We start from the raw sequence: 72,089 nt of genomic DNA, 5'->3' as shown, positions 1-72,089 counted from the left end.
CCTAGAACTTGTCTATTCATTTTCTTAATGGTGTCTTTCAAAAAGCAGATGTTTTGAATTTTAATGAGGCTCAACTTTTCACATTTTTAAATGGTTAGTGTGTTTTGTGGCCCAAGAAAAATTTGCCTACTCCCAAATCACAAAATTTTTCTTGTATTTTTTTCTCCTAGAAGTTTTACAGTTTTAATCTTTCCATGTAGGTCTATAATCTGTCTTGAGTGAATATTTGTTGTGGGTTGAGTGAGGGTTGAAGCTCGTTTTTCCCACATGACTCTTGGGCTGTTACAACACCATTTGTTGAAAAAGACTACCTTTACCCTGCTGAATGATTAAGGTAGGCACCTTTGTTGAATATCTGTAGTCCATAAATACGTGGGTGTATTTCCAGACTATTCTGTTCCACTGACCTGTATTTCTATACTTGGTTTTAGGTTGATACTATAGTCTCCTGTTTACTGTAGGGTTATGGTAAGTCTTGTTCTCCAACTTTTTTCTCCAACGTTTAATATAAGTTCTCCAACTTTTTTCTTTTTTAAAAAAAATTGCTTTGGCCTGTCAATTTCAAAAAAAGGCCTATGAGAGTTCGATTGTGATTCTACTGAATAGATTTATTTGGGGACAACTGACATCTTAACAATATTGAGTCTTCCTATCCATGAGTATGGTATCTCTCTCCATTTATTTAGTTTCTTTAATTTGTCAGTAATATCATACTAATTTTTTTTAACATTAATGGGTATTGAATTTTTTTCAAATATTTTTTCCTGCATCTACTGAGATAATTGTGTGGCTATCCTACTTTATTCATCATAAATGGTGATTTGCATTGATTTATTTTTAATGTTACATTAATCTTATATTCCTAGTATAAACTCCACTTTATCATAATGTATTACCCTTTTTATATATTGCTGAATTTGATTTGCTAATATTCCATTAGGAATTTTTGCTTCTCTATTCATAAAAGTTATTGAACTGTAGTTTTGGTTTGTTTTTTATAATGTCTTTGCCTGACTTTTTATCAGGGTTACCATGGCTTCATGAGAGATAAATCTGGGTAATGTGAGGTAGGGGCAGAAACAGAGGAGGGAAAAAAGGGTAGAATGAGCAGATTTCTAAAGTGAGACAACCAACTGAACAGATGCATATGAATAAAACCTTTACTGGATCTTAGTTACAATTTCAATTTGAGTTAAGAAATACTAATTCAACATCAGACTGTTTTTACTTTTAAACAAAACAAAAAACAACACCCAGAACTAGGAAGATAATAATTATTTCCCATCTGTTCTAAGATAGCTGAGTCTCTCCAAGGTCCAGAGTTCAGGTCTGCACATCACATTTAAAGACAGATTGGACTGAGTTCCAGGGTACCACCACCAGGATGATAAGTTGCCTTGAAAATATGAAAGGACTAGAAATGTTTCCCATGGTGAAGGGCAAGGGAATGGGGAGAAAGGACAGGCTGGTTGTCCTCAGGTTTGAGAAGGGCTGTCATGGAATTAAACTTGTTTCCTCTGACCCTAGAGGGGAGAACAAGGAACAATGGGTGGGTGTTGGATTTCAACTCACCATAAGGACTTTGTAACAACTACAGCCACTTCGAAACTCAGTCTTGGATGTAGTAAGTTTCCCTTCACTGCCTGTGCTCAGGAGGAGGTAGCACGGCCACCATGGGCAGGGGAGATGCTCTACAGGGGATTTGAATCTGCTTTGACTAAATACTTCACTTGGTGCCCGGCCCCATTCCGACGTGTCTGTCAATTGCCCCGTGAACAAAAGCTCTTCTGTGTAGCTTCTACACTCTTTGCAAAAGAGAAAAAAAAAATGGCCCAAATCCTTACAGCTGTGGTTACCAAACACCAGGACCAATGTTTGATAAAGTTTTGATGAATTTTTAAAAACAGAACAATCCAATCTGTTTTTCATAAAATCAAATTTGTTCAATAAAAGGATTCTCCTTCATGCCAAGACTATGACTTTACTCCTTTTCTTTTGGTATTGAAATGTCTTTCTTTTATGGAATGTTGGTTATAGTAGATGATCTCATTTTTATGTCTCTACCCAAAAAATTAAAATTGACAATTCTATCTCAAAACCTCTATTTTTTTAAACAGTTATTGCTTTGTAAAATACAAAATTTACATCAGCCCTCTCAGCCAGGTCACCATGAGTACCTTGTACTTGTATCAACATATTTATCCAGGCTAGATCCTCTTAAAGTGTGCTCCAAGGGGAAGGAGGGGGTTGGGTGTTGAAGGAGTTAATATCTAGATTTCTGCATGTCTGTGAAATACCTAAAACTGGGTTTAGTTTTCATAGTTTTTATCAGATCTTCAAAGGCGACCAACCTCTAATTTAGTCTGAGGATACTGAAGTTAGGTTTTCAAAATGGATGGTTGAGTGAACTGAAATGACCTCTAAGGTCCCTTCCCAACCCTAGAAATTCCGAGCCTCTAGGTTTTCAAGACCCTAAGCACAGAAGGTTCTCTGTGTGTGGATGGTTGTCTGAGCCCACTTAGGGGGTCTTGGGCAGTCAGAGAACATTCATGAACTCACTGAGAACCCAAGGGTATAAAGGAGATTCATGCCACATCTCTCTAGCTTTACCATTTTACCTGGGGCTGTCCCTCAACTCTCCAAATTGCAATGTAATCTCTTAAATTCCTAAAGCAAATGAGGTCATTTCAAAACAGAAATTCTCAAATCTGTCACTTATTAAGTCACAATTATTCTTAGTCTATAGAAATGGTAAAAGGTGATGCCATCAACATACAAATATTTGAGTTGCCAACTCATGGTATCTGCTTAAATTCTTCTTTTATGGAACACACTCAGACCCAGTTTGAAAACATGCTTTCAGCTTCCACGGTGTAGGTAAGTTCAGCCAGTCCTGGGGAAGAAGTTTTCACGATGAGAATGCGTTAGACATTCTGGTCAGTTCTACTCTGAGACTACAGAGCAGGCGAGAAGCTATACAATGTGGCTTTTGTTCAAGTGGCAATTAAAAGAAATTATAGACCAGGGGCAGTGTCATTGTGCGAAGGATTCAGCCAAAGTAGACCCAGACCAGTGTTCATTAGACCAGCCAAAAGCTGGAGAACCCTCTTTTAAAAAAATTAAACAAGCTCTCAGCCTATTTGCTCCAGTTATAACGATGCTGAGAAGTGTGCTTCCTCTTGCCCACAGATAGTACCTGGAGGAGGCTCTGGAGGGGAGCTCTCTAAGTGCTGGGTCTTTGAATGACAAATGTATTCAAGGGGAAATTGCTGGTGTGATTTTATTCATTATTAGGAAAATGAAGGAGCTGAATTGTGCTGTCTTGTAGCTCTTGTGCTAGTTATAATAGTATCTCTGGTTATTTTATTTTATTTTAAATCAGACATTAGAGCATGAGGATCCATTTAAGTCTCTAGGGGGCAGAGTCTCTCTCTAGGGAGAGTCTTAAGAAGGAAATCAGAGTAATTAAAGGGAAGAAGGGGAAACTGTGCACAGCAAGTCACAGAATCTCAGACTTGAGGGGTAGCTCAAGGCTCATCTGGTTTACCCAGAGTCCTAGTTCAGCCTTCTTGATGGTCATTAAGAAATAAACCAATTAATTTCACACACACCCCTTTTAAACAGCATCCTTTCATGTACTTGAAAATGATTGTGCCCAACCTCCCTAAGTCTTCCCCAGGCAGAACACTCTCAGTTTTCACATGTTTCTGGTCCCCTAGATTCTTCACCAGCCCCTTTATTTCCTCTGGGATGCTCCTGTCTCTCATCAGTCCACTCTTATCTAACATATGGAAACTTAACCTTGGGAGAGGAAAGCCAAGAAGCCTCTGATAACCACTAACAAGGCTTTTGAAATTCAACGGTAGAAGGATGCCCTTGACTCTTCCAACTTCACAAGCAAACCAGTGACACTGTGTTGTCTTAGAATGAAATCCCAATGCTGTAGGATTTCCAGAGTGGAAGCTCCTACCTAAGCTGTCTCATGTGCTAGTTAGTATCTATGCAGACTGCAAAAAAGCCCACGAACCCAGGGGTCAAGGGCCTGAGTCCAAGAGTCAGCTCTACCCACACTTTCTTGAGTGGCTTTAGGGCTGGCATCCTGGGCCCCTGAGCCAGTCCCACCTTTGAACTCCTAGAGGCACTGGACTCCTGAGGTTCCCAATGGGTAGGGGCAACTGTAGAGTTACTGCTAGTGGGACTTGAGAACTCCTACCCTCATGGAGCCTCATCTAGAGACTAAATGAAAGAATAGCTATCATCCCAGGGGGGAAAAAATTGATGTTCAAAGGGCATCCTTGGGCTGGAAACATTAACCCATAAGACAAGTTGACTTGCAAGGTCTTGAGGCCCCTTGCAGCTTTACTACCCCTAGAAGGAGGAGTCCCAATGGGATGAGATGTCTTCCCCAGGTCTGTTCTGCCTCCAGATGAGAATATGGAGAATCAGCTACCATGGAAGAAACCTCTCCACCTTCGGCATACTGTGGTTTTTTTTAAATTAAAGTTAAAAAATTAAAAGTCAGATGTAAAATCTTCACCCTTAAAAGCACTTTATAATGGTAATTTTTACAGATTCTGCCCCAAGCAGAGCCCTACATATTCTGTCAAATCAATTTCCTTTGTTCTCAACTTTTTAAAGTGGTTTATTACAATGGTTAAGAGCTTGAGTTTAGGGACAAAACAGATTTGAGTTTGAAACCTGGCCTCACTACTTTCTTAGCTGTGTGACTTTGAGAAAGTTACTTGAGCCTCTGAGCCTTAATTTCCTCACCTGTAAAATGGGTGTAAGCATCAAGGTCTTTCAGAGGTATGGTAAGAAATGAATGAGATGCTCCCTGTGAAGCACTTACCAGATCTAGCCTCCAATGTCAGCATGATCTCTTTGGAATCCATTGGATCATTTTTATTAATTTTACACCTCAGGCTTTCAGATTACATGGCAATCAAGTCTTGTACAGGAAGTTTATACCTGATAGAGAAATCCAGTCTAATTCTTATATTTCAAAGTGAGGAGTTTCACTCTTGCAATTAATTGCACAGATATAAACACCCCCTGGGTAACAACCATGAACTCAGCATCCTCTTGCCAAACCTCCAAGGACCCCTCTTTCCTCCCCTCTGTCCTCCCCTAGCTAGGCACTTGCACCTCATATCATCTCATCTCAGCTGGGAGCTCTTTCTGGATATAGTCCTAACCCCTTCATCATCCATTCCTTTGAGCCTGACCTCTAGCGGCTTTCAAAGTAATCTTGCCTTCCCTGATCACCCAGGTCAGTTCTCCCCGAGAAGAAAGAAGGAAATCAGGCTAATGTGACGTGAATAAGACACTACAGTCAACTCAGTCCAGGCTCATCCCTCCCCCATCCCATGAGCATCTTTATGTGTTCTGAGAGCAGATCTAGCAAGAGCATCCAGGCAGGAGGATCAACTTGTACAAAGGCCCTGCACAGAGGCAGAAGACTGCACTTTCCGCCCTGAGACAGGGTAAGAGTCCGAGGTAAGATCTGAACTTAAGGTCCTGGTGCCCTGCTCTCTAGTCCTGATTTTGTTACATCCTCAAAATGGAAGACTTGGCTTCATTTGCACCACCAGAGTCCTCAGTCCAGCCCTGAAGTGATGCCCCGCTTCAAAACCTCAAGCCTGCATGCAAATAAATGCAAATATATTGCCTGCTCTAGTTACAGACCCAAGGCATGCACGCAGGAAGGACTTGCCAGCATGCTGTATCTCTGTTGCGATTCACGGGGATGGTTATGTTTAATTACAGCTTTCTACCTTAAATCAGAGCGTCCACTACACAGAAGTGTTTGCCAGGTCTGATTCAAGAAATTCAATTTATGTGTGAAATACAAATAGGTTTTCACCTCCTGGAGTTGCTAATCAAGCCAACGCTCTTGACTTCACAGCTCTTCATTTCGAATGGTCCTGGAGATACAGGTACCAACATCGGAAAGACCATTTGAATTTTCCCTTTTTTCTGACCAGGCTGAAGATACAGTCAGGGGGCTTTGGAGCCGAAATCTTGAGTTCTAAACTTTGCCGCTGGTGTTCAGGCAACTAGAAGGTCACTTATCCTCTCTGAGCCTCAGTTTCCTCAGCTCTTGAAACAAGGGTAATAATCATTTTGTCTCCCTTCTACAGCCTTAGAACATGAATCATTCCTCCCCTCCCTGATCACTCAACCCAACTCTCCTTCCTGAAGAGGAGAGAGAATCAGGCAGGGGCTATCTGGATTCTCGCAGGGTGGATGCTATCGTGGGAACTGGAGATGATGCGTATAAAGTGCCTGGAACAGCACAAAGCAAGCCCTGGGCCCGAGGAAGCCTTCACTGTCGCCATCTCTGTGGCTATTATTTGCGGCGTATGGCCCTTGGCCTCAGCCTTGGCTGCCTTTATCGGCTGCAACACCAGGATCCATTTATATAGCTGCCCGTGAGCATCTGTTTCCAGGAATCCTTCAGCAGAAGAAAACTCTTGCCTTTGGTGCAGCGTTGTGGCCATGATTCAGACACTCCTCTACCCTAAACAGATTGCAAATTTTCCCTCAGTGGAAAAGAGGATACACTATAAAGTATTTCATTGCTTTAAGGGTTTGCGGATTTTCTTGCTTATAGTTGATCATATTTTTAAGCATTTCGGAAACAAATACAGTGCATCTATTTTTTTTTTCTTAGTCATGACCAAGTAAGTTCCCCTCCAGGTGGAAAAACTCTAGGTTTTTAAATTAAGACCATCCTATCTGTCTAGTTTTCAATGTTTCATCCGGTTTTTAGAGCTGGAAAGAGCCTTGGGAACCAACTCACTCAACGCCTTGACTTTCAGATTCAAAGAACCAAAGCCCAGAAGGATAAAGTGATCTAACTAAGGTCACACAGCATGTCAAGGACGCAGCTGAGACAAACCACAGGATTCCAGACCCACTATCAACCTTGTCCCTCACTGTGCAACCAGAAGAAAAGCACCTTTATCTTCATGCAATTTGCAACAGATCTACAATACAGGGCAGGGAGACCAATCTCTGCCTTGTACAGTAATTGTTCCTAAAAGAATGCCACAATTCACAAATGCTGATTTTGATTAAAATAATCAAGATGATTTCCTACTTCCAAAATACTGACAAAATAGCTTTTTTATCTATGTAGACAAAAAAACTAAGCGAGGATTATTTAAATCAAGATTATGTACAACACGCATCCTAATTACTACACGATTACCTAGCTAAAAAGTGGGTATTAGTGAATGTTGTTTTCTGCTGGCAGTCAAATCAAATTAATAGCATTCTAGGCTGATCTGGATCGCAGATAAAATTAAATTAATGTGACTCCGAGCCAGCTCTATTTAGAAGCAAAGCCCAACTACAAAGAGAAAAGAAACATTTTAAGATGCAAAAATATGCCTCTGAACACAAGCCAAACATGGATTTTTAATTAAAGCACCAAGTTTTTTTTCCCCTACCAATTGTTCCTGTTGGGCATTAGCTAGATATGTCAGGGCTAGTCTAGAAATTGGGCCTGGGATTCTGAGGACAGCTGAAGGTCAGAAAGCAATGGGGTTGGGTTTTCCCAAAGTTCAACCAAAGGAGTTCATGCAAGATGGGAGTCTGAGCTCCTACCGTCAAAAAACTCACCGTATGCCAAGATGAAAGAACTCCAGGAGGAAAAGAGAAAGAACTAAGAGCTTTATTTTGAGACAAGTTGCCTCACTTCCAGCCCTGGCTTTTTTCTCCAACCACATCCTGGAGTGAACAGGAGAAAGAAGTGATCACCTGGCCCAATGTCCCTCTGACCCAAGAAGACCCAAGCCTCGCAGCTCCCCAGAAATGCTCTCCACTCTGCATCTCGTAAGGATGATAGCACGGATTTCCTGGTGCCAGGCTAATGGGTCACAGGAAGTTTCCCCATTAGCAGAGGGACCATGCCCTGTGGCCCCTCCTGAGGTTCCCATCTGTATTTTGACACAGTGGGGGACCTCTTGGTTGATGGGATTATGATCACAGAGTACCACCGGACATGATAGAGCAGGACCCAGCATTGGATTTGAAGACAACCAGATCTGTGCCCTGGTCTCGGTTTCCACATCTGTCAAATGGGCACACCTACCTCACAGCACAGTGGTGACAGGACCTGGCAGGGAACATGTTTTCAGTTAACAGTAGTTCAACACCAAAACACCTGCTCAGAATATCAGAACTGGAAGAGACTTTTGAAGGTTATCTGGCCAAGCCCCTCTTTTTCTAGTGAAGGAAATTGGCTCTGGAACTTGCCCAGAGTCACCCCTAGTGGGATGGGAACAGAACCCAGGCCGCCTGAGCCCCAGCTGCCAGTCTTCATGCCCATCTCACTGCCCTCTCCTTTGACTGATGCGCATTGATTCCAGATGCGGTGTCAAGTCTAGGCAGGCCCGCAGACCTCCTGAGCCCTCATAATCCCATCTATCCTGCAGGCTGCATGAGCCCTACTCCCCTATTCAGGAGTTTAACAAATAGGTACCGAGCATGCTTCGGCCCTCCTTCAGTAACATACACTGGCAAAGGGTGAAAACAGTATCAGAGCTGATTCAACCAAAGAAGAAAACAGCTCCCATCCCGACAGTGACCTCGTGTGAAGGGACACGTTACGAGCCCGATTTTAGATGGAGAAAGTGAGATTCAGTGAGATTAAATCTCTCGCTGACTCTCTACCGCCAAGTCCCTGGATGTCGGCTGTGGTTGGTTACAGCCATCGCTGTCACTTCCATTGCCCCGCCTCCCCATCACCGCCCCTCCACTTCTTCTGGCTCAGTTGTCCCAGGCCCGCCCCAGTTGAAAGAGGCCACCTTCTCTGACTGAGAGCAGCTGTCCCTCTGTCCCTGTTTGGTCTTCCAGCCCCTGCACACAGCGATTTGGGGGCGTGTGCCTCAGGGGCTCTTTTGCTGATGGCCTTACGTGACCTTTCATCTGGGGATGAAACATCTAACACCCCCTCCCACCTCCCACCCTGGGAGGAGTTCTCATCCCCATTTCTTGGCACCCTGGACCGCCCAGAACCATGGTGTGGTACCCAGGAATGCCCTCTTGGCTCTCAGCACCCCAAGATCCCAGGGCCTCGGCAGTGAGGGAGCTTCATCCCCCACTCGTGCACCTGCGCCCCCAGGCAGGCCTGAGAACCTCTCTGGAGAACCTCTCTGCCGAGCTTTCCATGCTATGAGAATGTCTGGGGCTTTTGGCCCCAGGACTTGGGGGCAGATCATTCCAGGGCATCATTGCTGAGATGCCGGAGAAGCAGCCCCCTTGAGGAGGCTTCTGCCCAGCTCAAGCCACCTCCCGAGCTCCACTGACCTTCCAGAATTTCCAGACTGGGCCCTTGAGGTGACAGAGACCCCTCTCTCCCCAGCTCAGTGTCTACCCACTCCAACGGGGTCCCCTCCCTGACCCAGAGAAAACAGAGGCAGCCAGCTTGCTTGGAGCAGCTCTGAGGTTGGCACGTTCCTCTCCATGAGGCAGCGCTGCCCAGCAGAGAGAGCCAGCCATACCCGAGTGAGAGCCCCAGCTCGGGCCCCAGCCCCCAGACACTCCCCTCAACTCATGTTCCTGACATCTCTTTGCCAGGGGGAGCTAGCTTCATCGCGTGCAAGGGATCACACTTCCTGTGTGACCTTGGACAAGCCATGACCTCTGAAGCTCAGTTCGCGCATCTGTAAAATGGAGATAGTAATCCCACACCACACACACCCCAGGACGGACAGGGAGGCTGGGAGGTTAGGGAGACGCAGTTGGGACTGTAAGGACGGCCTGGTGATAACGATGACGGTGACGATGACAATGCGTGTGATAACATCCGCCATCACAGTTATGTCCAGACACGATACGAGGCCTAGGAAGGGGACCGTCACAGGACTGGCTCCTTGGCTCAAGAACGGACCCAGTGCTTCAGGGAGGAAGGTCCTTGGAGAGCAAAGAAGGGCATTCTTGAGGGAGGAGCCGTGAGGACTTGAGCCATTTCATGTAAATGGGAAAAGTAATGAGACCTTGTTTTGGACTCCCAGCTGGGAAAGCGAGGCCTTCTCACACCATAGGGTTGGAGAAGGACCCGGTGTGTGCTGACTAAGAGGAAGTTGCTTGTAGTGGGGACAGAGTGAACCTCTTAGTTTGCTCTGGAAGCTGCTTGAAAGTGAAGGTGGCCCCCAGGGCTTAGGGGGAACCTCAAGTGGTCATGTGGTTACCAGGAACCTGCCCCTCAAGGCTTGCCATGCTCCCTGGTTGCCATCGGGGCCAGTTTCGGGTCTGCCTTCCCTGCTCTGCGTGGGGGTTCATGCCAGGTTCTGCCTCTGCGGCATGTGCTCTGACAGGCCTTCTGGATGTTCTGTGGCCTGAGGCCTGGGGCCACGTCTGTTGGGCTGTGGGGGGTCCAGCCCATTCTCTGGATAAAACCCAGCAATCTATTTTTGTCAAGAGCTCTCTCCATACATACCCCCACATTTTGGGAAATGCCACTCTGAACTATGAACTGCTGCCTCATCTAAATGCACTCTGTGCTGTGGCCACCCTGAATTCCTTCTGCTCCTTTATTACTCCATACATAATGTCACTGACCTCCAGATGTTTCTGCATGGTGGCTCCCCTGCTGCCAGAAACATCCACTGCTCCTCTGACTAGGAAGCCTTCCTTAACACCCACCACCACCCTATCAAATCCATTGAGGGTCCTTCCCGTGATCCCATAAGGACCTAAGGACTGATCACCTTGGACTGCAGGTCACCACTCCTAGAAAGTGAGCCCCGTGAGGCGTAAAAGCACCATTTTAGGTCTAAACACTGGGCGTGGCATCTGGCTTACACTAGCAATCTACACAGACTGCACACACGATGAAATTTAGCTCAGAATCCCCCCAACAACCAGTGTAGACCCTGGGAGCCCGAGGGCACCCCACACGACTCACAGCACATTGGATGAACACAGCACTGGCTCCCAACTTGACTGAGTGGTCCTGGCCAAGAATACACAGCCCCTCTGTCCAGCCTGGGGGCTTATAACTAAAGATCAATGGCATGAAATTTCCTCCCTATCCCTCTGCAAAGTAAAACAGAAAGCCAGCAGACTTCCTGAGGCTCCCTCCTGAACGCAGGTTGACTGAAGATCACAAGAGTTGAGATACTCTGCAGGTGAATGCTGACACTTGACATAAAAAATTCTGACCCGTGTTCTTTTTTCCATAAACCACGTGGTCTATGACAGTTCGGCCTGTGAGGCCACACGTCTCTCCCAGAGCCCAAGGCTGGGCATGGCCACTCAAGGAAGTGGGTATGTTTGGTGCTCCTCTCAGTGGACCCTGTGGTCTAAAACCAAAAGACCAGTGGGTAAGAAGGACCCCTTCCCTTCTGGCCATGATGAGATAGGCCCAAGCCTGGCCTCATACCTCTGTTTTTTCTAGGTTGTAGAAAGATTGAAGACCTGGCTTTCCAGCCTCTAGCACATGAGATTTTAATTTGCTGAATGCAGCTTTGGAAAACAGTAAATTCCCTTCCTGCAGTGCTCAGAAGAGTCAAAAGAGAAAACCTTTTCCGTTGTGACAACTTCATCTCTTTGGCTGGCGACAGTATTTGCAAACTTCCTGGCCGATTCATCTGGAACCAAGCCACAAGCATCAAACCAGCCTAGAAAGCTGAGATGAATGCAGATCCCTGAATGACAAATCGGCATGAGATCTTTTCCCAGCCCAACATGCAAGGACGGGGTTGCTTTTGATTTGAGGGTTTTCCTTGCATTTGCTTGCCTGTTTATTTGGGGGGTCAGTTTGTTCACTTCTTTGTTTTTTGTTTTTCATTTTTTCCAATAACCTTTGTGGAAAAAAGAATTGTTCTGTCATCTCCTGTCTGCCAGATCAGGGGCAGCTTCTATATTTGATGTTGGAAGATGTGATCGAAATCTAGTTCTTAAATAACCTGAGTGATTTAGACAAAGAATGGCCATTCCTATTTTTGAGGAATCTGTGCTTAGCCCAAACTTTTCTACGAGACATTACTGATTGAGAACTGAAGTCAGTATGCCCAAACTTATAAGCCACTGGACAAGGACTTAAAAATGAGAGACATTTCATAGGTTTTCCTCAGCCCTGCCTCTCACAACTGCCATCCACCAACAACTTTAAGAACAAACTCAACTTTTCTAAACAAAAATAATTTCATCATTTTGTGTGGCATTAACACCCCGCTACTTCGATATGTTATCTATATTTTTCTTGTTGACATCCAACCAATTCAGAGCTAAAAATCCATCCTCCGGTTTTTCTGTGGGTCGTAAATCATAAAAAGGTTATATTTTATGAAAGCTGAAGCTGAGAAGTAAACAGCATATTTATATCCAAAGAGTTTCATCCATTAAGCAGCAGTGACAGGGCCCTGTGGGCCAGAATCTAGTTTTCTTACTTAAAAAGCTTAGTTCTTTTGTAGACTCCTGCAGGGACCTATAACAGTTGGAATTGGGTTTTTTATGCCTTTGAGGCCTCCGAATGAATGTTACACTTTTCCATTATTTTCTTTTTTCTTTTGAGAAAACTAGGCTACCTGCTTATTGCCTAAAACCTACACCCCATGATTGTACCGTCATAAAATCTGTCTTCTGCCCTTTCTTCCCACAGCTTACCAACATCTCCAAACTTTGTTTAGACTTAGTGTCCTGCAAGGTTATGCTGCATCTACTGAGAGGGGGAAGGGTGCCCTGTGATGGTCCAAGCTGATGGATGGCACACCCGAATAAAACCTCGGCCCAAGGGGTACCCAACAGCTTTGACCTCCTTTACCTTACAAAAAATAAAAATAAAAAAGCTTAAATCTTAATATCTCCCTTGTTCTAGCGTGTGAATGCCTTAAAGTCTCCTGACTATTTCACTAGCCGGCACATGGCTGAAATAAAAAGGCCTAAGCCCGGGTCCTGCCTTTCATATTACTGCCCACTATTAAAATGTTAGTATGCCTGCCCCGGGGGCTATTAAAATGTGATGCGTCGTCCTGTCTGCAAACGGTGTAATTTGTGGTCATGAGTCCAGGTCTAGGTCTATGCAGAATCAGATGCAGATTTCACACCACTATTACACCAGGCAAGTAAGTCTAGGTTCCGAGTCAGCAAAATGATCATCCTGAAACTAGCCAGATAATCACTGACAATTAAGAAAATGAAGTATCTGAGACTCAGTCCTCTTTTTACCCACTTCGAACATATATTTGCTCTTTTGATGTCCTGTGTGAATAGGGGTGATTTATCTGACTGCTGATGGGCTAAACAAAGCGTCCGAGTTGTAATATAGAGCTCAATTTGCTGGGACTATCATCTGAAAGGCCCGGACAATTTATCGAACACTGCAGATGAAAGAAAGAGAGGGGGAAAAGAATTTTAAAACTGACCACTTCTAAAATGAAGAAAATAGGGCAGTAAAGGGTATTGTAATATACTTTAATCTTCCGTAATGTAGAAAAATACGAAATGCCATTAAATCTCCCTTTGAAATGGATGTGGTCGCATGGCTTGAGCACCCAAATCTAGTTAATGAATCTATTTTTAAGGCAAATAAACAGGAAAGAAGCGGTGAAGGAGTGATCTGTGCATTATACGACTAATTCAGAAGATGAAAGGCAGAAAAATTAAAGTTAAATTCACATAAATATTAGAGGTAAGGAGAATGGTTGCAGGTGTGAAAAAGGGAAGCCTGCATTTCCCTTTGGTTGGTGTTGGGAACAAGCAGACCCTTTCTTCTCAAGAGCAAAGTCGGGAAAGATGAAAGTGTTTCAAGGGGCTCAATAATTAACATTTTAAAAGGTTTTCTTAATAAAAAAAAAATCCAACAATACTAGCAATTTAATCATTTTATTTGAAAAATTAAATTGATTGCCAGCATTCATTTGTGAGGAAGTGGCGTTTACAGAATTTGGATGACCCTATCCAATTAGATCTCCACTTTAATCACTTTAAATGGAGCCAGTACACCAGAAGGAAGCTGGAAGCAGTAGAGGTGCATAGGGCAGTAATCTGGGAAGATTAACAGCCCTTCACAGAGGGCCCACACCCACCTATTTACCCTTCCTTCTTTGCTGCAGCCAGAACTTACTAATGGGACTCAGACCATGTGACTGTAAGTCTGCAGGGGAGATGGGCTTTACTGGGGAGTCTCACCGGTGTCCACAGCCACCACCCACGTGGAAAAATGGGCTCGGGGGCACAGTGGCTTCTCCATAAAATAAAGGAATTTTTAGCAAGTTAACACAGTGTAGAGGATTCATCTTGGCCAACCTTAAATTAAAAAAGGATGCCAAGGCTTAATACCTATTAACTTTTAAAGCATTATAAATGATACTTTGTCCCAAGAGCAGAGTACATGAAACTCTTTCCAGACATTTTTTTTTTAACGTGATCTTCACATCGGAGCCCCTTTTCTGGCAAGAAACAGATACTCAGTCTCTTCTTTCTCTACTTTAGACACCACGTGGGTGACAGGGACCTCCCCCACCACCCAACGCTACACATTGAAGCAAACAGTGGAGATCGACCCATCTCTCAGAACCCCAACTGCATATCCTTAGAGAGGACCTGAAGGCCCAGCTTGGGTCTGATGTCCACTTCGGCCCCATCCATGGTCAGGAAACAGATCGCATAAAGGTGGCTGCAGGGACATGTGGGGGGTGTGGGTTAATCCTCGGAGAAGGGGAGAATGGGCCTGGAAGACATCTTAAAGGCACCTTTTGCACAGAGCAGGAGAACATAAAAATTAACTTGAATGCCAGATTGCCCAGCTGTGTGATCTTGAGCAAGGGTCTAAATCCCTGTGCCCCTCTGTTTCCTCACCTGTAAATTGGCATGATAAAGTTACTCATCTCCTAGGGAGGGTTAACGTAGGGATTAAACGAGCCGGTACAGGGAGCACTTTTAGAACCACGTCTGGCAGATGGTATTGGGATGTATCCCTTACAACTGTTGATTGTTACCACCATTTGTGTTGTTTGCCCCATTTCTTTACATGAGGAAACTGAACTTCAGAAAGGTTCCATGCCAGGCTCACAGTTGTAAGAGGTGGCCTCTGACATCAACCTTTTTCTACTACTGCTCTGCTTGGGCCCCGCTGGGGCTAGACTGACATGTGCTCACACTGGAGCAGGCTGGCGTTTTATACCACGCACTCACTCCTCAACAACTCTTCCCCGAGTGCCGTCCTGGCCATGTCTTTTGTGACACAGAGGAGAGGAAGGAGGAGCGAGAGAGGGGCGGCCAGGGGACAGCGTTCCAACCTGCAGTGGACTAGCCCATTCGTCAAAACCAAGACGGTGTGGTTTCCCAGACCCACCCTCCCAGAAAACCCATTAGCTCTGATCGCTCGGACTTGCCCCACTTCAACAGGGCGTTCCAGAGTGTTCCTTCCAGCCACATTCACTCCTCTGCCTGGGAGCAGTGTAAATACACTTAATTTCTCCACCGCCATACATTTCTACTGATGTTAAGCCACCATACAGGGCCTGGCACTTAGTAGTTGCTCAGTAAATGGTAGCCATTATGGTTCAAAGGGAAAAACAAACAATGGTCAAACACCTGCAGGCTCTGAGGGGTGGAGACAGGTCCATACCTGGGGCCACTGCTGGTGCTTCCACGCCAAGCCTTGGACTCAGGCTCTAACAAGAGCCTCTTGGTGCCGAGATGACCAACAATTTTGGACTGGGAATTGGCCAACCCAATCTCATAACGCACTCTTGTTGTCCAGAGAGCCATGGACAGGGGCAGGATACACCAAGCGTCGCTCTAGCCTGGGGCTCTTCCAGTTTGCTCCAGCCTGGGGCTTGGAGGGTCTTCCAATATTTGATGCACACCAATCTTTTACTGTATATAGTGGGGTTTTTTAGTCATAATCATGTGCCTTCCAGAACTGAACACCATGGAGACACTCCGGTGCATTAATAGCGTTGCTACTTGTTTTTGAGCACAGCTCAGGGTACATTTTCTCCTTTATTGCTGTTTAATTGACAAGAATCTTAAATCTCAAAGTAAGCCATTTTTTAAAAATTGTCATTTGCAGGAAGGACTTATTCACTGCTATGAAAAAAATAATCTAACCTGAACTGGAGCTGAGGCTGCTATAGGTTGCAATGGTAATTCACAGACTCAACTTCGAAACAGTTTTATGGTTCTTATTGATTGATTTTTAAATACTATTCATTTGAACTTCTAAAATAAATGTTTACTGCTAAACTGTCCTTTTTATCTGTTACATATGTTAGTTTTCCCAATAAAATTACATTTGAAAAAAGACCAAAAGTCTCCTAACTAATCTCTAACAACAATAATTTTGAGGGATAATTATGTCCCAAACAGTGCATAGGACAATTTTCAGGGTTTTTTTTAAACTGTTTTTAATAATTTTAGTATTGGTTGTTTATCTGAAATTCACATTTACCTGGGAATTCTGTATTTTATCTGGCAACTCTACTCCAAATCCAAACCAACTGACTCATATATTGAGAAATTTTTTTGTTCAATTTGGTTTGGTTTGCTTGGGTTTTGTCAATGCTGGTTTAGGTTTTGTTTGTTTTTAATTGGCTTCCCTGCCAAATCTCTTACACCAGGCAGTCCTCAGTTTCCTCACATGGATGAGACAAGGCACAGTCATGAATCCACCCACTTCGCAAATGGTGAAGACATCAGAAGATGACAAGAGGGAAGAGTCCTGAAAGTGGAGCCACTAAGATGCCAATCTCTGAACAAGGGCAAAATGCGAAGAGCGATGGGTTTTGAGGAGGCCTTTTCCCCTTCTTTGATGGGGATACTGGGACACTGCACCTCTGTTTAAAGTCTGAGCTGCAGGTACATGGACAATGAATTAAACAGTCAATCTGCAAACAGCCCCAGTAAGAGAGAAAGCTAACAGCCCCCAGTAGAAAAATGATGGGACATGCCCCGCAATGTACCAGGTTCTTGCGCTCACTAACTGCGTCTCAGGAAGGATCCTCAACCTCACCAAGCCTCACTCGGACCATCGAGTCTATGAATGGGGTTAATGTGAGGACTGAATTAAATACCGCAGCCCATAAAACACGCGGTGCTGGCACTGTTCCCTCAGTTAATGAAGGCTGTACTTAACCATCTCAAGAGAAAAAGTACACATAAATAAGCAACAAGCAAAATATTCTACTTTACTAGAAATAAAATGAAATAAATTGAAATTAAACTAGCAATGAGGCATCATACTGTACTTATGAAATTTGCAAAGGTTTTAAGGATTTTAATAACATTATTTAAAGGAGCAAAAAATGTTCATAAATATTCAACATATGAAGAATGGTTAAATAAGCAATACGAGAATGGTTAAACACACGGAGAATGGTTAGATAAACAATGGAATTTTTAAACAAACAAGAGAAATGGTTAAATTATGGAATTCTATATGCTGCACATTCTATAATAATGACTAGGTAGTATTTTTATAACAACAAAAAAAATTGTTGGGTAAAGAAAATTGATAATAAAGTGCTTGGAAGTGAACATGGATTGGAAGATTATGGGATGTTCAGTGTACATGTGTATGACAATCTTTTCCTCTTTCTCTTCTCTGTCTCTCTGTCTGTCTCTGTCTCTGTCTCTGTCTCTTCCCCCTCCCTCCCTCTCAGTGAAAGCAGTGGGCTCTGGTTTCCTCCAATGCACTCACTGCATCAGTGAGGGTCCTACAGAAGTCCTGAGTGTGGGCGTGTGGTTAGACTGCTGACATCCTATTTGGAAACATCCCACAGCGAACATTTTGGGGGCACTCTTCCCATTAGAACTGCTCCTTCTCTAGCCCCTGGCAGACAGCCACCCTTCACCCCACAAGCTGGGGCGGACTTGAGAAAAGGGGGACCTGGCCTTGTTGTGGGAACACCAACAGAGTTCACATGGGAAACCTCCCAGGGCATTTTCTCTAATCCTCCACCAACATCCAGTGGCTGCATTCATTCTCCAAAACAAGATGTAACAGGCACCCAACCTTGGGGTACGCTCAAGGAGCCCTCAGTCTGAGGGGAACACCGACACTCAGTTACAGTATCCTGAGCAGCAATAAGATTGCTATTGTCATGGTGAGGTACACACAGTACAAGGAGCGCCAGGGGAATAGGAAACGGGGTCCAGAGTCCGGGAAGTCTTCATGAGGGGAAGTGCAGGTGTCAAAGCAGGGAAGGATATCCCACACCAAGAGAACCGTACACTCAAAACCACCAAACTCAACACCGTGGCAGATCCGGGACCCTGTGGGTGTTTACTGTGGGGTCGGGGAGATGTGGTTGGCAGACCATGCAGAGCCCTGAATGCTCAGTAAGGAGCATCTGCTTTATCCCAGTGATGTTACATGATGGAGGGACAGGAAGAGGCTGGCCAAGGTCAGCACCTGGCAGACACTCAATACACATGTTCCCCGCTCCCCACGGCCTCTTTGTGCTCAAGGAGAAGTCTATTTCAACCTCAAAGCCCCAGTTTTCAGACGGTCCCTGCAGAGGGCTTTGTTCAAACACCAGGCCAGACCAGGCCAAGGAGGCTTCCAAGGAACAGTCATCACTCCACCCAGCGTGATAGCCATCCTTCCCAAATACAGGTCCATAGCATTCTCACCACCTTTTCTAGACCTGCCCAGAGTGCCCAGCCTTGGCCCCAGAGAAGACGTTTGCTAGACAGTGGCTGAAGGCCACGCTCCTGTTCTCGCCAGGCCGACTCTACAGCCCGGAGGCTCAGGCGGATGGGGAGTGGCCTCTCTGCACAGTCCCGCTCCCAGGGGGCAGCTGGGGAGCTGGTACACACTCTGTCCTCCGCCCAGGACAAGGCGTGCCTCCAGCTACATACAGCAACTCGGAGAAAACAAAACAAAGCACCACCATTAACTCCTTGCCCGCACCGGCCCTGTTTTCTTTAAATCCAATTGCAATCTTAGAAGCCCGACATCGCCTGAAACAAAAAAGCCTCACTGATGCCTGGAAGATGGCTTTGGTGAAAGTCGAGCTCATTTCAGAAAATCAAAGCAAAGAAAAATATTGAATACAATTCAGAGGCATAACGCATTATTATGGGCTTTTATGGATTTTATGTATAATTTCATGTAAAGTTAAGAGGCTGAAGCGATCTCTTACATTCAGCTGTATTATCAGCCCGGCACCAAACAATGTTCCCCTATCTTATTATGTTCACAGTTGACACACTGACAGAGAAATGTGCAGCTGTCTTACTCTGCTATTCATTTCCTCATTACTATTTTATAAATATATGATTAACAGTTATTGCAGCTGCCTAATTCACATTTATTGCAAATGCAACCCCACAAATGAATGCTCAAAGCAAAGAGATGTGGTTTTAGAGTAATTTAAATTTTACAGTTCCATTTACCCTGCTTTTTAATTTACTGCATAATGACCCCATTAGAATAAAGCACATCTGGAAGTTCTTGGGGGAACATTCAATTTTCTGTGGCTTCAGTACTAACAGAACTTGTACCATAAAGCCCACAGATGCCTTGAAGACTGTACAAATTTCCACATTTTATGCCGAGATGCCAGTTAATTGTACAGATGAGACAACCCCAGCAAGGAGTGAAGATACGCTTCCTGGTGCTGAAAAGTGAAGACACGGACCCCAGGAGCACGCTCTCTGCAAAGTTTGCACGTCAGAAACCTGAAATCAGATCTCTGCTTTCTGATGTCCATTTAGCCCTCGCTTTTCAAGAAAGAGGCCACCTCGGGCTGTAAGTTCTCCTGGAGTTACTCTTGCTTTTTTCACACAGCTTTCTCCCAAGCCCTATTTGGCCGTTACCGTGTATAAGGGAAAGCAAGGTAGTTTGCTGAGCTCTGGAAGCCACAAGAGGCTGGTGTGTTAGCTGAGCTCAGCCTAGCCCTCATCCGAGAGGAGGCCGCAGATGCCGCCAGATGCCAGTGGGCTACAGGAGCGGGATCATTCAGAGTATTCGAAATTGATTTGAATATTCAATACAGATCAGTGCAGCAGAACTCATGTATGAGAAATAATGTGAATCCATTGCCATTGATTAGCTAATTTATGTTCTACAACTAATCGAAGCACAAATCTCATTAGCCACAGGTCAGTAAGGCTCGGAGAGAAAAAGACAATCATTTTGGTAGCCTAGTTGGCTGTAAAGACACAATTAGAAGCCGACCGGTTTTCCAGGCTTCTCTGCCCATCCTCCCGGCTCTCAAGCCGACTGGGAAGGGAAGGGAAGGGAAGGGTAGGGAAGGTAGGTCTTCCCCAGGGTTCTGCCGGCCACTGGGAAAGAGATCTTCATATGTAGCAATCTGAGATGCTTCTTTCATTTAATGCAACAACACACGTGACTTTATTGCTTCTAGATGGACATAGAGCCCATAAGCTATTTAGAGCCACCACATGCACTAGGAGCACAATGTTAATTGTTACCTTTTCCATATTTTAAGCATTGGGAAAATATAAGCGTTCACGACTGGGGCTGGGCATGGTGGTGGGGAGAGGGGAGTGGCCAAGTTTTTCCATATTCTGATGTTATATGAGTTTTAAAAACCTATCTTTGTAAAGCACAGGGAAGCCATGCATTATCTATCAAATTAGGTTTTGCAATTTAAACGCTTGAGCCCTGCTTAGTCCATTTTGGGCAGAGATTTTTAACCCATCTTAAATATGGGAGATGGCAGGAAAACGGCAGCGGGAGGGTGCAGAATCCTGTTTTAACTTCACGGTAAGAAGCAAAATCCCTGATACTGATCGAATTAGGATCGCCAGCAGCAAGCTCCTTCTGCTAATCTCTGCCGGTGATTTCCATAGGATGGCATTTTTTTTTAAAAGGGACATGGTTTCAACAGTATCAGTGTAAGCAGAAACCAAGACTCCCATTGGACCAGCCTTCTTGGGGGGTCTTGTAGCCCCCTACTTCTTCTGACATAAAAGACAATGGATCAAACTGGGACCTTTGCTAAATGACTGGAAACAGAACCCACAGTGAGATTTTTCTGAATAAACAAATAAGAAAACAACACCCCAAACTCCAGATGCTTTCACTGACCCCTTATTTCCAGGTCACTGCAATGCCACACCAGCTCCATAAAAGGCACTACTGTCGGCCACTCAGTGCATCTTTAGGAGTGTGAGTGTTAATCCACGTTCTGCTGAAACAAAGGACCATCCACATTCCTTCAGGTCCACTCTACTGAAGAGAGGGCGTTTTTTAACAGGCAGGGTTGGGAGCAGAAGAAACAGGCATTTGATCTTTCCCCACTGGGGCCTGGTCCTTATTCCACAGGGCAAAGAGCCTTTGCACACACTCCATCTTTGAAAGAACACACTACATTTCATTTTTGAATTTTACTTCATTGAAAATTCTCTAGGACAACGGATATTTCAGTAGACTAGCTCCTTCCCACTGTCTTTGTGCTTCATAACCAAAGAGAACGTCCCAGGTGTTCATTCCAACAGCACCGTGTCCTTACAGACAGACTAATGGCCGTGAGGCTGAAGCTCACAGACGTCCTCCCATCACAGCAGCCTTATTTTTTATGTGAAAGAGTCTAGTAACAGCCTACACCACACAACTCTAATACTGGACATTAAGTGGGAAGAGAAGTCCCAACAGACCGCCGTTGGCAAAGCCGGTTCCCATCACCAGGATCTCTGGGCTCTGTTCTCTTTCATATGTGAATTTCCATGGGTGGTCCCCCTCTTTTCCCAGGATGTCCCCAAACATGTTGGGGATCTTGGAAGGAGCCTGCATGAGAACGTCACCTCTCCCCTCCTCCCAGCATGAGCTCAGCCTCTTTGGTTACGTGGCTCAGGGGTCTTGTCACTCCCCACCTTCCCGAGAGCCAACCAATGCCTGCAGCCACAGCCAGTCAAGCCCTAGCCCTTCCACGCACTCTATGCTACTTCTGGTTTTAATTACACAATACTTGACTCACAAAAGGAATATGACACACAAAACATATTTGAAACAGTGTGTGCAAGCTATGAAAGAAGCATAATAATAACACACACATATTGTGAAACCAGCATATACCCGAGAAACAGGAGGTTCCCAGCACTGGTGATGCGGTCTGTTTGCTCCAACCCAGTTCATCCCCTGGCCTCTTCCAAAGGGGTAGCCTGGATCTTGAATTGTGGTCTTACCATTCCGTCATCCAAACAATATTCTTCCATGTTGAGTGGGTTTTGAGTCTTATAAGCATGGCATTTTACTCTGATGATCTCCTTAAAGTTGCTTTTTTCACTCAGCACTTCGTTTCTAAGATTCACGCAGGTGTTTGAGGGTCACGGCGGCTCATCTGTTTTCACGTATGTGTAATCCTCATAGCCAGTCTAACCATTCTCACATCAGTGGACATTAGGGTGGTTTCCAGTGTTTTCCTTCTCCCCACAGGGCTGCTATGAAAGTCCTCAGAGCACATCTTGTGCGGCGCATGAAAACAAGAGCTTCCCTGAGGTCTAGCATGTACCTAGGAGTGGGAGTGCTGGGGCGCACACACGTAGCTTCGTAAGACAATGCCTGTTTGTTTTCCAAAATGGTTATTCACTTTACTCTCTCTCAGCAATAAGTAAGAGTTCCCATTCTCCACATCCTCACAGATACAGGGTATTGTCAGACTTCTTAACTTTCGTCAACCTGTCAAGAGTGAAACAGTAGGACTTTGTGGGGTTGTGTGTGTGTGTGTGTCTAAATGTAGCTATATCATTATTATCCTAAGGTGACGAGGAATACTTAGGACAAAATCAAGGAATAAAGAAACTTCAGTGGCTGGTTGTGTGGAACAAGCAGGATTAGTCATAGTACATGACTGGTGGACAGACAATGTTTTTCTAAGCTTTGCTGACATCGAGCAAACATTGTATAAGTTTAAGGTGTACAATGTAATGATCAGATTTATGTATATGTCGTGAAATGCTCACCACAACAAGGTGAGTTAATACATCCGTCATTTCACACAGTTTCTTTGTGGTTTTAATTTGCATTTGCCTCATTACAATTGTGGTAGAGCATCTTTGTAATTGGCCAGTCCTTTTTACTAGTTCATAAACTGTACGAACAAGTCTTTGCCCACATTTCTGTTGCACTGTTTATTGGTTTCTTACTGATTATTTCCCATTTCTCTATACTCTGAATACTAATCTTTTGTTATTTGTGTTGCAATTAGCTTATCCAAGTCTTTGTTGAAACAAGTTGTGAGTTTTCAGGTAGTCTAACTTACCAACCTTTCTGTATTTTTCTCAAAGAACCCTGTCCCATCTTGAGGTCATGAAGGAGTCTCCTTTGTTTTCTTCTTAATATGTTCAAGGTTTGCCACTCACATTTAATCTATCTGGGATCGACTTTTGTGTATGGTGTGAGGTCAGGATCCCATTGCATTTCTCCCATGTGGTTAACCAGTGCTCCCGGCTTCCCCACAATGGTCTGCAGTATCATTTGTGCATGGTCCACATCCAGCTTTTCTATCCAGTTCCATTAGACGTGTTGTCTGTTGTTGGGCCAGGACCACACTATCATGATGACTGTAGCTGCATCATATATATCCTGATATTTGAAGGGGCAGGAACTCCTCACACCCTTCATGCACACACAGCTTTTATTTGGCCATTTCCAGTTTGGCCAGCCCATTTTTCAGGAAGAAAAAGAAGGAGGAGGAATAAAAGGAAAAGAAGAAAGGTAGCTGATTTCTATGTGCTAAGCTCTGTGCTAAGAATCTGACATATTATCCCATTTAAACCACAGTAACTCTGCAAGATGCTTATTCTTTACCTTTATTTCATAAATAAGAAAAATGAGACTCCGAATGGTTTAGTGACTTGCAAAATTCGATGGAGAATAATTTGGTGATACCCAACAAGCAGCAATGATGCAAATCCTCACTCAAGTCCGTTGGGCTCTCAAGCCAGTGCTCTTTCAGTGTGACTGGGGAAGCCGAGATTCTCAGAACCCTGTTTAGAATCTCTGCTTTCAATGCCACCAGACTTGCACTTTTTCTCTGTCCTGCTGGGAAGCTGCGGCTGGTGTCTGAGGCTGGGCCTTCACCCGAGGACTTCATGACGCTGGCTTGACTCCTCTGAATCCCTGCTCCTGACACACATCCTCTCCCAACATGTGCTGTCAGCCTGGCTAATTGTCCTTTGTTAGACATTTCTCTCTCATTGTGAAGCATTTTCTGTTCAACCTGGATTGTGGAGGGGATGGGAGGAGGCAAAGTGGAAGCTATTCCAGGTGAGAGTCAACTTTCCACCTCTAGCTTTTGCCAAGAAACTTGAGAAAATGCCTGCGAGGGAACTAACACAGTCCTTTTCAGATGAGAACGGCCGAGCTCTCCATGCACAGAATAACGCTGACCAGCCTGGTGGATTCACTGGCGTTAATTATGTGGTTGAGGTTAAACATATTTTTATGGACAAAAGCAATGACAGACGGGTTCTTCGTACAAAAGATTTCAGCTCATTTGAGATTTAATCATTTTTAAATTTAATAATTAAAAAAAGAAGCCACAATTGTAAAGGTCAGATCTAATTCCACCGCCTATTATGAGCTGCCCAGCCCGAGGCTGCCGCTCGGAGCCAGCTGAGGATGACTCAGGACTGGGGGGAGGGACAGCTGGACGAGGACAGGGCAGGCCTCCGCGTTCGCGTGAAGGTCTGCCGCGTCAGTTAGGGCCAGTCTCATTTCCTAGCAGGTCTAATGGCAAATGCCTAATTTACTTTTCCAATCTTATCACGGTGTTTTCCCTTTCAGTGTTCATCTACTGTCCTAATTTCCTTTGCCAACTGCCCTGCCTGTATCTGTGAATTTATTTTTAAATGGTGTTGTGAGGCCTAATATTACATTTCAAAGCCAATCCAAAATACAACAGGATACTGACTGGAGCAGCAAGGTGAGACAGTGGGTCTCCTACACATGTTGACTTGCTGGACCCTGCGCCATTGGGGAAAAGCAGTCCACAAGTCAGAAAGAGCTACCAGGAGACTCAGCTGTGAAACCCACCAATCCAGAAGCTCTTTCTGTGGCTGCCCTGTCCCCAGATCACATGGCCAGTTAGCACAGGTCCATAGCCTCACCCCACTCCCAGCATCCTGACTGTGTTTACATAGAGCCCTTGGTCACTGGATAGAGTGAGGGTTCTGCAGGGGAGGTGGGAGGGACCCTCAAGCCCCAGGACTCTGAGTGCAAGCTGGGCCACAGCCCCAATGCCCCAACTATGTGGTACCATGCTTCACACCTTGCTCAAAGTAGGCACTTGAAATGAAAGTGAAACAGGAGGGCAGGGGGCCAGGCACAACCATTCTAAGAATGACATAGCTAAAAAAAGAAAAGAAAAGAAAAAGACATAGTTGTTGAGGATATGACACAAACTGGTTAGAATCACCCTGGCCCAAGACAGCAGAGGATTTGACTTCCAGTAGACTTTGAGCCTCATTATATGCTCATTGTAATACATTAACATGCTAAATAACGCACCCACAGGTGCCATGACAGTTCCCAGGCTGACCGTGAAATGCCAAAAAGTGGGTGGGTAGGGGCCTGATTCCTGGAAACCCCCGTTCCTTCCCCAAAATAGTTGGACTAATCCTCCCACTTGTTAGCATATGAAATTACCCAGCCCATAAAATCTAACCACCCCCACACCTCGGGGTCTCGCTTCTGAGACATTCTACATTCTGTCTGTGGAAAGCGTATCTCTCCAATAAACTTGCTTTCACTTTACTGTGGCTCACTCTTGAATTCTTTCCTGTGTGAGACAAGAACCTACTCTCTGGCAACAAAAATGTAACCTGGCTCTACACCCACTGGGCTGGGCAGGAGGCTCTGACAGGGGGCATTCCAAAATAGTTCCGTCCAAGGATCTAAATTCTCCAAAAGCTCTCTTAAACAAAACTATGTAAAACACCATTCATGATAAGACAAAATCCACCAAAACCTACCACCACCAAAGTTCTCTTTGGAATTGTTGCCAAACCTCCCTGCCCCTCGTCTCACCTGAGTTTGGAGGGATTCATTCTCCACCCTGTAGCCAGAATGATGTTTCCAAAATGCCTGATCATTTCCTCTCTACCTCCTCCCCGGCTTCAAGGCTCCCCGTGGCACGGGGGTGAAGCCCAATTTCCCTAGCCTGGCACCCAGGCTGCCCCAGGATCCAGCCTCTGCTGCTGCTCCCCACTCCTCTCCAGCCCAGCCATGCTCAAGTGTTCCTTCACAGGGCTGGATCTTAGCATAGGCTGAGCCCTCACCCTGGAACACACATCCTGTCCCCACTCCTAACAAATCCCTGCCAACTACTTAGTGAGTCCTTAGTAGACGCCAGACAGTCTAATAAGCACTTCAACATAGGTACCTACTTTCCCTCCCCACGACCCCAGGTAGATGCTTTTAAAGGTGGAAAAGCTGATGCCCAGGGATGCTAGGTGATTTCCCCACGTCCCACAACCAGCTGAGGCCAGGCTGGGATGCTGGGATGCTGAGAGGGCTTCCTTATCCACCCTCCACCCCAGGAGGTAGATATGGATTGGGGTGTTCCTCTGCACCCTGATAGCCTTTTGTGCTGTGTTGACCCCCAGAAAGTGGACCCCCTGAAAGTATTTGTTTTTGTGCCCAGCTCCTGGCCAACGCCCAGCACATGACAGGTGCTCAATTAGTATGTGTAAAAAGAATGAATGAACCATTGGGAGAGATACTTATTGGTAAATGGATTTGTTACAGAACAGCCATAAAAGAACCCTGCAGAGCTGTGTGCCATGCAGTTACTGTGACGAATGCCACTGGTGCACAGTGTCTGCAGGGGCAGACCCACTCAGGACCCCAGTGATGGCTCAAGAATTGGAGGGTTGTCCTTAGCAAGTTTTGGTCCCCAGCCCTTCCTCTCTTGCCACCCAGCATGCTTCTTGGTTGTCTCCCAGTGCCATTAGCTGTATAATCAGGGCCCAAACTTAAGTATTTTATTAAACATATTATTAGAAAGATAAAGCGGTTGCCTGATTCAATGTTTTTTGAGGCACATGCATGTAAATTACATTTATCCAGATGTTTAGCAGGTCCGTGCCAAACCATTTAAAACATAAAACAGATAAGTTCCTTAGGCCTAATTTTCAGCTTCCCAAGGATCAGTCCTCGGCAGATGGCTGGGCAGATGAATGCTGGAGAAAAATTAAGGGCTGTCTGTATCTTTCAAATTGACATGGAGAGCAGTTGGGTTCTGCTAGAAACTAAGAATGACCACAAAATGTAATTATGATTGTAATGAGAATGGGTTAAGCTTAAACTATTTCTCATTTTCATTGCAGTCACTGCCACAAGATGGAGTGGAGATTAATGCCAGGCCATTTCCTGTGCTTGTTATACCCTTTGTCATTAGAATAAAACATCATAATTTGAGCATCTCATGTATACTGAGAAGGATGGCCAGGGAGGGGTGGCCACACTGAACACCGGCCCAGTCTCTGTGCTCTGGCAGACTCCCCTCGTTGGCACAGGGAACAGGGTGGCTTCACTGTACACAGAGCACCCATCCCGTCTCACCATTCTGCAGCCCGGACTGAGATTCAGTGCCTCATTCTCTTCAACTGTAGAATGGGGATAATAGCGGGTCCTTCACAGGGCTGCCACAGAGAACCGACTTGTGAAGGGCTTTGCAAACTGTGAAGCACTGTTTAAGGACAAGGCAGGAAGACAATAAGGGCACCAGCCTCTGAGCTAAAAAGATCTGAGTTCATTTCCCAGATCAACAGCCCTAATTGTGTAAACTTCATCAAGACAATTCTGAGAGCCTCAGGCTCCTCACTTGTAAAATGAGAAGACCATTCACCACATTAGGGTTGCACCTAGAATATCGAACATCAAATATTGCATGCCTAGAATGCAGCCCGACACATATTTAGTGGCCCGTGAATGGTGGCTACAACTGTGGGTGATGGTCACTGCCAATGTCATCATGTTCTTCCTTATTAGATGCAGACTCACTAATATTCCAGTAGTACAAGTGACAACGCTGAGGATTGATCACTTAAGTCAGGAGTTTTGCATCACAGAAATTTTTGTTTGAACAAAGTCTTACCTAGAGGCACCACCTGTGAAACAGGCAGGAGCAGGGCTGCTTTGATTCAAGAGGAAATGGGGGGTCTAGGGCCCATTATCCAACCAGTGTCCCCAGCAGCATCTGAGGATGCAGCTCTGGAGAGCCTAAGTACCAAGTGAATACATTTTTTTGGTCCAGATCTTCCATCCTGGACCTGCTGCCTGGCTCCCTGGAACTCTTCCTCATCCCTTCTGGACCTCCTTTAGGGTGACCTCTATCTGACACCCCCAAGAGTTCACCCCTGTCCCTTGTGGATTGAATTGGCATTCAGCCTCTGGGAAGGACCTTGGCAGCCACCTATTTCCATGAGGTTGTATAGCAATTATTACCAGTTGCAAAAGAATTTCATCACCCCAAAAAGAAACCTGTGCCCCACTGTCAGTCACGCCCCATTCCTCTCCCACTACTGGCACCTGTCAACCACTAATCTGCTTTCTACCTCTATGGATTTGCCTATTCTGGGCAGTTCATATCAACGGAATCATACAACATGTGGTCTTTTGTGATTAACTTTTTCTACTCAGCATAATGTTTTCAAGGTTCAGCCACATTGTAGCATGCATCAGTGCATCCATTACTTTTTATTGCCAAATAATAACCCATTGTATAAATACACCATACTTTGTTTATTCTTTCATCGGTCAATGGATATTTTTTAGTTGTTTCCACTTTTTGGCAGTTACAAGTAATGCTGCCATGCCATCCATTGACACGTTTTTGTGTGGACATATTTCAGCTCTCTTGGGAATAGATCTAAGAATTGCTGGATCACATGGGACCGAATTGCTGGATCATGTGGTCACTCTAGGTTTAACATTTGAGAAACTGTCAAACTGTTTTCCAAAGCAGTTGCAGTATTTTATATTTCCACCAACAGTGAACAAGAGTTCCAATTTCTCCACATCTCTGTCAACACCCGTCATCTTTTGGGTTTTATTTTTAATCATAGCCATCCTAATGTGCGTAGGGTGGTATCTCACTGTGGTTTGGGTTTGAGTTTCTCTAATGATCAGGAAGGTAAAGCATCTTTCCGTGTTCTTGTTGGCCATTTGTATATCTTCTTTGGAGAAATGTCTAAGTCCTTTGCTCATTTTTTAAAACAGGTTCTTTGGTTTTCTGTTGCTGAGTTGTAGGAATTTTTTATACATTCTGGATACTAGACGCTTATCAGATATATGATTTGCAAATATCTTTTCCACTCAATGGGTTGTATTTTCACTTTTTTAATAGCATCTTTTCAAGAGCAAAAGTTTTTTACTTTGATGGGGTCCAATTTATTTTTCCTTTGGTTGTTTACCCTTTTGGTTTCATATCAAAGAAACCATTCCACAAATGGAATGCTTTCTCCTAAGAGTTTACAGTTTTCTCTCTTACATTTAGGTTTTTACCCATTTTAAGTTAATTTTGTATATGTATGGTGTGAGGCAGGGGTCCAATTTTATCCTCTTGCCTGAGACATCCAGTAGTCCCAGCACCATTTGTTGAAAAGACTGTTTTCCCCATTTGAATGTTCCTAGCACTCTTGTTAAAAGTCATTTACTCATGAATATATGAGTTTACTTCTTGACTCTCAATTCTAGTCCATTGATCTGTGTGTCTGTCCTTATGCCAGCGCCTCACTGTCTTGATTACCTGTTGCTTGGCAGTAAGTTTTAAAGTTGGGAAATATGAATCCCCCAACTTTCTTCCTTTTTCAAGATTGGTTTGGCCATCCTGGGTCTCTTGGATTCCATATGAATTTTAAGATTGGTTTGTCAATTTCTGCAAAAAAAAAGCCAGTTGAGATTTTGATACAAATTGTGTTGAATCTATAGGTGAATTTGGAGAGAATTGCTATCTTAAAAATATTAAGTCTTCTAACCCATGAAAACAAATATCCTTTCATTTACTTAAGTCTTCTTTAATTTATTTCAATGCTATTTTGTAGTTTTCAGTGTACATGCCTTAAATTCTTTTGTTAAATTTATTTATAAGAGCATTACTCTTTTTTGATACTACAGTAGATAAACTGGTTTTCTTAATTTCATTTTTGGATTGTTCACTGCCGATATACAGAAAGATGATTTGTGGATTCCTTACTGGTCTCCATATACAATATCATGCCATCTGCAAATAAAGATATTTTTACTCCTTTCTTTCCAGTTTGAATACTTTGTGTTTCTTTTTCTTGCCTAATTGTTCTCATTGCACTTGAAGTCTGTCCCCTCCAACTGAACTGTGAGATCCTTAAGTCAGGGGCTTTGTTTTATTCACCTCATCACATGCCCAGGCTTGGCACAGGGCCCAATCACTAACAAATGTCTGATAAATGGATGTGAGGCATAAGAGTAAGAATTTCAGTTAAAAAGTATCAAGTTTCTAAAAAGATTTCCTTGCCAAACATCAAGTGTATTTTGATGTGATAAAATAGGAAGTACCAAACACCATACACCAATATGCTGTGAAGGATTCCTGCCCCAAAATGTTCATTAGAGGTAACTTCTGGCTCACAAGAAATATAGGATATAAAGATACAAGTGAAATGACACCACAAAGAAGCAAACAGACAAATTCAGAATGGAGAACATTCTGCAGGACAACTGACCATTTTCTCCAATGGGTCAGTGGCTTGTGGGGAAAAAAGTGTGCAGGTGAGACTCTTCTAGAATAAAAGATACTTAAGAGATAACTTGGAGATTCCATTATTTGCTTTAAAATATACACCCATTCAACTCTCTCCTAAAGACCCTTCTCTGTGGAAGGACTGCACTCTCAGCCCATGGAGAGCAGGATGAGCAAAGGAGAGGTGAGAAGAAGAGACATGGACACTTCCTAGATGAAGCTTGAAAAGCCTTTCATGTTCTTCCATCTCTTTTCCCAGAAATGGGCACTTCCTTCAAACTGGGCCTCAGGATAAAGAGCTGACGCCAAAGAAGCATGTGGAACATGAGTCAAAAAACAAAACTTTGTAGTTGGAAGTCACTGAGATTTGGGGGTCATTTATTACGACAGCATAACGTACCCTGAGCTGACTAACATAACAACTCCTATCAGATATTAACATAAAATTGTAGTTGCACAAAGAAAATGCCCATCATTCATAGAAATGCATATTTAAGATGGTAGGGATGAAATGTTCATGGTAGGGATGAAATGTTCATGGTAGGCAAAATTCTAAGACAGCTCCCAAGATTCACACCCCCAGGTGTATCCATTCTGAACAATACCCTCCCCCTGCATGGGGGCAAAACCTGTAATATGATGGTATATTGCTCACATGATAGGTGGTTAATCAGCTGCCTATGAGTTGATCAAAAGGAAAATTACCCTGGGTGGGCCTGACCTAATCAGATGAGCCCTTAGCCCAAGGTAAATTACCAAAGAGATTCCCCCACTGGCCTTAAAGGAGAAGCAAACAGCCATGTGGTGAGATGCCTGTGGAGAGGACCTCCTCTAGGACCTGAGGGCCTCAGTCCTACAACCACAGGGAACTGAATTCTGCCAACAATTACATGAGGCTGAGGCCCCTGAGCCCCAAGTGAGATCCCAGCCTGGCTGACACGTGGACTGCAGCTTTGTGCGACCGAGCAGAGGACCCAGCTAAGTCGCACCCAGGCTTCTAAACCACAGAGACTGTGAGATAACACATGTGTGTTGCTTTAGCAGCTAAATCTGTGTGAATTTGTTGTACAGCAACAGAAAAGGAATACAGTGTCTGCGATTTGCTTTAAAATAATTCAGCAAAACCCAGGGAAGATCGGCAAAGTACACACACAGCAAAATCATGTTAATGCTTGAATCTGAGTGCTGGGTAGGTGAGGTTCATTATAATATTCTGCCCACTCTGGTAAAGGTTTGAAATTTTTCGTAATAAAAAACTTTAAGAGATGCCTCATCAGACCATTATTTTTTTTAGGTCAAGGGCCCTGACAATTCTGTTCATCGCTGTATCTCCAGCAACTAGCATGGTGCCCAGCACACAGCAGGAGCTCTGTAAATAACTGTTAGAGCAATCCTTTGACATACGGGTATGTCACAGTTTATGAACTCACAACATCTCTTTGCAGTCAGCATCATTAACTCCATTGTACAGATGCAAGAACTGAGGCCTGAGGAATTTGTGACTAGAGCCGTGTAATAAGTAATTGATGAGGCTAGAATTCAGGTCCTCCAGTTCCTGACCCAACATCCCCTGGTCTCTCTTTGGAGTATAATATCTGCCACCCAGAGTATCTTTGGGATTTAAATAGCTGCTGTTTCATTCTGGTTTATCAGGAGAATTTACGCACACCGCCTCAGTCATATTGAGACATCCTTTAGAAAACCCAGCCAGGCAGGTTAAATGTTAATTTCCTTTCTACTGTACCATTGTCTAACCTCCTTCCATGAATCAAAGTGAGTAAAAGGTTCTTCACTTACTGACATAAAACAAATTGAACAAATTATGTTACTTAACTGAGGAAGAACTAGTCCTGCCATTGATTCCAGTCCAGCCTGAGCTGAGCTTTTGCTCCTTATTAACATTCACTTGCAAATGAGGTTTGGATTTTTTAATGTAACGTTGCATCGATCTCATTAGCATATCTGGCTGCATCACATCGGTGGACCTATTCCTCGGCACTGCTTCTAAGTAACACACCGCCCGTACCCGCTTCTTAGCAGGCTATGAATCACAATCATAACCAGGCCATGAATCAGAGCCGTGGGTGGAAGCCATTCCCAACGATGATATCAGTAACTTCGGAGTGCACGGAGGGCTCAGGGCGAGCAGGAGCCTTCCCAGGTGTTAAATAACTAGCACAGGCTGCTGCATATTTCTTTTCCTTGAAAAATGCTGGTCATGGAGAGCGGGAATTTTAAGCTTTCATCCAGGGTCATTTTGGATTCAAGGGAAAGGACCTTTGGGGGACCTTGGGGGAGCCCTGTCTCTGAACCCAAGTCGTGCACAGACACACCGGTTGGTTATTGCTGGAGGGGTGACAGCTCTCTGTGTGGAGTGTATGTGAGAAGCCCCGTGCCCTCTTGGTGAGGCTGGAAGACAGGGCAAGATCTCACTGGTTTGGAGCTGGGACTCAATGGCCCTAGGGAGGGTTGTGCCCTGCCATACTCACTCCCTATTAGTGCCCCTTATTCACCTCTCTAAATCTTATTTTCTTATTTCTGCAAAATGAGGATGGCAATCATCCTTATTTTTAATCCTATTTCACAAATGGGGAAATTGAGACTCACAGAGTAACCAGGGAGTGGTAGATCCAAGCCTGGAGCCCAGATCTGCCCATCTCCACAGCCCAGGATTTTTCTCCATGGGACACTAGGTCTCAGGGACATCCTGTCTCTGGAGGAATGGATTTCTGCAGAGGAGTCAGGGAGCTAACAAATGACACTTGCAGCTCCCATCACTAACTTGCTCCCTCAACCTCTCAAAACTCTACGTGACCTGAGGAACAATCAAAAGAGGAGAGCTTAAAAGCCACTTTAAATTTCAGACCAATTCAATTTTGGAACATCACTCGTGAGGTGTAGCTTCTAGACGAAATTTCTCAATGACTAATACTCTTCTTTGTCCATTTCAGGGGAAAATGAATGTTGCTGCTAACATTTGACATCAATCGCCCAATCACATGTTGTCACATCATTACTCAGCTCCGTGACAAAGGCAGAGGAAAGAGACTGCGGCTGAAATTGTGCTGTTGGATGAGGAACCAATTCAGGGACTCTGGAGATGATGGAAGAGGGAACAGAATGAAATTTGGCTAAAGAAGCTCCATGTGATGGGCCATGTTGAGAAGGAAATAGAATAAGAAGTTTATGCTCTATCAGGATGGCTATTTGTTTCACATATAATTTTTAAAATTCTACCTGACTATTAATTTGGTCCCAGTGTGCCACTGAAGAGCCTGTCTGTGAAGGCGACTGGCCACCAGGGCAGAAATGGTGAGACGTCCACTTCTGAAGTCATAGGTCCACCACCCACAACTTCAAAATCCGGCCTCCACATTTCCTGTTCACATGCCTGTGGGGAATTATTTTTCTACTGCCAAGAGGAAGGAAAGGAATCCTCTGAATCTAAATCAAGACCAGCCCCAGAGTGTGAGGTGTGTGGAAGTTGATAATCAGAGCAGAACTGGAACCACCACGGCTCAGAGACACCTGTGAAATCTTCTTGTGCTGGGAGAACAGGTAAGAGGCTCTGAAGATCTGGAGAGGTCCTTGTGAGAGGACCGGGCCAGTGGTTTTGCTGGCTTCTGTGTACACCATTTTGCCTGTAAGTGGCTTATTTCTATAGGACCCGTTTCTCCATCATGACCCAATTTTCCAATGATGTTATTAGCTTGCCACCTACATGGGCAACTTTGGCAGGAGAGAGCAGACCTATCAGAGATATTAATATTCACAGAAGAAAGCAGTCGATACTTCATTCTTTCTTCACTGTCTAAGGGAGAACACAGGGCTTTTAGACCCTTAACAAACTTAATTTTTGCCTTCCACCTGGAGCTAGGCTTCCAGATGCAAGTGTGCAGGTAACAAAGGTGGATGAGGGTAATCCCACCCTCACCCTGTGACTCCACCCCAGGGATATGCTTTTATGGCCATGTCTTTGATGACACAGCTTGGCTGGTCCCCGTGGTCCTTCCTTCATCGTCTATGTAAGGTAGGCTCTATGTCATTGACTGTCGGGGGCAGTATTAATAGGGAGCAGGGACCTCACCAAGGGTTAAGGTTTTTGACATTAATTCTCATAGACATACTTCCTCTTTATAAGTCCTTTCTCCATAGGTTGCGTTTTCCTGGGATGCAATCTTGACAGATAACATGGAGCCCCTGAAACGAGCAGCAGTGGTGAGAAGAGGGGGGCTGCAAAGGCAGCAGAGACCGTGAAAGTAGAAGTGGCCTGGCCTGATGACGGTCGAGGTAGGTTTGGGGCAAAGTGGTGGGAAGACCCGAAAAATAACTGAAGTCTCAAGTCTGGGGAAATGATGGTCCCATTCACAGAACAGGAAGCTAAGGAGGAGATGAAGCCGCCTGCAGAAATGGACGTGGTGCTGGCGGGCATCCCAGGAGAGACCTGGACTTGAGAGGAAAGTCTAGACAGGGCTGCGTGTGCGCTGATTACGCAGTAGCTGAAGTCCTATGGTCAAGCGAGCTCAGCGAGGGAGACAGGCACATGTAAATATTCCAAATCTGCACAAAGGATAAGAATTTTAATTACCCACAGAAATGAACAGAAATGTGATCAAGACCGTTAGGAAAAGGGCATCTCTTGCCTGATGCATTCTTGTCAAAATATATATGGCCCCTTCCTCATTGCCTAATTGGGTGGGCTAACCTCCCCTCAGATCTAGAATATTGACATGAATTGCTTATTTTCCCAACAGCTCTAAATTCAAGTATGTAGGTTTGTGTTTTCCTGTAATTAGCATGACGTATCTACTCAGAATAGCTACAACATCCCTTCCTGGTAATGAACAGTGATTAATTACCAATTACAGCAAGTATCCAATTTCATGCAGTTTACCACTGGTCTGTACCGCTGAGTTGCTAGCATTCTAATTGCAGACATTAAAAGTTCTAGATAATTATTGTTGGAAGATCAGTAATATTAAACATATTGGCTGCAGATATTATTACATTTGCTCTAAACACAACGAAGACTTAAATTTACGTCTGAACTGCCAGCCATTTCGTTGGGCTATTTCTGTGACTGGTTTGGAACAACTAGTCTTTTTTCCCCTCCTTTTCTCAGAGCCTGTTACAACAAGTCTGTTAACAGCTCTGGGCTCCCCATTTTGTAAAGCTTCCATTAAGTGAAACAGGCTAAAAAAAATCACTAGTAGGTGCCTTTAGCAAAGTAGGGAGGTAATTATCTCATTTACAGATAACTATGTGCATTTCATTTGTCAAAGCACAAAGAGAAAACTAGCTCTAAATGACACTTTCTCGTACTCATTACATTCACTAGAGAAATATCAAATTAGGAGTTTTCAGTGCAAATGCCATCAGGAACTCTGACAGCAGCTATCAACAACAGGGACATTTAGGGTAAATGTCTTCAGGCCCAAAGAAGAAATCAAGGAAGAGTTCTGGGAGCTTGAAAAGGGTTTTTTGTTTGGGGTTTTTTTTTTCTTTTTTCTTTTTCTTAGTGTTGTTTCATTTCAGTCCTCCAAATACCTGGGTTGTACCTCTAAGTGACTAGTTTATCTGTGAGCATGCCAGGCACAGCTCAGGAGACTGGAGGTTCCACACGAGCCAGGCAGTCCTGGGCAGCCAAGGGTGGCCAGAATCAACAAGGAAAATGACTTAGCTACACACTGTTCTCTACAGACCAACAGAGGGAGACCAGAGAGATGGCTAAGTACCATTCAGTGAGCCCACAGATGAACTAGCATGGAAGCTAACACAAAGCAGGGTGGGGCAAACTCCATGGAGAGAGAGAATCTGGAAGTCACAAAGGAGGGGTACTTCAGCCGGGTGTTGAAGGATGAATAGGAGTTCATTGGCTGCATAGAGAAGGCGAGGAAAGGGCACGCTAGTAAGGGTTCATATCCAGAGGGCACTGGGGATGCAAGCTGTTCTTGCAGTGAGAGAAGATATTTAGAGACCAGGAAGTATCCTGTTCGGTAGGTCATTAAATTTGGAATTGCTTCAGCAAGCCCCTTTTGTTGATAATAACAAAATATGATAAACTATTAAAACACTCAACACAAAAGAATTGACTAAATAAACTATGATACATACTAACAATGGGATCAAACAGAAAAAGTTAAAATGCTTAGAGAATTGTTTCAAAAGCTAGAGACAAAATTGTACAGACAGATTATCTCAAATATGTAAAATCTCACAGAAGGCAGAAAATACAACACATACTAACAGAGGCTGGCCTTGGATTAAAATGAGGGCTTTTTTCCCCTCTTTTCCATACTTCTCTGTATTGTTCAGGTTTTTCAATAATGAACTTGTCTTTGTGATTTTTTTTTAAGTGAAAATAAATCTGTATAATAAACACTAGCCAGGGCACAGAAGCCAGAAGAAACACAGAAAGTGTATTTAAAGGAGCCCCCACAGGATCAAGTGGCCCACCCCTGACAAACTTACTCAGGAAAGCAGGCAGGGATCTGAAGGCAATTCAAATCTGCAAATAGATTTTATGAATTATTGAGTATCTATTTAGATTCTGTAGTCATGAAGATTTTTTAAAACTTCCGTCTCATTAGAGCTGAATTTTGCCCCCATCCTCCTTATCTCATCACCACATGCTTGTCTTTGGCCTCTGAAGGCACCATTTTGAGACGACCCAGTTATGATGCTAATGGGAGTTGGTACACTTAAAATGATGGGGTTCTCCTGGACAAGGACATCCCTCTCAACAGGTCCAAAAGCTTCCGGCTGTCATTATGAGCATTGCAGGGTGGAGTGTTATTGGTATGTTAAGCACTCTAGAGCCCTCCAGGAAGGGGTGAATTTTTTCGATATCATGTACTCATTTTGGGCACATCTACTGTGTATGTGGTTTTCCTCTTAACACACTGCATACAGCAGGCAGGTCTGCTGCGAGGGAAACCAGGGCTATAAAAACCCGATTGATTGATATGATCCATCACCATTTTTAGGGTCCGTTGCACAAACTATTTTGACAGTTGAAGCTCATAAATTAACAGGCAAGCCCAAAGTGACACAATGAAGAAGATGTCGTGGCCGCTTCAATTTAACCGCTGGGTGATTACTCAGAAACTCGGGGTGCAGAAGATGCAGAAGGCTGCCTCCCTCCTTTGTTCCTGCTTAGCCAGAAGATAAATGTCTGAAACTAAGGACCCCGGGCACTCAATAATAAAAACCTTTTAGAGAGGAGAGCCTTGCACTAGTTAAAAGAAATCTGTTCCATTTTTCTGGGGGAAAAAATGGAAGTAAGGTTTCCCAATGGCAGACATCAGCCCTTTTATTGAGACTAAAAAGTTCGAATCCACGAAGGAAGAAAAGGAAGGAAAGAGAAAGGAGGGAAGGAGGAGAGAAAGATAAGAAAGAGAGAAGGGGGAGGGGACAAAAATAAAGCTAGCAGAACCATAACTTAAGGCAGCAGGAGAAACTATTGAGAAATTAAAGCGAGTGAGTATGGAGTGAATGCAACTGGGAGGCACCCGCATACCTTCTAAGGTGCTCGCAAGATTAATAAGAAAATGTGTGGCTCCAAATCCCCCAACCAGCTATTACAGGACTTCACAGCACTCTGTTTGCTCAAAACAAATAGTGGCTGCTGCATTTTAATCTCTAAAGAGAAGGAAACTCATACGTGAGTGGGAGGCTTAGATCCTAAAAGGATTTTATATGTATACACACAGACGTCACAGAACAGAGCCCCCCAAATGGACTTTTTGTTCACAACCAAAAGTAATTATTGCCAAAGACAAGCGATGGTTTAAGAGATCGCCCTTCCCAGGGGTGCGGTGAAAGGCAGATCCAATTAGAAATAGAGTCACAAGTTAGATCAGAACATCCATTTTGTAACTGAGTAAAATGTACTCCTCCTCCTTCTTAGGAAAGTAATTCCTCAGGAAAAAAGAAAAAAATCAAGTGAATGGAATTACCCAGGTACAAATGGTACCCTTTCAGCTGAGTAGCTATCACCCCGTATTTCAGCTGGAGCAACTTTTAAATTACTTGGAGAATTCATTGAATGTTTTTCAGTTTGACAGCTGTCGAGCCAAAAAGCATGCTGCTACGTAGGAAGAAAACCCTCCAAAGATTTATTTTTTTAATGGATTGGAAATTAAAAGGGTTTCAAAATACCCTTTAGGGACCCAGCTTGGGGATTGGACTGTGTTACAAGGAGACTTTTTCTTACAAGTGCTGAGAATTGGGACTGAAAGGGCAGGTCAGAGGCACTTGGATTGTGTCCACATGAAGCCAAAGCGAGTGTTTGAAAAGTGAAAGATGCAATCAAGCCAGTGGGTTATTGTGTCTACACAGGACCGAAACGCCGAGTTGGCTGGATGTCTTCTATCAACTCTTAAGTCAAAGACAGGGAATCAGAAAGGACCACGGAGAGAGAATCCAGTGCCGAGAAGGAAACCAGGGTACAGAATGGGGGGTGGGGGTGGAGGACTTGCCCAGGGCCCTAAGACCAAAGAAGGGACAGAGGAGAGTCGGATCCTCGGCCCAGTGATCTCAGAGGGATTCCCCAAACCACTGGACAGTGACCCCAAATCTTGCACTTTCATGGAGCAGGAGGGGCCATTGAGTTGCCAGGTTTGGCAAATAAAAAATTCAGGACGACTGATTACATTCTAAATCAAACAAGGAATACTTTCTTAGTGTTAGGCTGTCCCTTGTGGCATTTGGGGCAAACTTAAACTAAAAACGTATTCACTGAGCATCTGAAACTCAATTCCTGTAGTGCCTCTGGTACCGCCCTGAGGGGGGTCATTTCTTGGGGACAGGGACAGAATTCCTACAGCACTGGAGCCTAGGTAGGCACAAAGAGGCCCCCAAGTGGAGAACATTTGTCACCTAATGCGGTAGATGGAGTCAATGGCCTTAAATGGCTGCCAAAAGGATCAAGATTGGAGACAAAGAATCTGCTAAAAGAGCAAATTTCCTTAAGTTGTGGAAGGCCTGGAGGGAAAGAAGGAAGCAACTTGTGTTAAGAGGTTGTACGAATCTAATGCTTTCTACAAAGTGTCCCATTTAATCTTCCCTGTCATCCCTCAGCATAGGCCTCATCACCTTCCGTGGTTATCAGAAGAGGAGACCAAGACTCAGAGGAGGCCTTGCTGAGTGGTGGGAACAGGGCTTGTCCCAGGTCTGTGGGCTCAGAGAGCCCCATACTTTCCAAAACGTTAACAAGAGCAGTGAACCCCTCTGGAGTATTAGATGGCATGCCAGACACTACTCTGGGCACTGGGTGAGTTTATCATAGTTCAGCTTATCAACAAACCTATACGACTGATACATTTATTCTCCTCATTGTCCAGTCTAGAAACTGCAGCACAGAGCAGTTAAGACACTTGCTTTGGGTCACACAGCCCGAACTTAGCCAGCTGTCTGAGCCACATTCTCCCTGCTCTGCAGCCTACGTCACATGGCCCTGCTGCCTCCCTCTACCATACCTCACCATCCAGACACTTGCTTCATATTTGCAGGTCATACAAACACAGCTAAGCCCCACTCAGAGCTCTGAGTAGAATGCAAAGCCGAAATGTGCTCCATTGACAGACGGCTCTGGGTTCCCAGCTAGCCCGCTGCTCTTGCCTGGACTTGCAGGACAGCAGACACTCTCCTCGACTGAGAGCCAGATGTGGAGCAAAGGCACTGTGGGAGCCCACAGGCTCCCTGCAAGCAGCAGAAATTCTCTCTCGCCGGTCCTCCACTCTGGAAACGAACATTCAGGTTTGCTAGCAATTTTGACAGAACTGCAGTAAACCGTGATGTCCAGTTGGTGAACATTACCCTTTAATTATTTTGCTTCTAGAACAATTTGACAATTCTCCTCATAGAAACTAAAAGCATATGCTTTGTGTCTCGAAGGTCTGCCAAACTTGACTTCTGCTTGTATTTAGAGATGCCTTTCTAAGAGATCACATTTAGCAGGAATATGCTCTGAGGGGCCTTTTAAATTCCCGGTGATAATTCAACACAAAACCACAAATACTCCTTGAGGGCTCATGCGCCAAGCACTCTGCACAGACCTGGCAGGGAAGATGTAGCTGGGCCCAGCCAGGGCAGCCCTGGAGGGGTGCCATCTACAGAGGCACAGCCAGATCTCCCAAAGGCACATCACAGTCCCAGATGCCATTCTCACCCTCAGCTTCCAAAAGAGCAGGAGTTAAGAGCTAAACTGTGCCGTCAGATGGCTGTGGGTGTTCAAGCCTGGGGCCACCATCACCCTCAGCTGTCTTGGGCAAGTTTCTTGCCTCCTCTAAGCCACAGTCTCTCGTTTCTTCCTCATAACACATACTGAGTGCCCAATAAATATTAACAAAAAATCAATCAAGAAATAAGTCCTATCTGAACTGCAAACTCTACTGTGCTATATGAATTAGAATCACTATCCAAACATGAAAAAGTAGAGTTTACAACAGACACAGTGGAAACAATCTACCTTTTAACCAAAAAGAGTATTCCACAATATTAAGTCTATTGTGTAAAGGAGTAAGACCTATAAAAACAGTGCTGAACAGACCTGGGACATGTCTATATATGACATGAGAAAACATACTCATTTCTGCATAAGAAATTGCCCACAAAGTGGTTGTGAGGTATGTTCGTTCTGTTTTTTCATATGTTCTTTTCACTAAATGGAATGAGGTGTGTAACCTCTGTCTGTCCCAGGTCTGCCAATGGCCGGGGGGGGGGTCCTAAGACCTGCAGCCCACAGCCTCGGCCCTGCTCTGTGGTTGAGCCAGTGAGAACCAGGCCTGGCAGAGGCCTGCTCCAGAACTCTAAAGTCACCTAGTATGCTTAGTGGCCCCTCCCCAGGGCCACCCATGCCTGCCCAACACCCCTTTTCCTGAGGGCTAGGGTGCAGTGCACCCCACAGTCAATGCCCCAAGTACAGTGCACCCCCACAGAATCCTAGAGGTATCAGAACGCCTGCCGCACACCTGGAGTCCTCCCTGGCTGAGGGGTCCGGGGCACAGAACCTTTCCTCCCTCTCTTCAGGTGTTCACCTGACTCATTTATGGGAAAGGACCTTCCACCAGGTGTCTGTGTCTGTTTCCTGTGGCTCCTGCATTAATTACCACAGACCGGGTAGCTTATAGTAAGAGAAATCTATCCTCTCACAGTTGTAGGGGCCAGAGGCTGAAATCAAGGTGCTGGCAGGGCTGTGTCCCTCTGGAGGCTATAGGGAGTCCGTTCCTTACTTCATCCTACTTCTGGTGGCCGTGGGCTTTCCTTGGCTCATGGCAGCATCACCCCAATCTCTGCCCCCATCGCCACACTGCCTTCTGCTCTTCTGTCTGTGTTGATGAATCTTCCTCTGCCCTTCTTATTAGACATGTGTATTTACAGCCCACCCAGATAATCCAGAATAATCTCCCCATCTAGAAGTCCTTAACTTAATTGCATCTGAAAAGACTCTTTTTCACCTCACACCTGTCAGGATGGCTATCATCAAAAAGCCAAGAGATAACAAACGCTGGTGAGGATGTGGAGAATAGGCACTGCTGGTGGGAATGTAAATTGGTGCAGTCACTATAGTAATCAGTCTGGAGCAGCTTCAAAACATTAAAAAGAGAACTGCCATGGGATCCAGAAACCCCACTTTCTGGGCAAATATCCAAAGGAAACAAAGTGACTTTCTCAGAGAGACATCTGCACCCCCAAGTTCATTGTAGCATTATTTACAATAGCCAAGACATGGAAACAACCTAAGTGTCCACTGACAGATGAATGGATAAAGAAAATCGGTGTATATTTGCAATGGAATACTATTCACCTATGAAAAAGAAAGAAGGAAATCCTACTAACTGTGGCAATATGGATGGACCTTGAGGGTATTAGGCTCAGTAAAATAAATCAGACAGAGAAAGACAAATACTGTATGATCTCACTTATACACAGAATCTTAAAACACCAAATTCAAAGAAATAGAGAATAGATTAGCAGTTGCCAGAGGTAGTGGGTGGAGGGTGGGGGAAGTAAGCAGAGGTGGTCAAAAAGTTCCAGTTATAAGACAAGCAAATTCTGAGGATTAATGTACAGTGTGGTGACTATAGCTAATAATACTGTATTACATATTTGAAAATTACTGAGAGTAGATACTAAAATTTCTTATCACAAGGGAAAAATTTTTTGTTAACTATGTGAGGTGATGGATATTAACTAAACTTAATGGTAATCATTTCACAATATGTACATATATCAAGTCATTATGTTGTGCACTTTAAACTTATACAAATTTTATATGTCAATTATATCTCAATAAAACTGAGAGGTAAAGATCCTTTTTCTCTACGAGGTAACATTCACAGATTACTGGGGTTGGTTTCAGGACCCTCCACGGATACCAAAATCCAAGGATGCTCAAGTCCTTTATATAAAATGATGTAGTATTTGCATACAACCTACGCACATCCTCTATTATACTTTAAATAATCCTAGATTACTTACAATACCTAATACAATGTAAATACTATGTAAATAGTTATAAACATAAATACTATGTGAATAGTTGTAAATATAAATACTATGTGAATAGTTGTAAATACAATGTAAGTGCTATGTAAATAGTTGACAGAGCATGGCAAACTCAAGTTTTGCTTTTTGGAACGCTGTGGAATTTTTTTTTCATGTATTTTGGATCCACTGCTGGTTGACTCCATGGATGCAGAACCCCAGGAATATGGAGGGCCAACTGTATCTTTAGGGAGCATTATTCAGCCCATGACAGCATCCCTCCTCTCATGGCTCTGAGGGCAGACCTGGGAAAGATGTTTCCTCGTTCTCGGGCCAGCCAGCTCTGCAGTCACTTCTCCCTTGTGATTTTGTGCAAAGCACAACTTTCCTAAGTGGTCGGTAACTACGTGGATGCCTGGTGGTATAAGTATATTGGCACAGTCACAACCCCACAATCACAGGAAGTCCAGAACATGCTCTGCTGTTCTGAGCCCCAGAATCAGGCTGCAATCCCACCCCCCCCACCCCCCAACTCCGTCCTCTAGATAATTAAGAGGAATCCATTGAACCTGTAGAGGATAAACAATGCCGAATATGAATGGGTCACCTCCCTCTGCCTCAGGCAGTGAGTTGAGTGTCTTATCAGCATCACCTTATGGACCCTCACGAGCCCTGCTGAGAACATAGAAGCTATTCTTACCTGCATTTTACAGACTTTTTTTAATGGCTTAACAAAACAAACTAGATTGCTCCAGAGTCAGGACTTGAATCCTAAAGCTTGGAGAGAAAGGGACCAAAGGGATGCTTTCCAGGCTGATATCTTTGGAAAACGCTCTAAAGAAGCCCCGTCTCCCTCCACTCCTGCAGATCCTCTCTCTGGGAAGGTTTTCACCTCTGAAACATCTGCTGAACTTTGATCTGACAAATCGTTCCAGAAAGAGAAGCCTGTGTTCAGAAGCCACAAGTGGGATGGATAAGGAAACAGGGACTACCATGGCCGGCCCCTCCGCCATCCCAGTTCCACCCCTGCCCTCCCCAAAGCTGTGTGTGTGTGCGTGAGTGCAGGTCCTCAGAAGATGATGGACCCCTCCTTCTCCATATGCATTTATGAGCCTGCATTTGGAACCAGCCCAACCTGAATCCCTACCCAGCCCGGCAGTGCAGGCGAAACCCTTCAAGCTTATCTCACAGAAAGACCTCATCCATCAGCCCAGTTTGGGATTGGCTCCTAAAGGTGAAAGAAGCAAACTGTGTATGTTGGATGGCAGAGGTTGGAGGGGGGTTCCTGGAATAGCCACAAAACTAATTTTAATTCTTTTTTATTAACCAAATCCAGGTGCATTGTTAATAGTGGTCAAATGGATTTTTTTCCTTCCACCTTGCAGATTTGGCACTTAAAGTTGACCCACAGCCGTCCCCCTAACAAGAAGCCCCTTGGATGTCCCCAGGCTCTGAGCTTGGCATCAGATCCCCACAATCCACACCCTCACAGCTCCCCTGCTCCCTCCTGCAGCCGCCCGCTCCCTCCCTTCCCAGCAGCAGCGGCAGCGACTACCCAGCCGTAATTGCTAAAGAAGAGGGGCTGCTTGTTTGCCGCCTCATCCGGGAATGATTAAAGGTAGAAGTTTTTCAGACATTAGCGACAGAAAGAGTATAGTTAAAGCTGCTTTAAAAAGGGAGAGGCGTCTAAAGAGATGGTACTCAAAGCACTATTAAAAGCATCATGCCTGTTAAAACCGGTAAAAAGGCTGGGAATCGGCGAGGGAAAGGCAGCTTCCTCTCCAATTACTGTGAGGGGCACACACCTTGAAGGTCTCTTTGAATTGTGGCCGCCAGCCCCTGCCCCCTCCCCTCCCCTGCCGCCCCCTCTGCAGGGCCATTCAGCGGTACATTAGGGAGGAGGCGCAGGGTGACAATGCTCCCCCAAGTTCACTTCTCGCTTGTTACAGGCGACCCATTTAGAGCTGAATGACTATGTTCAGAGACAGCTCTAAATGACACCCTCCACCTCTTCACGAAGCCACTTGGTTTTGTCTTTTTTTTTTTTTTTTTTTTTTGTATCCTGGAGAAATAATTGATACACCGAATGGCTGTCCACCTTAAAGCAGGGAGCCTCCCTGCCACCTGGTTAAAATCCCTCCTCCTCTCCCCACCTCCCTACATCCATTTTGCTCTGTGCTGTTTAAACAATACTTCATCAAACGCAGCCTAGAGCAAATAAGAAAGCTCAGTAGAGTAAATAAAAAGTCAAAAAAAAAATCACCGGCTGGAGGGTAAGTACTTTTATTCCTGTACTTTCATTGCCTGGGGAATTATTATTCCACTGCCCGATCTGGGAGGGAGGGAGGCCGGGGAGGACTGTGTTATTCACAAAATGGATTGCTTCTCTCCCTTTTCACTCCTCTGGCTCTCGAGAGCCCACTGATTACAACCAAGTGTGGCCATCCATTCCGTCTTATTGACAAAGGTCCTTAATTACCGCGGCAGCAGTAATACCTGCTATTAAATTCTGCTAAACAGAGGCCGCAAATTAGCTGTGGATCTCAGGCACCTTTTGTGTGTGATTACGGGGAGTGGGACTGACTGGGAGGCCGGATAACTGACCCCAGCCAGAGCAGCGGGGAAACCTTTGTTTATCACCTGCGGTGGGGGCCAAAATGTGAAATTAAAAGCTCTCCATCAGCTGAAGGCCTTTGGAAGGCCCAGGGGAAGAAGAAAGGAGGAAAAAAAAAAAAAGCAACAGGCCAAGCAAACTGTGCTTACCGGTATTTATAAGCAGTTTTCTCAACCGCAGTTTACACTGACAGTTGATTAACCGAAAGCTCCGCTAATTCTGTGGGTAAGTAATGCAAAGTCCAAAATGGCAAAAATTTAGACCACGTTTTAAGGTATATTCTATATTTCATGGAGGCCTTTAACCTGCATTTAAGAGCCTGTTTAATGCAATTGCAAACCATAAACACCTGTCACTTCCATTCTGAACTTTTCACATCGTTCCTTCTGGAGACCCTGGATTAATGAAAACCATTCCAAACATGGTCGCTCTCATCTGCAGCCGCCAGATTTATAAATTCAATCCTGACGCCTACTTGGTGTTTCATTGAAGGCAATTACTTTGCGGGAGATTTCATTTAAATATATTCAACTTTCTTTTCCATTAAGGGAGAGGTAGGTTAGCTGCCCCGAGCTTGCAGTGAACAATGAGTGGTCAGAATGCAATAACTTAACACAAAATGCTTAACATCAAGATAATTAAATTTCATTAAGGTTTTAATCACTCTGAATGGAGGCTATTAAAATTCATGGGGTTCCTGGCACACTACAGACAATGGGCCCAGGGCCCAGAACAAGTCTGAAAAGCCCACTTCTAGCCTTGTCCCAGGAAACAAGTAACTGGGGGCAGCAAGCTTTTCCTCCAACTGCCCATGGGCAATAACCAGTTCTTGGACAGACTCTGAGGGCTTCTCAAAGATGCAGTGCCCCAATCGTAGCCAAGTATTAAACTGGCTCTGTCTCCCCACCTGTCTCCATGCCTCTTGTTAGTATTCAATACAAAATGTGCACCTTCCACTCATGAAAGCACAGAAATCTTTAGGTGGATGTCATTTGGCCCCATGCCTCCCTTGCACACGTGAGGTGAAGTTTGAGGCTGAGGGTAATAAACACCTTGCTCAGGTCAGGACTCAAACCCTGCCTCCTCTGGAAGCCTTTCTTGTCTCTAGGCAAACCAAGGTGCTCTCACTCTCAGCACTGAGGAGAAAGGGCTTTTCTGAAGTTATTATCTTATTACACAGTAATTATTTGTGACACTCTTCCCATAACACACTAAATCCCATGAAGGGAGAGATAGTGTCTTTCTCATATCTGGTTTTCTAGTCACTAGTAACTGTGGGTGTTTGGTAATGATGGATAGATGGATAGATGGACAAACAGATGAATAGCGGATGGATGGATGATGAATGGACAGGTGAATAGATGTTTGAATGGATGGATGGACAGATGGATGGATGGACGGACAGATGTATAGATGGATGAATGGACAGGAGATGAATGTTTAGGTGGATGGACAGATGAATTGATGGAAGACTAGATGGACGTTTGTAGATAGATAAATGGCTGAATAGACAGATGGATAGACAAATGAATGCACAGCTAGATGGTTGGGCACAATTGACCTAAGGTCACAATGAAGCAAAGCCCAGGCCACTTGACTCCCTTCCTCTTTTCACTACAGTTGCCTCTTTTGCACACATAGCTCAGCTCAACCTCTTTCCTTGGACTGAAGTAATCTTGTATTGCCCTTTCTGTCCATACCAGGTCCTTGGATCCTTTCCAGAAGCTCCCAGAGATTCCTTTTATCATCATGGTGATTGACTTTCTCTCCCCCTTCACACACTTTTATTGATTCATTCATTGACTTACTTGGCATCTTCTCTGTTAGGAACAGTTCTTCTTATGGAGTATTGAGAGGTTCCAGTCTCTGGCCTCTGATACTTTCAGTCTAGGAAACCAGTCTAACCCTCATGGCAGAGCAGGCCAGACTGAGGGCAATAAACTAGCTAATAACAGGATGAAATATGCCCACTTTCCTCACACAGTAGGACGGGGCCCCACCAGATACTCTGGTTCAATTTCCTCCAGGCAAAATGGTGCCTAACTGAAAACACCTGTTTGAATGTATTCTTTCATTCATTTGTCTCACCAAGTAATCTCCTCTTACCAGGCAAGAAGACTCCTCTGACAGGGGCACCAAGCAAAAACTGGAGAAGGTTTACAATTTTAACATGGCAAATGCTCAGGAAGGGTTTAAGAAATATGGAGGACCTGCCCTGGGAGCCAGAGCAGCGAGTCTTGAGGGGAAGTAGGAATTTGGTAGGCAGAGTTGAGAAGTCCGATCTCAGCACAGGGCCACAGCAAGCTGGAAAAGCCTAGAAAGAGTCCACAGAGGAGAGATAAAGCCACAGAGCTATCACAGGTAATGCTCAAAACCGGTGGACCAGGAGTCCTGTTACAACTGTCCTTGGTCGGTCCTTGGTCCCCGTGTGGTCCTACATGTCAAGGGTTATTGGCATGGCCTCTGAGGGGAACGGTGTCACAAGGCCAGGAAACAGCTACAAGCAAAGGCGGGAAGAAACAAAAGAGCTTGGGGCATCTGGGCTGCCAGCTACGGAGGATGGAAGAGGAAAAAGCCATCAAGTCCCATCGGAGGGCCTGGGTACTAGGCCTGGAAATTGGGCTCGATTCTTCAGAAGACTCCCCAAAGGGTTTTTAGCAGAGGGGGTGACAGGATCAGGTCTCCATTTAGAAAACTTAACAAGAGTTTTCATTTTGGCCTATTCATTTAGAATTTGTAAATATGGGAGAAATCAGAGGAAAGAAGACCAGTCAGGATTTAGTTATCCAGGTTAGAGACGATTTCCAAAAACTCTTCTTCAAAAAAAGTTTTAAAAGTTCCATACCTACAGGGCACACGCTGGCAGGTTAAGGGGGACAAGACAGCAACAGGTAACACCAAAACCTGTTCTCAGTACATGAATCATCCGGGAGCCGCCACTCTTACCAGCACACAAGGCGCATCAGCATCCAAGCTGAGCTGACCGTGCGTCATAGAAAAGCGCAACACGCTGTTTTCCATCCTCCACCATCTGGGCTAATTCCAGTTTAAAGTGATTGCTGTCACAAAACCACAGCCAGCAGAGCCCAGAATTTAGAAATACCTGGAGTTCCAGAAGAGAAACGAAAGGCCCACCCATTGGAAAGGGGAAAGGTCGGCTCTAGGTCCTTTCAGAAATTATCAGAAGGCACTGCTAACACCATTCATTGGGCAACTAGGAATCTGAAAGGAAGTTAAACAATATTGACTAAAGGATTCTCCTAATTATCCCATTAGGGGTAATCCTGGTTTCTTTTCTCTTCATAATCTATTCTACCCAGAAACCTGCTGGTACACCACGTTTTGTGGTGTGTTTGGAGTTTGAACTTCGGAATGAGGCCAAAAGGATCGTTTAGTGATTTTTTTTTCCTCTGCTCAGGCCTACACTGCCAGAAATATGTAGCCCATTGCCCTGGGTCCTCACATCTGAGACAGAGACAGAAACTTGGCATAAATGGTATACCCCATTCTAAGTAATACTCACAAACTCAATTTGGTTACAGATAAAATTTTAGTTTCAACACATTAAGAGAAGTCCATCCTTAAAGGATATTTTTACATAGCAAATGATCTTTTCACTCCCAATTTCCATTTTACTTACCTACCTTGGTATAACTTTTTCAAAAATACGCATTGAGTTTCCTCCAGCAACATGGAGACATGAGATTCTGTAGAATCCCCTCCCACTCATTATACATAGAAATATATACATCAAATGTAACCAAAACATGTAGTACACAGAAAGGCTGTAAAGAAAGAAAGGGAAATCTCCAGGTACCAGAATTAAAGAGGGCCTTCAAAACCAGAGTGGTAAACAAAGAAGCTGAAAACATGATGCCCAAGAGGGTATCAGATCCAGACACAGGTTCCACCACTCAGGGCTGTAGGCAGAACACCAGAGGAGGACAGGAATCTGGGCCTTGGCCCACAGTGGGAAGGAATCCCACACCGAGAGACAGCATAATAGAAAGGCCTCAAAAGGCTGCCCCCTCCATCAAAATGTGACTAGAAAATTCCACCTTAGGAAGAATCAGAGAAATAGTGTCATCTGATGAGGTTCTAGGTGGGGGGAAAGTACCCCCCCAAACATCCAAGAAATAGAAACCCCAACATGCATAAATGAGGGGCCCAAATTTGTACTTTCCATGTGCTATAGGAATCTCAAGATACAAATTAATGTTGTAACTGTTCCCAGTAACTAAAGTAGTGTTACAATATACTCTGTCAATGATGCTGATGTGGTGGGGAAACAGGTAGGCTCCTACGTTGCAGGTGATTACAGGGGTGCACAATGAGAAGGCACCAGTGAGGGGAATTTGGCACTGTCTAATAAATTTACTCTGCAGTTACCCTTTAACCCAGAAATCCATTTTTAAAAATCTATCCCAAAGATACACTGGCAAAAATGCAAAGCCATGTAATCACAAGCCTACTGATTTCAGCATTGATTATAATAGCCAAGTGACGCAAATAGCCCAAATACCCAGCTCTCAGGACAGCATCGCAGTGCAGTACCAAGCACACTAAAAGATACGTATCTTTCGTCTAAGAAAAGAAAAAGTATGTTCTCTTTCTTCCCAGAAGAAAGGAAGTTGTTTATAATTTCAAAAGGAAACAACCGAAGTATAAGCCAAAAACTAATGAAAATGATTACAATTCATTAGGAAGAAAGAAACAGAATAGGAAAGGATGGAAGCAAGACTTCTGTGGATATATCTATTATATATAATTAAAATATATATTATGTTAGTATATATTACATATAGTTTTTTAGTTTAGAATCTTATGTTTCTTTTCTTAAAAAAAATTCTAAAATTTGAAAGCATGTTGAAACGAATGAATCTAACTATATATCAAGTTGGTGTTATAGATACACAAAGGGAAAAAATTTACTTTGATTGATGTTAAAGCACTGTGTTTGATTGTATATACCTAATGGGATATAATCTAAGAACAACAATGGGGAAAAAAATCTGAAACCATTCAGCATCTTATCATATGTATGTTGGTATTACTATTTTGAAGCCACTATAGACATATTCTAGAATGAAATAGTATGTTAACTCAACAGAACCAAGATTTTCATTATAAAAGATATACAAGTGTAAAGTCAAAGGAGTAAAAATACTGATTAAAAATATCAGTATGAGTTTATAATTTTTCTCTTTAAAAATATATATATGTTAGCTCTGTTTACCAAAAAGCCTGAAACAGTGATAATCCACCAGCAGTGAGCACACAAGTACCCAGATTGTAGTGTCTGAAGCCCATGCCCCAGAAGAACCAGGTCTCATTGGAAAAGTGGCTGATTTCAGGAATGAGTAGTGTGATATTGTGATTTATAAAATATATATAAATTTATATATAAAATATATATAAATATATATTATCTCATCCCCATTTCTGGCACAGAGCTCCTTAAACTCTTAGAATTTCCTAAGTGATAAGAATGACCAAGATGAAAGGAGTATCTTCCATTATTCTTAATAAAACCCTTTCAACCACACCTGAGCTTATGTTAATAAGGTGATTTTTGAAAGCCCCCAGATAACCACAGAATGGTGGCCTGTTGCCAGGGGAACTATGTGATTAGAGAAGCTGGAACTTTCAGCCTCACCCCAAACTCTAGGGAGGGGAGAGGGGCTGGAGGTTGAATTAATACCCAATGGCCAATCATGCCTACAAAAGAAGCCTCCATAAAAATCCCTTAAGTGCAGGGTTTGGTAAGCTTCTCAGTTGGTGAACACATGGAGGTGCTGGGCAGTAGGGGAGGGTTGGGCATGCAGGGGGTGGTCTGCCTTCCCAAAGAGGACATGGAAGCTTCACACCCCTTCCTCCATATACTGCCCTATGCATCTGTTTCATCCAGCTATTCCTGAACTGTATCCTTTATAATAAACTGATAAACATAAATGTTTCCCAGAGTTCTATGAGCCAGTCTAGTAAATACTGAACATGAGGAGGGGTGATGGGAACCTCCAATTTATAGTCAATCAGAAGCACAGGTGAAACCTGGACTTGCAGTTGGTGTCTGAAGGGGGAGAAGAGAAGGGCAGTCTTTTGGGACTGAGCTTTTAACCTGGGAGATCTGATGCTATCTCCAGGTAGACAGTGTCAGAATTGAATTAAACTGTAGGACACTCAGATGGTATCCACAGAGAACTGGAAAATTGCTTGGTGTGGGTCACCCATTTGCTGTTCAGAAGTGAAGTTCTGAGAGCAGAGTGGTGAGCAGAAAAGAGAAAAGGAGCTTCTTCCCGTCAGGTAGGAAATGTACAAGATTAGTCTGGGACACCTCATTGTGCCAGAAATAAAAGAAGTGATACAAGTCCGCTGGAACACTGTCACAGGACACAAGAACTAACTTTAGAAGCTGTAAAAAAAAAGTTAGTTGAAAAAAAAACCCAAACACCTCATCGGTCACCTTTACGGGATACTGGTACACTAACTCATTATTCTGAAATTGGTAAATAAACAGAAAATATTAGAAAGTCACCATTTTATGACCTACAATGAAATATAGGCATACGTCAGAGATACTGCAAATTTAGTTCCAGACCATCACCATAAAGCAAATATTGCAATAAAGTGAGTCATATGAATTTTTTTGGTTTGCCAGTACTGTAGTCTATTAAGTGTGCAGTGCAGTTGTATCCAGAAAACAATGTACATACTTTAAATTACAAAAGAACAAAAAACTTACAATAGCAACATCAAAGACAACTGGTCACAGATCACCATAACAAATATAATAAAAATGAAAAAGTTGGAAATATTTTGAGAATTACCAAAATGTAATGCAGAGATACAAAGTGAGCAAATGCTTTTGAAAAACGGCACCAGTAGACTTGCTCAGCACAGGGTTGCTACAAAACTTCAATTTGTAAAAAAACACAATATCTGGAAGTGCGATAAAGCAAGGCATAATAAAATGAGGTCTGCCTGTAATGGATCTAGACAAAGAGCATCAGTCAATAATGAAAGCACCAAGAGAGTGCACCCATGTTCATAGCAGCAGTATTCACAATAGCCAAAAGCAATCCCAATGTCCGTAAACAGATGAACAGATAGGCGAAATGTGACCTATCTCTACAATGGAATATTATTCAGCCATATAAAGGAAGGAAACTCTGACACATGCTACAATACAGATGAACCCAGGGGACATTATGCTAGCGGAAATAAGCCAGTCCAAAAGGACAAATACTGAGTGATTCCACTTACGTGCGGTACCCAGAAGAGGCAAATTCATAGAGACAGAAAGGAGAATGGTGGTTGCCAGGAGCCGGGGGAGGAAAAACAGGGAGTTACTATGTAATGAGTACAGAGTTTCAGTTTTGGATGATGAAGAAGTTCTGGAAATGGAGAGAGTGATGACTACATAGCATTGTGAATCTGCTTAATGTCACACAACTGTACACTTGAAAATGGTAAAATGACAGGTTTTATGTTATGTATATTTTACCATAATTTTTAAAAAGCATTACATGAAAAGTTGATGGAGAGGTTCATAATGAGAAACTTAGCCGATACCACCTGAACCCTGATCAATCTTAGTATCAATAAAGCTGTGAGACACCAGACATTTCTGTGCCTCGTGATGTGATGCAATCAGTACATGGCAACATCTTGGAAGGGCTGTTACCCAAAAAGTCCTGAATTTCAAGTAGTCACTGAATTGAAACAAGAGTTTATAATACCTCAGGGCATAGAAGAACAAATCATAGGACACAAGTAAAAGCAACCAGCTAAATCCAGGCCATGGGGCATTTTACGTTTTTTTCAAAATATAAGTATGATATGCAAACCTTATTTGGCCACTTATTCAGCCAAATCATCTGTAAAAAGAGATTTTTGAGACAACAGGGGAAATTTAAGTATGGAAGGGATAGATGATCATATTAAGAAATTATTGCTAATTTTGTTTGCTAATAATAGCATGGTGGTTATATTAAGGAGAAAAAGTTCTTATCAACTAAGGTATTTCTAAGTGGTGACACGTGATATCTGGGGTTTGCTATAAAATATTCCATAATGATAATAACAATGGTAATAATGGGACAGATAAAATAACACTGCCAAAGCGTTCATTGTTACTGCTGGATACATGTAATGTTTTAATGACCTCATAGTTTAGAAGAAGGATAAAGATACTGAGAAACTTAATTATTTGTATAATATAAATATGCATGTTAAAATGTTAAGGGTAGCCATCAAACAAATGGAAATAACACGTCACTTCCAAATTTTGATTAATTCAATGATGGGTAGTTAGGGAAAGTATTCAGAAGTAAACCCAGGTAGAACAAAATCTCAAGTAAGGAACTGGGAAAGGATTATTCTGTATACAAACTGTGATAAAACAATCAACTTGACTTTGAACTTGAAACATTCCACAAGCCCAGAAATAATTCGTAAAGAATTGAGCTGGCCCTTTCTCTGACAGTGCCTTTTTGACCATGGGCCATAAGGTGCCCCTGAAATTATGGGCTCAGGGTCTGCACTTACACTAGAATCAGCACACCCCCAACCAGCCAGAAATGGGCCCCTGCCCACCAGATCAGCCCTCAGTGCCCAGTTAGACTTCGCCAAATCACGACCACGCATGTTCTGGCACACCAAAGCACTCAGCCCTTAGGACTTTGGTTAGGGTTGTAGCTATGGTGACCCATTTGGCCACTACAGCCTCAGTCTTACCAACTCCACTTCTCAAATGAGAAAACTGGGGCATAATGTGGGACAGAATGTGTCCACAGTGACACAGCCAGGGGGTGGTAGAGTTAGAATTCTCTGATTGAACAGGTCAAAAGCGTCAGATCAGATATTGAGAAGCCCGTGTCTGTCCAACAAACTCAACCCTGAAGGTGAAAGCTTAATAATGAGAAAGAAAGCAAAGTGACAAGACTGTAAGGGTTTCACTACTTGGGACCCACGAGCCTGTGCTGAATAGCAATGGTGCTTTGCTGGTGCAGATTACAAAGTAACAAAAAAGGCATGGTGTAGCGGTTGCAATTTGAATTCATAATATCAAAGCAGTAGAGTATTTTGTTGTTTTACAAGTTTTCACTGAACACATAGGGATGGGGAAACTTCAAATACCCTGACATAGGCTGGAAGCCTATATGTAGATGCTTCAATTCATTCTCAGAAGAAGATGGGATAAACATTATGAACAAGAACAAAGTGTATATATATATATATATATATATATATATATACATATATAATATATACATATACATACACACACATATGTGTGTGTGTGTGTATATATATGAGTGTATATATATACATGTGTGTATATATATACATATATAACAATTCTGGATAATCATCTGATTGAGAAGCTGTAGCCATAATTCTTAAATTGGAAGGGAGAGTAACTTCAGGCACTGAGACCAGGAAATATCTGGAGTTGGGGCTTTTGCTGGGGACCAACCATCCCAATTTGCCTGAGAGTCTCTGGTTTCTGGAAAATCAAGGACACATTGGTCACTCTACTGATGGCCTTGAATTCAAATGCATAATACAGCCAACTCTGTCAGACAGTATTTGATGTAGATACAACCCAAACTGAGAAATGAAACTAACACCCATTTCCACAAAACACACTTGCCTACCTCTGCAGACAGAATTCTGGGATGAATGATATTTATAAAGTACAATGAATAAGTCCATCTTGAAACTGAGGTCTTCCCCAGAAACTGTGGGTTGGAGCCTCCCAGCGTCCCTGGGGACTATTTGTAGTGAAGGAAAACTTCTGGAATTTGAAGTCAGGGTTAATGTACCCACTTTCGCTTTGCCTCCTTAATCATGCTTATTATTAAGAGAAAGAATTTACAGAAGGACTGTCAACCTAAGGCCCTATCCTCATTGGTCCATCCCATGAATTAAGACCAAGCCTTGGCAAATGTGCTGAGTGGGAAAGAACAATTACCAAGTTCATGGCTCCAGGTTCTGTTTACCCTGATACTGTCCAGGATAATCATTTATTTCCTGCTGCCTTCTAAGTTTTATTAAGCTGTTCAGAAAAGTTTCAGCCATGCTTTATGGCTATGTGAACTGCCCGTGTATCCATTTCACAACTTGATTCATTCTGATTAAATTGTTCAACTGTTAATGAGTTTTAGATTGCAATATGGAGAGGCAAACAATTCAGAACATTAAGGCCGTAAAATATCTTAATATTTCACAAGTTCTCGCTGAAAACATAAAACAAAAGGCTCATTTCAGGAAGGAGAGGCTGTAATAATTACCCTCTGTAAAAATAAACGTGCTTGGCTCCCTATACATTATCCAGGCATCTGTGTAGGCACCCTCACATGGCGAGAGCCAGATGGTACATGGAAATCTCATAAATATCCACAGAAATTCTGATATTTTCAAGCCAATCGCAACAGATGAGATAACCATTTTGACATATTATTCCAAAGAATTTCAGGGGCTAGACAAAAAATTGATTCCTACTCGGCTTACTTCACAGTCTAATGGGTTTTGCAATCTGGAGGCAATGGTGTGAGGTGAGGTGCTGAAGGGTCTCAGGTACTGAGAGCTGTGGAGATAGATGGGAATTCTGAATCAGGTGACCAAATACTGCTCTTCAAACAGTTCAATGCCCCTCTCTCTCCCTCCTGCCACCTCCTGTGGGTTCCTGGCCCACCATCTGCCTCTCAGGTGATGCAGTTTGTTTTGACAGTAACTGAGGAAAGATGCATGCACTGGCCTCCCCCTTTGAACACTTTTCCTTGGAACTTCCCCCTTCTGGTGAACCCCCTGGGAGATCAAACATATAGCAGGTGGGGGCTACCAAAATACTGAGGGTGGTGAGGTCTTGGATGGGTCACTTAAGCTCCAGAAAATTCAATTGTTTCATTTGTAAAATGGGAATTAAAACACATTATCAGCCTAAAGGCAAAAAGCTCAAATTGATTTCTTCTGTTCCTTGCAGACCAGAAGCCATGCCTGTGATATATACAAGACTTCGTTTCAAACCAACTTTTCAGTTGAGCAGCTCTTCAAACTCAGGAAAAGAAGATGAATTTGCATTAGGCCATGAAGACTCAGAAGGGAACAACATTTAGGAACCTGGGAAAGCTTATGCCATATCATCGCAGAATGTGAAGAGCAGCAGGGCATCTCTGAGGCTGGCAAGGCCAAGGATACCATTTTGCAAACGAGAAAACTGAGGCCAGAGAAATCAAATGAGTCTCTGACATCTGGGATTGGCCAGCGCAGTGTGGGAATACAGAACAGCTGTCAAGAGATGGAAGTCATAGCCAGATGCTCAGCCAGAGTGTTCTAGCTTCATCCAGTCCCTGCTGATCAGGGGAGTATTATTAGGAGCATTTTACAAATGAGAAATATTCACGGATTCCTTCCCTTAGGCCACAATCCTAGGAAATGGCAGAACTGAGACTCGAACTCAGGTTTTCTGGCTTCAAAGACAATGCTTACTTTATTCTGTGTCATCTTGTGGAGAGAAAATTGCTTAAGAAGTGTGTGAAGTGAGGAGTATGTACAGATGGAGACATCGCAATGCAGTCAAGTTTTGTTTCCATCACTATGATCATTTGGGGCTGTCGGGACCCTACCTCTGAATTTCCCCTTCTTCAGAACCCCCTATTCTACCCCCAAAGAAAAAAGCCCTAATTGACATGAGTTTTTAAATTAAATTAATGTAAATCAATTTTGCTTTAAGAATTCGAAAGGTCTGGTAGCACCCGGAGTTTGCCCAAACCAGTTTTGGAAGTGGTGCTATATAGCAGTGAAAGGCAGAGCAACTGCTGGGGGGGGGTTGCCATGGAGTCAGCAGACAGGCCCCCAAATCCAAACTGGGACCTGAGTTATTAGGGTCAGCCTGCCAGACTCCCGCACACAGCAAAGTGGCAACTGCCCGCATTCCTCTGTTCTCTACTGCCTCTCCATCAGCTTCAGCCCTGGATGTGAGACAACTGTGGTTCATTCATCACAAGTCCTCCTTGAGAAACTGCAATTGTCTCCAGAAAGGATCTCAAATCCTTTCTAAAATTGCACTAACCACCAAATACCCCATGATGCATAACATTAAAGGCATAACATGACAGCCTCCAACAGCATCTGAATTCTTGAGCATTCTTGACCTTTGGGTTCACCTTCAGCTGACCCATGTTGGTCTACACCTTGCAGAATGCCAGGCCTAGCCGCAGAATTCTCCCCGTGGTGGCCATCCAAGATGACAGCCAGGACTCCTTCAGAGATGCCCTAGGGATTGGGCTTTTGAAGGGACATTTCAGGAAAATATCAGTAACAACAAACCACCCCCAGGTTATCTGTAATTGTACAAGCCCATTTCATCACAAATAAATAGTAAAATGGAAGAAGTAAAATGGTTATGAGAAATGTTCCCTTCACGTAGTGTCTTTTTGCTCCTAGAAGCCTTTGCTTTTTCTTATTCCGGTAAAGTACAAGATATCTCAATAGCAACATAAACGCCATATTATCTACTAGTTACTATAGCAACTACTATTCAGGTAATTGGCTCATGCCTAAATTAAAGCTGCCTAGGGTAGCTTTAACTTGCATCTCTCACGTATGACTTTTTGGTTGATGTTTTTCTTTAAAGAAAATTGTGTCTCTCAAATTGCAGGCAGCATGCTGTACCAGTCTACCTTACTTGGAGCTAACTTTTGCCATTACCAGACTTTGTTTCCCCTGTTACTTTTTAGGTGTTCGTCAAAGAGAGAACATGCTCTCTTAATGGTGTATATATCCCATGAGAGCGGAGGAGGGGGCATGAAGGAGAAGCAAGCTTTCCAAATGAAAAGAACAGAAGCATCTGCCCAGCAATGAACTTCACTGCTCTCGAGCTCGTCAATTCTTTTCTACCTCTTCATTCAGCACAATGCAAAAGGCCATGATGGAAAGAGGTATAGAGATCCACTAAAGGAAAAGGCACAATAGTTAATCACCTCTTCTCTGGCATCCTTCCTCCAACCCTACAAAATAAACAAGTTGAGAAGTTCTTCAGTTTTTGTGACTATAAGCAATGTGGTGGATTCGTGTTCCTGAATGCTAGCACTGAATAAATGAATTCATTGTTGAGAAAGTTCTGGATGAGCCAGTAGCCAAGTACTACTAATTCCATTATATATCCTTGTTTGTGTCCACTCTGAAGTAGAGTTGGAAGAGGAACATTGTCATGAAGAAACCAATTAAATATACCTACCTTTGTAAAATAGTGCATTTCAGACCAAAGATTGCCCATGTTTTTCTTAAAGAATCCAAAATTCTCAGTGGCCCTACAGAGATATGCAACAAATTTCTCAAAAATCACATCAGTACATAGCTGCTTACAACTCTTCAGTGAATCTTTAACCAATATGTATCCATCTGGAATTAAACCAGGATGGATTCTTTAGAAGAGTCATCAGGTTCACTGTCCAACATGGTGACCCTCAGGACAGATAGTGAGAAAGTCTCTAACTGTCCCTTTGCTGGGTTGTCAAAGACCTCTGGATTCAGGTGCGGAAAACCCATCTTTAATATTTTCATTACTGCTCCCGGTGCATTTCCTGTGTCATTAATTCACATGTAGCATTTTGTTAAATGGGATCCTCTTTGCAAACACTATTTCATACTCTTTCTTTCTTTTTCCCTGTAAATCTTTATCTAAATCCGAGCGCGTTTTGTCCTGGTTGTTCGCAGCAGTGTGGAAGCTTGGAAACACGGTCAGAAAAGCACCACGTGCCTCTGGTCTGCAGCCAGCCTTTCTATTTGCCGGTTTAATCCTCCAGACTTCAGCCAGTTCCCATTTGGCCCTTCACATCATCTCAAGCTAATCCGTCAAACATTTCGACAGCCAAGCCAATCTCCAATTGCTTTGCCACAAGCACCATGTCTGTTAATAAGATTTTCATTTGGAAAGATGCCAGGATATCCATGTTTTCTATCGTATATAAATACTAAGATTTAATAGCTTCAGGTTTTGTTTAATATTAACATCAACTATTAAAAAAAAATCCTCAAATGCCTAGCCCGACAGTGAAATGCCCCACTGACAGCTATTTGCAAGGGTAATGTTGTGGAAAACAACATCCATCTTGGAAACAGTTTCATTAGCCCTGTCTAGCTGACCTCTCCACATAATGTTGTCAAATGTGACGGGCATCAGATTATCGGGAATATGGAGATCAATAAATATGCAACACCGCCGCTTAGAATGCTTCTGGCATCGGAGCCATACAAATGCCATCTAACATGGCTCAGAGTTGCTGTCATCTGTCACACCAGCTAGTAAATAGACAAGCTTAAGGGGAAGGCTATCCGTAATGGTAAAATATATGGGTGAAGATGAATTAGACAGGCAGTGTGTAGTCAGGGTCTGACGCATGAAGGTTCCAAATGAAAAACACCAGGCAAACACTCCGGAGCAGCAGCCTGCCTTCTTTGGGGAATTCATGCAAATTCTAGCAGCGGTCAAAGGCTGCTCCGTAGTCCCGCTTCTGTGTCTTTGATGTCAGCTGCCAAGGGAGTTCTGTCTGCATCAGAGATGCTTGCTAGAACCTTGGAGTATCACAGATGCATTTCTATACACGATGAGGCAGCCAGACCATCCACTGACCCCAAATTCCTGTGTGTGTGAACCACACAATGTCTTCCCATGTGACAGCTACCCAAGGCCAAAGAAAGTGCCTGCCTTGTCAATTACTTTAGCCTCAAATGCCTGCAACTTTGGGTCCACAAAAGAACAACCTGGTTGAACAACTAAAGGAAACTTTCACCCAGCTGGTGGTCAAGTTGCCCAGATAATCAGACTTTTGGGAACCACTTCTGATGACAACTTCTCCAGCAGGCCACCCACTTCTAAGATCTCTGCATGCTGCCAGCCCCTTCTGCCAGAAGCCAAATGCCACCTCCCACCCTTTGCACATATCACTACCCAAAGACCCCAGCTGCCAGCCCTTGCTCAGTCCTCAGTAGGATTTTCTAGATCCCCCACAACAGTCATCCTTGTTTATAAACTCTCTTCCGACTCCAAAAAGTGCTTGAGTCCAGCCATACCCACCTTTAAATTAAAGAAACTTAAAACAAGTTAAATTCTTGAAACATTAAGCACAGAGGATGTAAGCCGCGCGTATGCATATACCCAGCCACCCTGCGCCCGAACAAACACGTTCCACCAGCCCGAGTGATGTTGATGACCAGTGATGACCAGCATGCATCCACCCCTCTATGTTTTAAGAAATGTCATTCATCTCTATGGAAAAGAGAACAAACAAGAAGCATAAAGGTATTTTTGAAGTACACTGTTACGAGGTACTTGGCTAGTAATTTGCAGCCTAGGTACACACCATACCTTTTAGCACTGCTATTTATCTCTCAGGGAGAATGCTGCCGTGCTTAACGATAAAGGCTCTGTTGGACCTCTTTATCAATAGCAAACCTTTAAGCACAGCACATCTCATAAATAGGAGTTCCACTAACACAGACTTCAAAAGGATAGAACTTGATAATTCAAAAATAGAGCTATATTAAGTGTTCCAGCAGTCCATCCATAAAAGCCATCGTATATTCCAAACGCCAGAGTCCTTCAAGCAACATGACAGGTCTATTAGAATAATAGCAGGGGAAAGCATAATTACAAGTAATCATTGGCTGGGAAGGAGCTAGTTGTTTTTGTAGAGCAAAATGCTGCTCTGAGCCCCACGGAAAATGCAGCCCGAACAGCGGCAGCGAGGGCAGATAACCATCGAAAATAACCATGGCGCAAACCCCGCACTATTTATTTCTATTTATTAAGAACTCTTTGTACACCTTAATGTTTTCCTGGTGAAATCATCTTAATTTGAGCCCACATTTTCTTTGGATAAGATTATTACATAATTGCTACTTACCGGCCACTATTTTCTATACATTTGTTGGTCAAACAGTCAGGGTGTCTGTCTTTTCCAGCCCAACAGAGATCATTTCGTCAAGCAGGGGCTCCTGGTTGGCTCCGTGGAGCCATATTGAATATACACCATGCGCCCAAAGGGATGAAGAAGCTTGGCTGGCCATTAACTTTTTAGTTTGCAGATTAATGACTCTAGTTACAAAGGCTTGGGCTGTTTACTCATTAGGGGATGGCAAAGGATGAGGCACCTGTAGGGTATTTCCCTTTGGATGGGACTGAGTTCACTACCTGAAACCCCAGTCATCTGGTGGCTTTTGTTTATCCTCCTCCTTAATTAGATGGCCTTATCCTTGTCAAGCCCTTTACAGTTTCCAAAATGCAGGGAGAATATCGCACTCCCACTGAGCCTTGCCAAACGAGCCCAGGAGGGAGTCAGGGCAGGGACCACTAGCTCCACTTTGCAGATGTGCAAATTGAGGCTCAGGAAGGGAAGGGGCTCCCCAGAGGTCTCACAGTTGATGTTCTTCCCACCCCATTCAGCCCTGACAAAATACTTGCTTCGCATCGGTTTTTTTCATCTCACTTACTCTGTGGGATGCACGCATGAAGATAAAAGCAACATACCTGGTGGTGTTGTGCAGGTGTCAGGTGGGTCTTAACACACGGACATGGGTCACATGCTTGGCCTCCAGGCTCCAGAGAGATGGAGCAGAGGCTCACACCCGACATGGACGGCAGCTGTGCTCTCTGTGAAAAGAAAGACACGATCAAGTCAGATTCACCCAAGTTGTGGCATCATTCACTTACCCAACGTTTATTGATTTAGGGGCAGGATACCAGGAGTGGAGGGAGGTGGCAGGAAAGGGAGTAGAGAAATCTAACTTTTAGCCCAGAAATGAAAAAATGCACCTCTGATGACTCAGCCTAATAGTAGAAGGTAGAGTTGATGTGGACCACATGGGACAGACACCAAGGAGCCAGGAAGTCAGTGTTCCCAGGAAACACTTGGAACTCTAGCTTCTTCATCGACTTTTTAGCCATCTGAGTCTGAGCCATTGACTTAACACCACTGAGCCTCAGTGTCCTCATCTGGAAAATGGGAGGAACAATATCACCTGCCCCAAAGGGCTGTTGTAAAAGTAGGACATGATTCGTGTGATGCCCCCAGCACACTGCATGGCTCATAAGAAGTGCTAATTAGGTGCCCCCCCAACCCAAGATACACCATAGGAAGCCAGAGGAGGGAGTGACCCACAGGCCCTGGTTCTTAGGAAAGGCCTCCTGGAGGTGGTGGGAGGCTAGCTGGCCCTCGGAAAGTAGGGGACAGTAATCCACAAAGCTAGCACCCCAGGCCTTGTCATGGTGGTCTAGAAATTCAACTGGCCTCCCCCTGGGGGCTCATTTTTAATAAAAGCATGACCGAAGACCCTGTGGGAGCTCAGGTTTGTTGGGATGCTTGCTTCTCACTTGGACTCCTAGCAATAGTGTATGAGCCAGCACTTAAAGCTTTCGGATTTCAACAGCATATCCACGTTGGTTATAAAGCTGTAACACACAACCCCACTCCTTCCCTCTGTGCAAAATATTCAAGTTTAAAATTAATTCTGTTTTGAAGAATCAGGAGACTTGGCATCTATTTCTGACTCTGCCACTTTGTGGGATGGGCAAATCTTATCACTCTCTGTGCTTCAGCATCTTCATTTGCAAAAATTGATAGTTGCATTGGATTATTTCTGATTTTAACCAAAAATAAATACAATATATTTTTGAACACACAAAAAATTAATTTGCTTTTGGGATAGCAACACCAGGATATTACCAAAGCAAGGTTAGAAATCCAATTCAGGGAATATATTTAGAATTTAGGCCATTCAGCTCCACAAGAGCTGGGTCTTCCCCCAACTTGTGGACTAAAGCTCCAGTAATGCTTAGAAAGACTGTATCACAAATCCAACAGACATGCCGCAGAGATAAAGACATCAAGAAAGAGGATGATGATGGTGGTGGTGGTGGTGATGTGATGGTGACCATGACAACCATTTAAGAGGAGGAAAGGGGCAACTCTGAGTTCATTTTGAGAAAAGGATCCAGGTAGGCAAAGAACACTGATCCATCTGTTCACATCAGTGTGAGACATGAACATGGGCCTGAGACCTGAGACAATGCGTTTTTCCAGCTTCTTCAGAATGAGGGGTTCATGCTGAACTAGCTGGGATCTCCAAACACAGAGATCTGTCCAAAGGATTGACTCTGGAGAAGATCATCAACCCCAGCATAACCCTTTCAGGCGTACCTTGGGCTTGGAAAAGGTACCAACAGAAGTTAACCCAAGTAAGCAAGAATCTGTAACAGCAAGATAAAATCCACCCACCTGTTTTACTGAAAGCCACACGTGTCCCTGCCACTCGCTCCTTGGAAACCAGCACAGCACGTGTCCAGACCCTCCCCTCCTTGGCCCCACCAGTGGGGTTGGAGGATGATTTCTGAAATCACCTCTTGAAGGAAAGCCTCATTACCCAGTGACATGTTGTAATCCCAGCCAATGCTTCCAGAAAAGTTTCAATGTCCATTACATTAGCTAGCCTTAAAATTGAATACAAATCCATTTTAATCAATATGTTGTAATAAATAGATATTAAGGCACCATGGCACTAATGTACAGGTAGACTAATTAAAGCGCCAGCATTTGCAGCACTCACATACCTCAATTTTCTCTACAAAATCCTTATTGAACCACTGCTTTAAAAAAAATAATTGCATTTGCAATTAGAAACACTGAAGTTACATTATCGATTTTCTGCTAAAAACCTTTTTAGTAAACAAGCACAAACTACATTCATTAAATGTAAGTGCTTGGAGCTATGGTGTGAAATTCAATTCAGCCATTATCATGAATTACACTGATTATTGCTGTAATTATTTTCTCTTGGATACAACTGCATTTCTGTCCCTTGCTAGTTCTGTTGGACATATAACCATGTTCATTTTATAGCTAATAATACTCAACTGTAGTCCCAGCAATTACTATCACTTATACAAATCATTAAGTTAAGCTACGGGTACCTAGTAAGATTCAAAAAAATTAAGTAAAACATCCTTTTTCACCCTTTAAATAACTAATAGCATTAGAGAACAAGGGAAATTACAGATGTTAACTGATTTACATTGCAAGCTTTAATCACCTGTACTTGACTCGTCAGAGATTTCTGCTGTCCGAAGCACGCATTTTGAGAAGAAATCCACCAACAGATGTCTTTTTTTTTTTTTTTTGAGAAATGAACACTCGATGGACTGCATTATGCATCTGAAATGCATAATCTCAGGAAGGAAAAAGAGCCATGATCATCTGGTGTGTTCAACAAAATTCTATACTTTAATCAGAGAAAAAAAAAACAGCCTTGCATTTTATATGTTTGTTTGTTTAGGTGTCTTATTAACCTAACAGATTTTAAGAGAGAAAACTCCACTTTCCTTTTTTCTCCAGATGCAACTGTAGCTTTCCATAGTTTTTTAAGCGAATCCTCCAGGGAAAACAGGTATTTTTTTCCCAAGGAGACCTGTCTTCCTCCCCTGAGATGAGGGCAGTGCGTGAACAAGACAAGGACAGACACAGACTCAAAGTGAACATGGTCTCTGGTGGCCCTGGCAGGGAGCCACCTCCACAGGAAAACTGGTGGGGAAAGAAGAGGGAAGTAAAGGGGGGGGGCTTTTAAAGTGTTCACATGCATATGTATATAGAGATGGAAACAGCACATTCACTACAAGAGGGTTTGCAGACTATAATCTCCAGGCTGGAGGCAGAAGACCCCACCCCGCCCAACAAGCCCAGAAGGCCCCTGTTGCATGTGCCAAGACCACGCTCCAGAGCCCTGACTCGAAGAAGACTTCATTCACAAATAGCAGAATTGCTTCCTCCCGTTACGCGTAAGAGCTCTTTGGAGAGTGAGTTTCCTGGGCCTCCTTGCTAAGCCCTCCTCAGCCACCGTATCACCCCCAACTCTGTATTCACACTGCCCTCCCCATCGGGCACTGGAGGGCCCAGCTCTGGGTGAGACCCTAGAGTGAGATGTAAATGAAAAACCCTAAGTGAGAGGCAGCCCGGTGGGAGAGCGCAACCCCAGAAGGAAAATGAAAGATGCCTTCTTAGGGGCTTCACCATTTTTCCAATAAGCAATTTTTTTGTTGCATACTTCATGTACTCCATTTAATGTTTTTTAAAGGTGGAAGAGGGAAGTAGGTGGCATATAGACATCCACAAACAAAATTTTGACAAATCAGAGAGAAAAAGTTAAGTCGGGGTGGTGTGGAGGGGAGCTGGGTTCATACACCCCTCTAAGTTGCTAGAAGCTGGCCACAATTTTGGGTCAGAGCTTCCTAGTGGTCAAAGCAAAATGGAAAACACAGTCTTATGGACATAAGATTCACTACTGACAAAAGGAGAAATGCAAATTTAAAAAAATAAAAAATCTTTTAGTCTGAAAAAAAAATAAACAAAATCTGATGTCAAGATTCAGAAACCAAGAATTAAAGGCATCTTTTTTAAAAAATCAGATATTACTTCTTTCCTAGATTTTTTGTTTTATATGTAATATAAAACTCTGAAGAGCATTATTTGAAAATCTAATGCTAATTTTAACCATATAGAGAATAAAAAAGAAAGCAAATGGGACAAAATCAGCACACTGTAAAAGCTGAATAGCTGAAGGTTGTATGTGTTCACTGCGTTAAACCACATTTAAATAATGCTAAATTAGCTGATTTACGCCATCATTTTGGAGTCATTAGGATTTTTCCAAAGCTGCTAAACAAATTTTCTGACCATTTTTGACCATTTAAAGTATTAATTGGTATTAGGCATTCAGTATAAAGAAGTCACTTTGCTATTCTAAAAAATAATTTTAAGGATTTTTAAAAAGAATATTTCTTGCTTCTTCTGCTATCTGGGAAATTACCTGCAATAACTGAATATAGTTTTGAAAGGTTCAGCACTCAGAATTCTCAGCACCCTCCTTGTATTTATTTTAAATATATGCGCATCTTTTTTGTTTTTACTAATATGATTGATAGGAACAATATACATATATCAAAGGAACCAGTAAAAAGAAGAGACAAGTACCACTCTAAAAGAAGCAGGGGCATGTACTCTTGACTTGCACCTCCAGGGAAGAAAAGATTTTTAAAATACCAACAATTTGGCTATATCCGGTTGTCTGTCTGGCTTGGGTGCTTCCTGGGGAATCACATTAAAGAATTCAATAGGCAGGCTTGAAAATTCAGAAAAGGGAAAATTAAATTCCTAGAGATAGTCAAGAATATCTGATTCATAAAGAGCCTTTTCCGCAGGAGCTTGGACACATGTAATATAACCTTCAAAGTAAAAATGGTTTGTTGCATTAGTTCTGCTTAGCTGACCATGAATACTAATTGCAGGAAGAATTAACTGTGCCCAATACCTGGGGGCAGGAACACACAAAAGTGACCAGGGAAGGCAAACAATGGAAAAGGTAAAAATGAACATCCACACCCCCATTCAACTCAACTTGATCTGCAGCAAAACCCTAAATTACAATGAAGCCAGTATCTGCCTCCTGACCCTCAGAGATTAGAAGAAAAAAGGAGGCAGCCACAGAGAGATTGGGTTTTTTTGGGTAAAAATAATACATGCTTTTGCTCTCATATCTCACATTCAGTCTCTCTTCTTTTGCCCCCTTTTCTCTTTCCCAATTGTTGTGATCCCTCCACAGGGTCAGGAACTTTATCACTGTGGGTCAAGTGTCCCGTTTTGCAGGATCTCTTCCCATCAGAAACAACTGGTTGGTGGAAAGCAGGCTTTGGGAGTAAGGATGGGCTTGAATATGAATTTCAACTCTGTGATTTACTACCTGTGTGACCTGCAGCAAGTCATTAAATGTTTCCAGGCCTCAGTTTCCTAATCTGTAAAATGGGAACAATAGTGCCCAGATCACAGAATTCTGACTACAAAATGAGAAAATATTTGTAAAGTGTCCAGTACATGATAAATCCTGAACACTACCCTTTGAATATTCTCCATGGACATAGAAGCTACTAGAAATTCTTGCAACACACTCAGTATCCTTGCCCGTTCCTGGAAAGAAAAGCCTCCACCCCACCCTCAGCCAGGGCTGATTGGCCAAAAAGAACACCTGACACAGTCTCAACCAACCAGATCCTCTCTCCCTGGAATGTGGAATTGGGCCTGAGATTGTTAGGGACAGGAGCTGTGGGGCGGGCCCTGCTGCTTTATGTTATGCACTAAAGTGACAAGCCTGTGATGTGCTCACATGTACCAGCTCACAAGAGCTGACTATTAAACCACAGGGAACTTTTCGAGCCAAAACTCTTAGCACAGCCATTTTTAAAAATCAAATTACATAGCCTTACAACTAAATAAATTATATTAAAAACAAAGGTCATGAATACTCAACACATCACTTCTTAATCATTTCCTATTATTTGACATTATTATTATGACTTTATTTTTTATTCTATCTATGCTCTTGAGAGTACTTACATCCATGCACTGTGTGATGGAAACTCTGTATAATGGTGCGCTCCTGGGCATCTCTGCCCAGCTCCACTTCATTCGGAAGCTTTGACTTAGCCACAGTGGGAGTATTTACACCGTGGAAATTGACAAACACTCCAAATCAAGGCTTTATTTTCCCCCCAGAAAGCTGGTAGTTAGATATTTACCAGAACAGCCATGGAGAAAACGTCTAGGTAGAGGGGGGAAAGTGAGGCAAGCTACAGGGAACAGAGACAGGAGATGTGAAGAGACTACAGCAAATTTTCCCATTCCCAGATCACTCCTTCCCAGAAGTCGAGCTGTATTGATCCTGGGTTCCAGCAAAATACCCCCGTAGCCTTACGGTGAATTCCTCTGTTAGGCAGAAAATAGCTCACGTTGCTTTCTGCATCCAGTCTTAACCAGTGAATGGGACATAATATCAATAAGAACACTGCACTCTCTCTTTGGGGGTCATTTTCATCTATTCTTAGCTAAGCAAAATAATAAAGCCTTAATCACTAGTCAGCCATTGTTGAGATTTTTTTTTTCCTCAAATCTCTGTACAACACACCACGTATCCTGGAGATATTCCTGCTATTTTTTCCTCATCACCGAGGACAATTGTGCATGCGTCCAGTTGGCTGGTTCCCACAGGCCCTCTCTGACTTCCCCGCAGCGCTGGGTGCTGCTCAGACTTTCATTTATGTAACTACTCCAAGCCGGGAGTTAATTACTGCGACACCACACCAATGATCCAATTAGGCCTTAAATGTTTACTTAAAAGAAAGCTCTGCTCATCAAAAAGATTGGGTGGCTGGTGGGAAACCAGAACATTTGGTGTACTAAGTGATCTGCGAGCTGGCTTTTCACGTATCAGGCCAACCAATTAGGTTTTCCAGGAAGACAAAAATGCTTTTTCATCTCGAAATTTCCTCCAAAGAAGGAGAAACTCCAGCTGCTTGCTTGTTTCCACCTATTCTGCCTCCCTCAAGCTCATTTCCTCCATACTTCCCTTTGCTAAATTTTCTTTCCTTTTAATAATGGTTTCTTGTGCAGTGCAGTCTGCATGCTCTTCAAATCTATTGGTTTTTAAGATACTGAAATGGCAGATGCTCCCTAGATGGAAAAGAAATGGTAATGGCACAAACCCATGCAGAGTGGTTCTCTCCACTGAGTTCGACTGGTGGGATATCCTGGTGTCTACACAGAATGGTAAATATGAGTACAAACAACACATGAAGTACACGTGGTGATTTTAAAATTTATTGCTAAAGAAATAAAAGAGATCCAAATTGGAAGAGAAGAGGTAAAACTGTCACTGTTTGCAGATGACATGATACTATATATAGAAAACCCTAGAGACTCCACACAAAAACTGCTAGATCTGATAAACAAATTCAGCCGGGTAGCAGGATACAAGACTAACATACAGAAATCTGCTGAGTTTCTTTACACTAGCAATGAAATATCAGAAAAGGAAAGTAATAAACAATCCCTTTTAAAATTTCATCAAAAAATAGGAATAAACCTAGGAAAGGAGATGAAACATTTAATACACTGAGAAATATAAAACATTGATTAAGGAAATTAAAAATGATTTAAAGAAATGAAAAGATATCCCATGCTCTTGGATTGGAAGAATTAATATTGTTAAAATGGTCATTCTACCTAAAGCAATCTACAGATTTAATGCAATCCCTATCAAATTACCCAGGACATTTTCACAGAACTAGAACAAATAATCCTAAAATGTATATGGAATCACAAAAGACCTAGAATTGCCAAAGCAATAATGAAGAAAAAGAACAAAGCTGGAGGACTAACCCACAGACTTCAGACAATACAGAGCTAGAGTAATCAAAACAGCATGGTAATTATGATCCAACAATCCCATTCCTGGGCATATATCTAGAGATATATGGATACTTGCACCCCAGTGTTCATAGCAACACTATATATGATAACCAAGACATGGAAGCAACCATGTCCATCGATAGATGAGTGGATAAAGAAGATGTGAGGTCTGTGTGTGTGTGTGTGTGTATAATATTAATTATGCACAATGGAATATTACTCAGCCATAAAAAAGAATAAAATACTGCCATTTGCAACCACATGGATAGACCTGGAGATCATCATCCTAAGTGAAGTAAGTCAGACAGGGAAAGAAAAATACCATATGATTTCACTTATATGTAGAATCTAAAAAAAAATGACACAAATGAACTTATCTACAAAATAGAAATGGACTCACAGACATAAAAAACAAACTTATGGTTACCAGGGGGAAAAGGGGGTGGAGGAATAAATTGGGAGTTTGGGATTTGCAGATACTAACTACTATATATAAAGTAAACAAAAAGGTCCTACTGTATAGCACAGGGAACTATATTCAATATCTTGTAATAGCCTATAATGAAAAAGAATATGAAAAGGAATATATATATATATATATATATATATATATAACTGAATCACTATGCTGCACCCTAGAAGTTAACACAACATTGTAAACTGATATACTTCAATAATAAATAAATAAATAAATAAATAAATAAAAATTGATCACGAGCTCTCACACATCTCCTACCATTAACTGATACCCACCTGAAGCACGCAGAGCTGAGAATCAAGGTAATAGCTAGCCCGTGCATCTCAGAGGCTATCTGACAGTTTCAACTTTCTATCTCATCAAAATCCTAAACATATTCAAATTTCCATATTGCACATACACCTGAATTAGGGTTTAAAAAACGAGTTATTTAACCTACTGTTTGATCTATTCAATAAACTCAAAACAGGTTGGCCAACATGGAAATTGCACATAAATACTTGGATTACCAGATGACAGTCCAGTTCCCGAGAGCCGTTAGAATGACCACAGTTAAAGGCATCTACCCTCGAGCTCACTTTTCCTGTCAAGGCTTAGTACTACTCACATGTGATTTCTACCCAGATACAATTTAGGTTTCTCTTTCTGATGAGGGTCAGCAAACCAGCCGCAGCCTAAATCTGGCCTGTCACCTACTCTTGTATGTCCTGCAAGCTCAGAATAGTTCTCACTTTTACATTTTTTTAAGTTCTTTAAAAATCAAAAGAAGAGTGTTTCACATGTGAAAACTGTATGAAATTCAAATTTCAGTATCCACAAATGATGTTTTATTGAAACACTGCCCTGTGCCCATTCATTTATATGTTATCTGTGTCTACTCTCACACTTCGATGGCAGAGTTGAGTACTTGCAACAGAAGCTGTATGGCCAGCAAAACCTAAAATGTATACTATCTGCCCTTTACATAAACAGTTTGCCCCCCTCTGCTTTAGGAAATAGAAATTGGCTGAGCAAACCAAATTTGTACTCAGCCAAAAGGCCAGAGACGCCGCTATAGCATTACACAGTTTTCTAGCATTTCTTTCCCTTCTTAGGCTAGAAATGTTTCTCAGTAGAGGGTGGCAAAGTTATTTGGTGTGTGGGGAATTTGTCACCAATTACTCTGATAGATAACGTTTGCCAGGAGTCTTGTTCAGTGCTGGTACACAGCAGGTGCTAAATAAATATTCTCACCTTTCCCTCAGTCCCTGCCTTCCATCACATGGGATCACCTGCTCTTATTTTTTTGTTTGTTCATTTGTTTTTATTTTTGTTCTTGTCCTGAGCCAGCACTTCTTACCCTTAAGCCTGTCCCACTCCAAGATCTGATTGTTCTCGAATTTCCCAGAACCTTGTCGTGAACCAAGTGAATTTCTCTTTAGAAGTACCAATTATTGTTTGTTTGAAACCTCACTTGTTGGAGACAAGAGCAGTCTTTTTTAAAAGAAAATTTTTTTAATTGAAGGATAGTCGGTTTACAATGTTGTATTAATTTCTGGCATACAGCATCATGTTTCAGTTATACA

General features: G+C 43.3%; 1 long non-coding RNA gene across 1 annotated transcript; it reads right to left on the bottom strand.

The window, feature by feature from the left end:
- Nucleotides 1-29,256: 29,256 nt before the first annotated feature.
- Nucleotides 29,257-62,407, bottom strand: LOC116278696 (uncharacterized). Its single transcript, XR_004188028.2, has 2 exons — nt 62,288-62,407; nt 29,257-29,810 (listed from the first exon to the last, which is right to left on the bottom strand). It is a non-coding gene; the product is annotated as an uncharacterized lncRNA (long non-coding RNA).
- Between the last annotated feature and the right edge of the window lie 9,682 nt (nt 62,408-72,089).

This window comes from Vicugna pacos, chromosome 11, assembly GCF_048564905.1.
Source record: "Vicugna pacos chromosome 11, VicPac4, whole genome shotgun sequence".
Lineage (NCBI taxonomy): Eukaryota > Metazoa > Chordata > Mammalia > Artiodactyla > Camelidae > Vicugna > Vicugna pacos.
Note: the sequence above shows the minus strand (reverse complement) of the source record. Positions and strands in the feature narration are given on the sequence as shown.